At 45.8% G+C, this 71100-nt stretch overlaps 11 non-coding genes across 11 annotated transcripts; 1 reads left to right on the forward strand and 10 right to left on the reverse strand.

Moving 5' to 3' along the window:
* Positions 1 to 29890: 29890 nt before the first annotated feature.
* trnal-cag (transfer RNA leucine (anticodon CAG)) lies at positions 29891 to 29973 on the reverse strand. The gene has a single exon. It is a non-coding gene; the product is annotated as a tRNA-Leu (tRNA).
* A 3540-nt stretch (positions 29974 to 33513) lies between these two features.
* Positions 33514 to 33596, reverse strand: trnal-cag (transfer RNA leucine (anticodon CAG)). The gene has a single exon. It is a non-coding gene; the product is annotated as a tRNA-Leu (tRNA).
* A 580-nt stretch (positions 33597 to 34176) lies between these two features.
* trnam-cau (transfer RNA methionine (anticodon CAU)) lies at positions 34177 to 34248 on the reverse strand. The gene has a single exon. It is a non-coding gene; the product is annotated as a tRNA-Met (tRNA).
* A 1091-nt stretch (positions 34249 to 35339) lies between these two features.
* trnal-cag (transfer RNA leucine (anticodon CAG)) lies at positions 35340 to 35422 on the reverse strand. Its single transcript has one exon. It is a non-coding gene; the product is annotated as a tRNA-Leu (tRNA).
* Positions 35423 to 36002: 580 nt separating this feature from the next.
* Positions 36003 to 36074, reverse strand: trnam-cau (transfer RNA methionine (anticodon CAU)). Its single transcript has one exon. It is a non-coding gene; the product is annotated as a tRNA-Met (tRNA).
* A 1091-nt stretch (positions 36075 to 37165) lies between these two features.
* On the reverse strand, positions 37166 to 37248 carry trnal-cag (transfer RNA leucine (anticodon CAG)). The gene has a single exon. It is a non-coding gene; the product is annotated as a tRNA-Leu (tRNA).
* A 580-nt stretch (positions 37249 to 37828) lies between these two features.
* trnam-cau (transfer RNA methionine (anticodon CAU)) lies at positions 37829 to 37900 on the reverse strand. Its single transcript has one exon. It is a non-coding gene; the product is annotated as a tRNA-Met (tRNA).
* Positions 37901 to 38986: 1086 nt separating this feature from the next.
* trnal-cag (transfer RNA leucine (anticodon CAG)) lies at positions 38987 to 39069 on the reverse strand. Its single transcript has one exon. It is a non-coding gene; the product is annotated as a tRNA-Leu (tRNA).
* A 1742-nt stretch (positions 39070 to 40811) lies between these two features.
* On the reverse strand, positions 40812 to 40894 carry trnal-cag (transfer RNA leucine (anticodon CAG)). Its single transcript has one exon. It is a non-coding gene; the product is annotated as a tRNA-Leu (tRNA).
* A 588-nt stretch (positions 40895 to 41482) lies between these two features.
* trnam-cau (transfer RNA methionine (anticodon CAU)) lies at positions 41483 to 41554 on the reverse strand. The gene has a single exon. It is a non-coding gene; the product is annotated as a tRNA-Met (tRNA).
* Positions 41555 to 47989: 6435 nt separating this feature from the next.
* On the forward strand, positions 47990 to 48062 carry trnae-cuc (transfer RNA glutamic acid (anticodon CUC)). Its single transcript has one exon. It is a non-coding gene; the product is annotated as a tRNA-Glu (tRNA).
* Positions 48063 to 71100: the final 23038 nt, after the last annotated feature.

The following is a 71100-nucleotide window of genomic DNA, read 5'->3' on the forward strand; positions in this document are numbered from 1 at the left end:
TTTCGCTGACTATGAACTGAGCTGTAACTTGCAAACTATTGCAAAATCCTCACTCACTCTGTTCCGGATGGAAGATACTGCAGCAATTCCAGACTGTGATCCATTTTACATTCATGTCAAAATTCTGACTCAGAATCAGACTGAGTGTCACAGATCAAATCAATGTGTACAACCTGAGTTAAACTTCCAGAGCAATCCAGTATCAGGTTGAAGGTTACATTATCTTTCACAATTGTGTTCTGATATTAAATGCTGGTCCAAAACTATCACACATTGTTTGCTTCAAGCCTCCCACAGCAATGGTTTCTTTCTGTGCTGGAAAATTACGTGGAATGAAGGCAAACGTATAAACTGTCCCAGAGATTGAAAGGTCACATCCTGAACCGCATCTTCACACTGAGTCACAGAGCCTGACAGGTACAGGATAATTCTCAAACACATGTTCAGACTAAGATCCATCATGCCACTGAGTCCTGGAGCATGACAGATTCAGGATTATTCTCAAACGGTTGTTCAGAGTAAGATGCTGAAATACACTGTACTCATTCATAAATAGCAATCACAAAAAGCAATCAGACTCAACAATTGTACCTCTGAGAGATTTAGAAATGGTTAAAAGGCTCTCAGAGAGGAAACAATAGTGACATACAATCACACGTATACACACAGTGTACAGGCCCACACACATTATACACAGAGTTGCACACACACAGATACACAAACATACACACACAGGTATACACGTGTACACACACAGTACACAGAGTCACACGCATTATACACACACAGTTGTACACACCCGCAAACACAGGTATACAGACACAGGCACATAAACATTCACACATATTCTCAGATACACACATATATATAGAAACACGCATGTACACACAGACAGAGATATACACAGAGACAGGTACATTACATCAGAGAAATAAAATTAATCCAGCTATCGTGAAGTAACAGAGATATAGTTCTAATACAGGATGGTGAGTGGCTGGAGGAGAGCCTCCAGGTCGCGGTGTCGCTATGTGTCGGCCGCCCTTGTAGTATATATAAATGATTTGGAGGAAAATGTAACTGGTCTGATTAGTAAGTTTGCAGACGACACAAAGTTTGGTGGAATTGCGGATAGCGATGAGGACTGTCAGAGGATACAGCAGGATTTAGATTGTTTGGAGACTTGGGCGGAGAGATGGGAGGTGGAGTTTAATCTGGACAAATGTGAGATAATGCATTTTGTAAGGTCTAATGCAGGTAGGGAATATACAGTGAATGGTAGAACCCTCAAGAGTATTGAAAGTCAAAGAGATCTAGGAGTACAGGTCCACAGGTCATTGAAAGGGGCAACACAGGTGGAGAAGGTAGTCAAGAAGGCATACGGCATGCTTGCCTTCATTGGCCGGGGCATTGAGTATAAAAATTGGCAAGTCATGTTGCAGCTGTATAGAACCTTAGTTAGGCCACACTTGGAGTATAGTGTTCAATTCTGGTCGCCACACTACCAGAAGGATGTGGAGGCTTTAGAGAGGGTGCAGAAGAGATTTACCAGAATGTTGCCTGGTATGGAGGGCATTAGCTACGAGGAGCGGTTGAATAAACTCGGTTTGTTCTCACTGGAACGAAGGAGGTTGAGGGGAGACCTGATAGAGGTATACAAAATTATGAGGGGCTCAGACAGAGTGGATAGTCAGAGGCTTTTCCCCAGGGTAGAGGGGCCAATTACTAGGGCGCAGAGGTTTAAGGTGAGAGGGGCAAGGTTTAGAGTAGAAGGACGAGGCAAGTCTTTTACGCAGAGGGTAGTGGGTGCCTGAAACTCGCTACCGGAGGAGGTGGTGGAAGCAGGGACGATAGTGACATTTAAGGGGCATCTTGACAAATACATGAATAGGATGGGAATAGAGGGATACGAACCCAGGAAGTGTAGAAGATTGTAGTTTAGTCGGGCAGCATGGTCGGCACGGGCTTGGAGGGCCGAAGGGCCTGTTCCTGTGCTGTACATTTCTTTGTTTTTTGTTCTTTGTTCAGACATGGGGAGAACGTGCAAACTCCGCACACAGTCACCCAATGCTGGAATTGAACCCGGATCCCTGGCTCTGTGATGCAGCAGTGCTAACCACTGTGCCTTGGTCCCACCCAAAAGCCGACTTCGCTGGGCAGCACGCTGGCGCAGTGGTTAGCACTGTGGTATCATGTGCCGCGGTCCCAGGTTCGATCGTGGCTCTATGTGACTGTCCGTGTGAAGTTTGCACATTCTCCCCGTGACTGCGTGTGTTTCGCCCCCACAACCCAAAATAAATGTGTAAGCTAGGTGGTTTGTCGACGCTAATTTGCCCCTTAATTGGAAAAAATGAATTGAGTACTCTAAATTTATTTTTAAAAGGCGACTCTGGCTGATTTCGAACAAATAACGTCAGAACGTCTCAGCAGAACACGAAATACAAGTCCTACACTGTATCACTTGCTCCATCGAGCCACCAATCATATATTTTTTATTATTGTTTATTATGTAAATAATTTAGTTGCTAATTCATCTGGCCCCAGGAGTATCCATAACACAGTTTGTAAATTGAACTTTGATTGTGTCGTTTTTTTGACCCGATTAACCCACCTTTTTACCAATGTTTCTATTTACTATTTACTATTGTTGCCTAAACCTTCCACGGAAAACAAATTGAAACGGGATAGATGAAGTTAGATGATGAGAATATTTTGTGAATTTTATTTGAGGACTGTCCCCTCATTTTCTGACCTGACCTGCGATATCTAATTAAATAATTCACCACTGTGATGGCCAGGAGCTGAATCTGTGTCAATTGTTCAGACAGATGTAACTCTACGACCATCTCTTACCGAGCTCGGTCACACAGATTCATAGAATTTACAGAGCAGAAGGAGGCCATTCGGCCCATCGAGTCTGCACCGGCTCTTGGAAAGAGCAACCTACCCAAGGTCCACACCTCCACCCTATCCCCATAACCCAGCAACCCCACCCAACTCTATGGGCAATTTTGGACACTAAGGGCAATTTAGCATGGTCAATCCACCTAACCTGCACATCTTTGGACTGTGGGAGGAAACCGGAGCACTCCGAGGAAACCCACGCACCCACGGGGAGAATGTGCAGACGCCGCACAGACAGTGACCCAAGCCGGAATCGAAACTGGGACCCTGGAGCTGTGAAGCAATTGTGCTAACCACTGTGCTACCGCGCTGCCCCCTCTGTATTTATAGAACGAATACACAAGCAATGAACCGGGATAATGGATTAAATCAGAGATTAGATTGTTTTGCAACAATATGGCTGGAATGGGAGTCTTACATTTTCCGATAGATCGGGATGAGCAGGTTCGCTCAGTCAGAAAGCAGATGTCTGGGGCTTTAATAGTGACTAATTGGTGTTTTACAATAATGTTAACCGCTAAAAGCCATGTTGGGCGGCACTGTACCACATTGATTTGCATTGTCCCTGCACAGTGCTAGGGACCTGGGCTCGATTCCTGGCTTGGGCCCCTGACTGTGCCGGGTCTGCACGTTCTCCCCGTGTCTGCGTGGGGTTCCTCTGGCTGCTTCGGTTTCCTCCCAAAAGATGTACTTGTTAGGCGAATTGGACATTCTGAATTCCTCTCAGTTATCCCGAACAGGCGCCGGAGTGTGACGACTAGGGGATTTTCACAGCATCATCACGTAATCGGGATTACGACACTGATAAAGATGATTATTATGTTGATGTTTTTTCGCTGCAATTCAAACGGGTAATGAATACATCGTTGCCTTTTCGCACAACTCGCTTTCAGCCACTTTTCCTTTTTTTAAATTTAGAGTACCCAATTTTAAAAAATATATATATTAAGGGGCAATTCAGCGTGTCCAATCCACCTACCCTGCAGCACTTTAGGTTGTGGGGACTAAACCCACGCAAAGACGGGGAGACTGTGCAAATTCCACGCAGACGGGATCCCAGAGCCGGCACCGAACCTGGCATCTCAAACGCCGTGAGGCAATAGAGCTAGCCCACTGCTACTGGGCTGCCGTCTTCTTTAGTACGAAGTCTTACAACACCAGGTTAAAGTACAACAGGTTTGTTTCGATGTCACTAGCTTTCGGAGCGCTGCTCCTTCCTCAGGCTCCTTTCTCTTCTTTAGTGTCACAAGCATGCTTACATTAATACTGTTATAATGTTAGTGCGAATAACCACTAGTCGCCAAACTCCGGCGCCTGTTCGGGTTCACTAAAGGACGATTCTGAATGTCCAATTCACCTAAAAGCACATCTTTCTGGGCTTGTGGGAGGGAACCTGAGCACCCGGAGGAAACCCACGCAAACACGGAGAGAACGTGCAGACTCCGCACAGACAGTGACCCAGCGGCGAATCAAATCCGGGACCCTGGCGCTGTGAAGCAACAGGGCTAACCACTGTGCTCCTGCCGCGCATTGTTGTTTCTTACAAGTCCTTGGTCGCCAGTCTTTGTGAAATTAGCTGATCTACATGGTGTCAGGAGTGGGATGTACGGCACAAGGACTTCCCCACATGACTCACTTGTGTCTGACCACCACATTGGGTATAGTTGGGTGCAGTTCGTGCAGGAGTGGCGTATTTACTGTGGTGTCTCTGACAAGTCAATAAAGATACAAGTTGTCACATTACTAAACATAGCGGGTTCTGATGGCAGCCAGAAGTTTGGGTGGTTTATTTTTCAAATGGAGGCGGAGGAAGTGGACCCCAGAAGTAATTGAAATAAAGCAAGAAAATATTTGCCTTCCGGTGAAGAATATAAAACTCAACAGACACGTGTTTCACTTGACAAACCAAAGAACAGATGAAAAAATACAATCATGTTTGGCAATCTCGAAAATTTTAGGGAGAAATGTGCATGTGAAACTTTTACCAATGAGTTGGGGATTGAATATTCTGCTGGGGCCACAGCCACCTGCTCCACAGGCCGCTGCCACGAGAGCAGGATTTAAAACTATTAAAAAAATAACAGCTGCATGTGAAATAACAATCAAAAAGCAACAACGATGATAAGCGGTGACATAAGCTTTCACCCCCGTGAACAAATAAACAGGTAATTCAGCTCATTCCTGAGGAGAAAGGAATTCCCTCCACAGGATTTTATTAAATCGATTGAGACAAAGCATTTTGTTGTAGTTGGCAGCATCAATACTTTATCCGGGTGAAACATATATTGTGGATTAGTTCGGAGCCAAACAAAGTACGACGAGTAAAGAGAATTGAATGCACAAAATAACAAGGAAATACATTCTGAGAAAAGCCCTGCAATGTTTGGAAGGAAAGGCGGAACTTTGAGCTGACGAGGAAAAACTTCAGCAAAGTGGACTGGATTTCGGTACAAAGCAACCGCGGCAAGACTTGAATTTGCAACCTTCTGACATCATCGAAGTCAGACGCCTTATCCATTCGGCCGCGCGGCCAACGGCTGCAACGCTTTTTCAGTTTTCATGATCCGCTGTCACCCAGATCGCAGAAAATACAAGGGAGAGCTCCAGCTGCCAAACTTGGTCATTTTCCATGTCGATAATATTCTTCACTCCGTGAGCCGTGAAGGGTTTTGAGGCATCATCCATAAATGTGGATGCTCACTGACATGTGTTACTATCCTCTGCCCGAGAACAAGTCAAAATTAAAACTGGATTAACTGTTATAAAGACCAATGAGTAAACGCTGGGAACTCCGAGCATCATCAGTTCATCAACCAGAAACACTCACAGAATGATTTAATACAATATGTTTCTCATGTAAACCTCAAGATACGAAAATTCACCTGAACAGCTCATGGTGAACTTGGAGATTTATTTCCAAATTTAAATCAGTGATTGAGAGGAACGATCAGATCTGTCAAATACTTATTAACTGTGTATTTAAAGTGATGCTGTTTCCGCTGTGCTGACCCTCTTCTCCTTCTCTATGTCACTGAATCACAGAATTATACATGCAGAAGAGGCTCTTTGGCACATCGAATCTACACCGACGCATGAAAAACACGTGACCTGGCGACCGAATCCAATTTCCCAGCACTTGGCCAATAGCCTTGAAGGTTATGACGTGCCAAGTGCTTATCCGGATACATTTACAACCTGCCTCTGTCACACTCCCAAGCAATGCATTCCAGTGCATGACAAAGGGAGGGCGCTGCTGTCCAAATAAGCATGGAGAATTACTGCAGTGTGTCCTGTAGATCAGACAGACTGTAGTAATATGTATGCACTTCTCTGTTTTGTTTTTATGGAGGGTAATTGGATTTTTTTCTCTTTGCTGTTCTGATGATCAAGGTGTATGAGGGAACAAGGGAAGGTAATTCGCAGCATGGCCTGAAATGGGCTGAGAAAAAAGGGTGCACGGTAACACAAGTGTCTTTCACTGTGGCTTCACAGCGCCAGGGTCCCAGGTTCGATTCCCCGCTGGGTCACTGTCTGTGCGGAGTCTGCACGTCCCCCCGTCCCCCCCTGTCTGCGTTGGTTTCGTCCAGGTGCTCCGGTTTACACCCACAAAGACATGCAGGTGAGATAGATTGTCCATGATAAATTGCCCTTCGTGTCCAAAAAGGTTAGGACGGGTTATTGGGTTCCGGGGATTGGGTGGGTGCAGACTCGATCAGCCGAGTGGCCTCCTGCGGCACTCTATGTTCCATGTAATTCTGAATATGGCCTGAAATGGGCTGAGAGCAAGGCGAAATCCTCGGCGGGTGTGCTTTTGAAGCACTTACTGCTCGTGTCAATTTGCGAATAAAAACGACTCTGGAGATTGCTTGTCGATTGAGGGCAGACTAATAAACATTTACCACAAGGAAAATCCAGGTGATCTGTTGCATAGCAGAAGATAGTTTCGATCCATTGACTTTTGGATCATGTGATCAGTCCGCTCCGCTGCGCTCTTCTGCTGAGGAGCAAGTTACTATTGTCGTTACTGCTATACGGTAGCCAGGCAGCAAAGACTGTTCTCATTGACAAGACATACCTGTTGCCGAAGCAGTGGCACCCATGTGAAACTCTAGTGAAAGCACGACTGGATTATACTTCGTGTGAGTGTAAATGATTCACTCTGTATCAGTCATTCTCTGGTTCAATATATCTGTGTAATATTCAGACTGTTTTTGCATTTCCCGCTGCTGTGTGAAGGTTGGATCACTTGCTAATTGTGTCGTTGAAACCGTGCATGTCCAAGCGATTTGTTCTGACTGCCAGATTCCGGACTGTAAATTAGTTTGGGATTAATTTTGTATTTATCAATCTCTCGTTTTGAATTTCCGATCTTTTAAATTCAATTATGCGATGTGGGCCCCGCTGGCTTGGCCAGAAATTACTGCCCATCACAAACTGCCGTGAAATGAGCGGCTTGGTAAGTCATCCGGAGGCAGGTAAGGGAAAACCACATTGCTGTGGGTCGGGAGGCACATGTACAGCCAGACCAGGTAAGATTTCTCTGCCTAAAGTTAACCAGTTGGGCTTTCGGACAATCGGTTCATGGTCATCAGACTTTTAATTCCAGATGTTTTTATTGATTTCAAATTTCACCATTTGCCGTGGCGGGATGTGTGTGTGTGTTTGTGTGTCAGTCCCTCATTATCAGTCTGTATGTGAGTGTGGATTAAACCCTTATATGCCCTCACAGACACTGTGATCTTCTTCTTGCGAATTTCAGAGAAATACTTAAACTACCTGAGACTCTGGTGGGCAGTTGGAGGGGCTGGTTTGAAGAAACTGCAGCAAGATGTGAGTCAGAAAGTGAAGAGTGGACTTGTCTGTGAGAAGACCACAGAAAAGCTGTGCCTGGAGTGTGTCCTGCAGACAATTAATGAGTAAAATACCTTATTGCTCAAATCAGAGGCTGAAGGATGAATAGAATGGGAAGCGATCAGGCAGTGGGACCTCGGTACTGCACCGCATTCCTCCCACAGTCCAACTATCTGCAGGTTTGGTGGATGGGCCATGTTTAATTGACTCTTATTTTCCAAACATTAGTTCGAGCTTTGGGGGTAGGGCATGGATAGGGCCGAGCTGTAGTGCTCCGTCAGGAAGGGAATCAAGGGTTAGGGGGTAAGGCAGCAAAGTGGAGTTGAGATGTTATCATCAGATCACTCAATCTCATTGATAGCACGGTAGTTAGCACTGTCGCGTCACAGATCCAGAGTCCCAGGTACGATTCCGTGCTTGGGCCATTGTCTGCACATTCTCCTCGTGTCTGCGTGGGTTGCCTCCCACAGTGCAAAGACCTGCAGGTTGGGTGGGGTTGCTGGGTTCCGGGTATACAGCGGCGGTGTTAGCTTTGGTGGGGTTCTCTTTCCAGGGGCCGGTGCAGACTCAATAGGCCGGATGTGCTCCTTATGCACGTGTCCTCCCATTGCACCAACCTGTCTGCGTGCTTTCAGAGTTCTACTGGAATTTCTGTCGATCTTTGCACAACGGCAATACGGCCCAAACTTTTACAGACAATAAAGTACTTTTAAAATGTAATCACTGTCAAAATTACTGAATTTTTGAACTGCCTGTTGGACAACTTCAGACATTCCCATGCGGGGAACTGTCTGTCAGAAACAGTCTGGAACGTTGACTGAACAGTTGCCCGCTGATGTATATGTCCAGTTGGCAATCTGCTTTAGGTGTGAGCAGCCTGACTCTGGTCAGCAGCTTTCAAAGGTTTTATTTTTGTCCTGAATGGGTGTTCCGAGAAGGTGATGAGTTTTCTTCTGTGACGTCATTCTGATGGGATAGTGAAAAGTGACTGGAGCCACATTTACAGAAGGGGTTCGACTGGAAAGTCTGTCGCTCTTTTCACCACAGGACGGCCCAAACATTTACAGACAATAAAGTACGTTTACAATGCACAGTAAAAAGTTTGACAACACCAGGTTAAAGTCCAATAGGTTTCTTTCAAATCATCAGCTTTCAAAATCTTTGAAAGCTGATGACCTGACAGATTGCAAACTGGGCACACACATCAGTTCAGTCAGGTTTCCAGACTGTTTCTGATGGACAGCTGCAAACAAGGATGTGAATCTTCACCATTCAATGCTCACACCAACACGTTTATCACAGCTGTAATGAACAGCTCATGACAGTGGAGGTTTATCACAGGCGCTATGTTAAACTGCATGTTGCTTCAGACAGGTTTCCGACTGGACACATGGAATGAGCGGCTGTGTGAACGTCAGTAGTTCAGGGGGAAATTTCTCACTTCCCAGACTGGAGTTCCGGTTCCATTCCCAGACATTTCTCTTTCTCTTTCTGAATCCATCCCTCTCCTCTTGCTCAGTTACACTTTCATTTCTCCGCCAATGGCGGCCACGATTCAAGTTGTCTCAGCATATAGATCTTCAATTCATTTTCGAAACATCTCCAAATACCTCTCCGCCGTCCAACTGAAAAGGGAAGGAATGCAATATGATTGAATAAACTATTGAACTCGATGTTGTGTCCCGAATTTTCTGGCGTACTGAGTTACAGACGACGTAACCTTCCTCGAGGTTACGTTGATCTCTATTGGAACACTGTAACAGATCAAGGACAGAAAGGTCAGAGTAGGAGCAATGGAGATTTGAAATGACAAGTGGGAGGAAGTTCGGAGTCAGGCTGACGGACTAAACTAAGATGTCTCCAAGCGGGCAGCCAGTCTGCGATTTGGTGTGCTGAAGTAGATGAGACCAAAATGTAGGGGCAAATACAGTGGATTAAACTGAAAAAGAACTAGTGTGTTACTGTTTCACTCGGGAAGAGTGTTTGGGGCCTTGGATATTGAGAAGGGAGGAGGTACAAAGACGGTGACGGCCGAGTGGGTAAGGTGTTCCACTCAAGGTCGCACCGGGTTTCCCTGTGCAGCTTCGAACCCCCCTCGCAGTGGCTCTGTTCCAGAATATGAACTCAGTTCCAGAAACAAACCACTGACCACGGTTCTCCTTTTGCCTCTCATTGATAGTTTTCACCCAATTTGGCTGTTTGGGGAATGAAAGAAAAAATTTCTCCTGTATTAGAATTATCATTTTTTAAATAAACTAAATTAAATATCTAAAAGAATTATTGATAACTGATATTTAATCAATATTAATAAGGTGAGCCGCAACGTTTGGAAGGAAAACCCCATCCCATCAGGTGAGGGAATGTTGGGAATGGACCGGTGTGAAACATTCCCAGACCATGTCCAACATGTTTCTTCTCAGCATGAAAACTCCCCGCGGAAAGACTGAAACAGACTCTCATTTGATCACATCATGATTAATATCACACACACCTTAACCATGAGGCCACTGGTGAAGTCATGATGACTTCGAATTTCTCCTAAAATGACAACTGAACCCACTGACTGGCAGAATTACATAAACACGATATTGCCGACGCACAACCACAGGCCGACTTGTCGAGTTGTGCAAACTGACATCACTGCTTCTGATCAGCTCCAGTACAAAGAGATAAATGTCACATTGTTCATTCACATTTCTGATTTATAATTGTGTGGGGAACATACGGGCGTTAGCCTTTGGGAGGCAATGATAATTTGCATGGAGTGAAATTCAACCACCGAGTAGATCGTTGGTCTCGGGGTGTGACTCTCGAGTCGAAGATTTCATTTCTCTAAAGAGCGAGATGTCCCGGATTCAAATCCCGGGCAAGCTTCGCAAAGCACCATTTAACAAATCTGTGCGATCGAGATGGAGACATTGACTTAAATTGGGAGGCGTTTGGAGCTCCAGAGAAATTCTTTCAGAGATTATCTCACTACAGCGCACGTGAACAAAGAACAAAGAATTGTACAGCACAGGAACAGGCCCTTCGGCCCTCCAGGCCCGTGCCGACCATGCTGCCCGACCAAACTACAATCTTCTACAATTCCTGGGTCCGTATCCCTCTATTCCCATCCTATTCATGTATTTGTCAAGATGCCCCTTAAATGTCACTATCGTCCCTGCTTCCACCACCTCCTCCGGTAGCGAGTTCCAGGCACCCACTACACTCTGCGTAAAAAACTTGCCTCGTACATCTACTCTAAACCTTGCCCCTCTCACCTTAAACCTATGCCCCCTAGTAATTGACCCCTCTACCCTGGGGAAAAGCCTCTGACTATCCACTCTGTCTATGCCCCTCATAATTTTGTAGACCTCTATCAGGTCTCCCCTCAACCTCCTTCGTTCCAGTGAGAACGATCCGAGTTTATTCAACCGCTCCTCATAGCTAATGCCCTCCATACCAGGCAACATTCTGGCAAATCTCTTCTGCACCCTCTCTAAAGGCTCCACATCCTTCTGGTAGTGCGGCGACCAGAATTGAACACTATACCCCAAGTGTGGCCTAACTAAGGTTCTATACAGCTGCAACATGACTTGCCAATACTTATACTTAATGCCCCGGCCAATGAAGGCAAGCATGCCGTATGCCTTCTTGACTACCTTCTCCACCTGTGTTGCCCCTTTCAATGACCTGTGGGCCTGTACTCCTAGATCTCTTTGACTTTCAATACTCTTGAGGGTTCTACCATTCACTGTATATTCCCTACCTGCATTAGACCTTCCAAAATGCATTACCTCACATTTGTCCGGATTAAACTTCACCTGCCATCTCTCCGCCCAAGTCTCCAAACAATCTAAATCCTGCTGTATCCTCCGACAGTCCTCATCGCTATCCGCAATTCCACCAACCTTTGTGTCGTCTGCAAACTTACTAATCAGACCAGTTACATTTTCCTCCAAATCATTTATATATACTACAAAGAGCAAAGGTCCCAGCACTGATCCCTGTGGAACACCACTGGTCACAGCCCTCCAATTAGAAAAGCATCCTTCCATTGCTACTCTCAGCCTGCTATGACCTAGCCAGTTCTGTATCCACCTTGCCAGCTCACCCCTGATCCCGTGTGACTTCACCTTTTGTACTAGTCTACCATGAGGGACCTTGTCAAAGGCCTTACTGAAGTCCATATAGACAACATCCACTGCCCTACCTGCATCAATCATCTTAGTGACCTCCTCGAAAAACTCTATCAAGTTAGTGAGACACGACCTCCCCTTCACAAAACCATGCTGCCTCTCACTAATACGTCCATTTGCTTCCAAATAGGAGTAGATCCTGTCTCGAAGAAGTCTCTCCAGTAATTTCCCTACCACTGCAGTAAGGCTCACCGGCCTGTAGTTCCCTGGATTATCCTTGCTTCCCTTCTTAAACAGAGGAACAACATTGGCTATTCTCCAGTCCTCCGAGACATCCCCTGAAGACAGTGAGGATCCAAAGATTTCTGTCAAGGCCTCAGCAATTTCCTCTCCAGCCTCCTTCAGCATTCTGGGGTAGATCCCATCAGGCCCTGGGGACTTATCTACCTTAATACTTTTTAAGACACCCAACACCTCGTCTTCTTGGATCTCAATGTGACCCAGGCTATCTACACACCCTTCTCCAGACTCAACATCTACCAATTTCTTCTCTTTGGTGAATACTGATGCAAAATATTCATTTAGTACCTCGCCCATTTCCTCTGGCTCCACACATAGATTCCCTTCCCTATCCTTCAGTGGGCCAACCCTTTCCCTGGCTATCCTCTAGCTTTTTATGTACGTGTAAAAAGCCGTGGGATTTTCCTTAACCCTATTTGCCAATGACTTTTCGTGACCCCTTCTTGCCCTCCTGACTCCTTGCTTAAGTTCCTTCCTACTTTCCTTATATTCCACGCAGGCTTCATCTGTTCCCAGCCTTTTAGCCCAGACAAATGCCTCCGTTTTCTTTTTGACGAGGCCTACAATATCTCTCGTTATCCAAGGTTCCCGAAAATTGCCATATTTATCCTTCTTCCTCACAGGAACATGCCGGTCCTGAATTCCTTTCAACTGACACTTGAAAGCCTCCCACATGTCAGATGTTGATTTGCCCTCAAACATCCGCCCCCACCCTATGTTCTTCAGTTCCCGCCTAATATTGTTTTAATTAGCCTTCCCCCAATTTAGCACATTCATCCTAGGACCACTCTTATCCTTGTCCACCAGTACTTTAAAACTTACTGAATTGTGGTCACTGTTACCGAAATGTTCCCCTACTGAAACATCTACCACCTGGCCGGGCTCATTCCCCAATACCAGGTCCAGTAGCGCCCCTTCCCTAGTTGGACTGTCTCCATATTGTTTTAAGTAGCCTTCCTGGATGCTCCTTACAAACACCGCCCCGTCTAACCCACTGGCACTATGTGTGTCCCAGTCAATATTGGGGAAGTTGAAGTCTCCCATCACCAGAACCCTGTTGTTTTTACTCTTTTCCAAAATCTGTCTACCTATCTGCTCCTCTATCTCCTGCTGGCTGTTGGGAGGCCTGTAGTAAACCCCCAACATTGTGACTGCACCCTTCTTATTCCTGATCTCTACCCAGATAGCCTCACTGCCCTCTGAGGTGTCCTCCCGCAGTACAGCTGTGATATTCTCCCGAACCAGTAGCGCAACTCCGCCTTCCCTTTTACATCCCCCTCTATCCCGCCTGAAACATCTAAATCCTGGAACGTTTAGCTGTCAATCCTGCCCTTCCCTCAACCCGGTCTCTGTAATGGCAACAACATCATAGTTCCAAGTACTAATCCAAGCTCTAAGTTCACCTGCCTTACCTGTAATACTTCTTGCATTAAAACATATGCACTTCAGGTCACCAGACCCGCTGTGTTCAGCAACTTCCCCATGTCTGCTCTGCCTCAGAGCCCCACTGTCCCTATTCCCTAGTTCTCCCTCAATGCTCTCACCTTCTGACCTATTGCTCCCGTGCCCACCCACCTGCCATACCAGTTTAAATCCTCCCGTGTGACACTAGCAAACCTCGCGGCCAGGATATTTATGCCTCTCCTGTTTAGATGCAACGCGTCCTTCTTATATAGGTCACACCTGCCCCGGAAGAGCTCCCAGTGGTCCAGATAACGGAAACCCTCCCTCCTACACCAGCTGTTTAGCTACGTGTTTAGCTGCTCTATCTTCCTATTTCTAGAGTCACTGGCATGTAATCCCGAGATTACAACCCTAGAGGTCCTGTCTTTTAACTTTCTGCCTTGCTCCCTGAACTCCTGCTGCAGGACCTCATGCCCCTTCCTGCCTATGTCGTTAGTACCAATATGTACAACGACCTCTGCCTGTTTGCCCTCCCCCTTCAAGATGCCCTCTACCCGTTCGGAGACATCCTGTACGTTGGCACCAGGGAGGCAACATACCATCCTGGAGTCTCTTTCACGTCCACAGAAGCGCCTATCTGTGCCCCTGACTATAGAGTCCCCTATTACTATTGCTCTTCTGCGCTTTGACCCTCCCTTCTGAACATCAGAGCCAGCCGTGGTGCCACTGCTCTGGCTGCTGCTGTTTTCCACTGATAGGCTATCCCCCCGACAGTATCCAAAGGGGTATACCTGTTCGAGAGGGGGACAACCATAAGGGATTCCTGCACTGACTGCCTGCCCTTTCTGGTGGTCACCCATTTCTCTGCCTGCACCTTGGGTGTGACCACATTTACATAACTGCGATCTATGACGCTTTCCGCCACCTGCATGCTCCTAAGTGCATCCAATTGCTGCTCCAACCGAACCATGCGGTCTGTGAGGAGCTCCAGTTGGGTGCACCTTCTGCAGATGAAGCCATCCGGGACGCTGGAAGCCTCCCGGACCTGCCACATCTCACAGTCAGAGCACTGCACCCCTCTAACTGACATTACGTCATATAATAAAAATAAAAATAAAAAAAAAAACATTTTTTAATATATATATTTTTTAATTTCAAAGTTACTGTTAACTATCTGTTTCCTAGCACTAGATTTCTAATAGAAAGGCGAAAGCTAAATATAGTACTCTCCGATCTCTGGCTTAGATACCCCTCTAAATTATAATTGAGTAATTATGTTTAATTAGTTACCAATGCTTAATTTTTTTAAATTTTGTGTAGATTCCCAACCAGCCACTCAGGCCACAGCTTTTCTGTGATGTCACTTCAGTTCCTCCCCCCCCCCCCCCCCCCCCCCCCCCGACACACACAATTTGAAAAAGGTATACAAGTAAAAATGAGTAAAAATCGCTTACTTACCTTCTTACCTTCTGAGTGTCTTAGATGTTCTCAGGTTCTCTCCCTGACAGAGACTGCTCTCCACCTCCGAACCTTGACCTGCACAATGCTAATAATATAATATAATAATAATATAATATGGCACTTACCTCACACCAATGGGTCTTATTATTAGGTTAGAGGAGGAGGGCGGGTGGGAGACACTACTCGGGTTTCCTCTCCACCAGAATTTATTGGTTGGGGGGGGGGGGGGGGGTGGAGGGGGGCTTCCCTGAAGTCCGCGGGTCGAAAAAAATAAAACAGAAAAGAAGTGTTTTTAAAGGTAAACTTACCTCCCAGAAATCACTTGCGCACCGCTCCCGCTGAAATCGACTGGCCTGCTCCTGTGAAGGTAAGTGTTTTTAAAGGATAAACTTACCTCCCAGAAATCACTTGCGCACTGCTCCCGCTGAAATCGACTGGCCTGTTCCTGTGAAGGTAAGTGTTTTTAAAGGATAAACGTACCTCCCAGAAATCACTTGCGCACCGCTCCCGCTGAAATCGACTGGCCTGGTCCTGTGAAGGTAAGTGTTTTTAAAGGATAAACCTACCTCCCAGAAATCACTTGTGCACCGCTCCCGCTGAAATCGACTGGCCTGGTCCTGTGAAGGTAAGTGTTTTTAAAGGATAAACTTACCTCCCAGAAATCACTTGCGCACCGCTCCCGCTGCGGTGAACGAAACAAACACGAGATTGAAAGATTGTTTGACCGTGCCGTGTGTCTCTGAATTTATCGTACACCAAATAAAGCAACCTTAAATTCACAGAGAGCACCAGGGTGAGATTCACAGAATGATACAACACAGCCACACACAGCAACAGAGACTGCAGATAGAGAATTGATCCAATATTCACATGTCACACCAGAGACTGACAGTTAAAGATTTATTTACACCCAAACGCCGAAATGCACCCTCTCCTCCACACACAGACAATGCACAATGCCACTGAAAGGTTTGTGTTGATTCTGACATGCAGACATTTTAACGGACACTGGCAGACAACTGACACACACATACAATGCCCCAATCTCAGCTATTGTTATTGAGTGGATCAAATCATTATGTTGTTTCACAGTTTCGTTTAAAACGTCTGCATATCAGAATCATCACAAAGCTTTCAGTGACCTCCGGGGTCGGATGTGAGGCAAAGTTTGAAGGAATCAGTAACAGGTTGATCAATGTCCCCAGAGAGGTGAAACTGCCGCCCCGAACTTCCTTCAAGAAAGGTGATTCCAGTCACTCCCCACTTTTCCATCAGAATAACGTCACAGAAGAAATCACATCACCTTCACAGAACAACCATTCAGCACGAAAGTAAAGTATCTGAACTACGCTGACCTGAATCAGTGTGCTCAAACGTGTGTTGTTGTTGAAAGAAAAAACGAGGAAGTGAATAGTTTTCTGGCTACCGCAGGGCAGTAATGTTGTAGCTCCTGGTTTAAGGAGCAGAGTGCCGCAGCGGAACCGTGCTGGGGCATTAGCCCGAGGTCGAGGAATCGAGGGTATTCTCTGCTATTTACTTTCTCCCACACACCAAAAGTAAACATAACGCACCTTCCTGTTTTTGCAGCAAATACCTATCAGGATCTTTCTTGCAGTCTCATCCCGACATTTGTCCCAGGATTGAAGGAGACAGCATGACACATTACAACATTGTAAAGCTCACACATAGGGAACCACAGAGAAAATGCTGTAAAATCTCAACAGGCGTGACAGCATCTGTAGGGAGAGAAAAGAGCTAAAGTTTCGAGTCCAGAAGGCCTTTCTCAAAGCTGGACTGGAAACGTTATCCAGCAGTACCCCACAGAGGGGCAATATAGATATATAACGATATCCATAATAACTCACAGGGGCCAATAAGGAAATAAAGCTTTATCGAGCAATGAATCGCAATAGAAACCGAGTTCCCAACTTCCCCTCTCGGCCGGATGTGAAGCATCCAACCAGCCAGACTATTTACAACAAGATAAGACGAATGTTCCCCGGAGCCCTGGGATCAATATTAATTCCTCAACCAGAGTCACTGAAGCAGATTATCGAGTCATTAACTGGGCTTTTGCCTGTGGGGACTTGCTGTGCGTTTATAAGCAGGAATCACCTGTCCTTGAGCCCAACGCTTTTACATTGAATATTAGATATTGGATCTTCCTCCGGTTGAAAATCTTGCTGCAGAAATTTAACCTCGTGGAGGAAAAGTTACGATCAGGAGTGGGAATCGAACCCACGCCTGCAGAGGAGATTACAAAGCTTAGCGCAGCACTTTGGACCGCTCAGCCACCCTAACGCGTTGGCGTGGAAAAAAAGCTCCCTGCACAAATCGACTTAAATTGTATCTTGATCGTCATTTCATTTCAAACAAGATGTGCTTTGTCTATTTTCAAACCCCAGCCAGAGTCCTGTACCTGAGTGCTATCCCTCTCCAAGCCTCTGGGGGTTAAGGAGCTTCTCGTTGCTGCATTTATCCGTTTGCTCCAATCAAGGAGGACCGAATTCCCGATCTACCTGTTCCTCACACGAAGATATTGAGAGTCCAAGATCTGAGCGATCTGAAAACCTCATCACTATTCTTAGAATTCCCCTTATACCAGAAAAGGGTCAAGATATTCTAACAGGTGAACAGGGATTCTCACTCTCTGAATCCTGTGCAGACTTAGCTGGGTGTTATTCGGGTCAACCTAGTGTTTCAAGTCATCCGCCGGTATAACACATGTCTTCATAGAAGATTCTGTTTACTTTCCATTCAGTAGCTTCACTCACGGGTCCGGCTTTTCTAAGTGGAGTAAAGTAACCTTTCTAATAACCACTCTTTCACGTTCTCAATTTAAGTTCGTTTTAATTTCAAATTAAAAGATAAAATCACTGTTTTACAGAAAAGTAATAAGACCTTTTCTTTGGACCGTCCTGGTCAGTTGTTAGGCCTTCAGGACTGCCTTGACAATCTTTCTTCTTTAACATTTGGTTTTCTCCTGATGGAGTCGCTGTTCTGCTCGGTTTCCGTGTTCAGTCCTTTCCATGACCGAGGGCAGCTATGAGAGCTGACTCGCTGGATGCTGAATTATTACCATTCATAGAGCCCTTTGCGCAGCCTAACTTTCTACATGACCTTTATTGAAATGTAACTGCTGCTTTCCGACTGTAGCTAATGTAAGCTCCCAGTCTTATTTTGCTTGACAGGTAATACATTTGTTTGGCAGCTAATAAATTTATTTGTTGCTTGGTCAGCAATTTTTCTGATATCTGCCTCTAGTGATGTTTTTCTCAGTGTCAATACTGGATATGAACTCGTGTTCAACGAAGCAGTTCGCCTCTGCACTTTTACGGTTCAGCTGGTGTCGAAGCCCTCTGTAATTCTAACCTTATCTGTCTTGGACCTATACCCTATGGGCTGATTACTTTCTAAAAGGTTTTTAACGTCAAAAATGTGTAAATTATGTTATAAACGTGCCACCTCGTGTGTTTTGCTGGAAAGCAGTTGTCTCATATTTAACTGGCGTCAGCAGGGTTTCACGCCTAACCTTTATCCCTCAATTTAAACCGAAGATCCTGGCTGTTCCTTTTTGAATTGTTCTATAAAATAATGCACTTCTAAAGAAGTGTGAAGTACTGTTCCCTTTTATATAACTTAAACATTTAAATTGATTGAATGTCTTTTTAACTTGAAAAACAGGATGAGTTGGCTCTAGCTCTGTTCTTTAATGCCTGTGAAGCTATCTGTATTTCAAACAAGCTGCGGCTGTTAACCCTTTGTGGGACCTTTCGCTTTCTTTTAAAATCTCAGGCTTTTCCAGGCTTACTTTCATGGTTCAAATGACATATTGTTCAACTTTTGCATTACACCCCTCTTGGCATTTGAAACATGGCCCCATTCTTTTAATTCTTATCCCCCTACTCATTTTATACCATCGTATCCCATATCTGTGCTTTCAATATTCAATTTTCCTGTTTTCAAATCGTGTCCCAACCCCATCGTGTGATTTTATCCATCGCTTATACCACAGGTGACAGACAGGTCATTCTTTAATTATAATCACCGTGGACTATAGTGGCAGCTGTTCATAAAGGTAACCCAATAGTTTTTTTCGTGTGTTCCACTATCTCCAAAGCATTTTATCTCCTTGGGATAGCAGCACCGTACAAGCTGCCTCGTGTCCCTTAGGATCAGTAAGCCACTCAATACATCAGTAACCAAAAAGTTTGTTTACCTGTCACTGGCAGTCGAGTATCCCATTCCTGTTGCATCCAAATTGCCTTATGTTCCTCATTGGTATCGTAAACGACTTTATCATGTATTAACCACTTACTCCCGTGCATCATCAATTTAAAAGGTGTCTTTGACCCCACTTCCAACCCTGATTTTCTCTCATGGGTAACTAAAATGTCCCTGAACCAAGTACGTCCGGAACCATTTGATATACATGCTATTGTAACTGACTGCCATGTCTCTTCAAGATCCCTTTCCTCCGTTATCATCTCTTGAAACACATGACGCGTATATTTGCCCTTATAACAGTCGCCACATAACCAACCAAAAATGGTTGACAACCCTGTTTTTATTGCAAGGAGCAATACATTTAATACATCCAACTGGTGGGGGTCCAACTCAATTGAGCCCACTTTCTTCACATCGAATCATCACTTTATCGTCTTCCATATAAACATTATTCCTCCCTGTTGTCAAGTACAAAGTTACAAAAGTAAGCCTTATCTTAACACTTTGCTATGCAACTAATCACACAAACAGTTTGTGTGTTACATCTTCACATATTTTTTAGCAATCACAATCTGTAAGACAAAATTTAATATCAACACATCGTTTCCTGGTCTTAACAGAGTGATTTTTAAGCCAGAACTTGTGCCCAATAATGAGAGTATATAAATCACACATGGTATTAACAACATCAATATTCCCCGTGATATGATATGTGCTGGTACTTTGGTAAATTACCCACGAGATTACCCTTACTACACTTTAAGTGAACCCTTGTTTAACCCCTTTGTATTAAAACAGTCCCATTTTACAGAAAACTCACACCCTTTGTGGATGTTGAGTAAACAAAATTTGTTCAAACTGTTGAGCAGCTTTAGCTCCGTCATCATCAGACAGACTGAGATTCCCTGCTGGTTTTCGCTATTGTATGACAAGTTGTGCTCCTGTCTCAAGTTCTAATTAACTCTGTCAGATTCTGTGCTGTTGCGTTTAGTTCTAAGCATGTCAATTGTATCTGTAGATGTCACTTGTTCTTCAGAATAATTCATGCTTTTGACAGCATCCAATGCTATCCTAGTTCCAATTGTTCTATTGCCCAGCTATCTGCCGCCCATTGTAGTTTAGTGCTGTAAGGCTCCCTCTAACTAAAATCAACTACCAAAGTCCTGCATTTGTTCCTTGTCAGTTGGCATCTGTTATCTCAAGCCATGTCAAATTCTTTTTCATACATACATAACAATTCTTAATAAGATGCACGACATTTAAAAAAAAATAATTATCATAATGCCTCAAGGAAACTTCGTTTAAAACATTGGTTGTAAATTTCGCACTGCAACATCAAGCTCAAACAAACAAAAATGTCTTAATACTATTGTCTCGTAAACTGTGGGGGTTCCTCGTCAGTCGCTGCTGTCTGTCGCGACCCTTAAAAAATCCATCATGTAGTACACGTCCCGTGGAGAACTCAGATCATCCATCAGCTGGTGTCCAGGCCACATGTCCAGTCAGAGAAGTGTGACCGAAGGTTTCACTGCTCAGTAATCATTTGATACTTCGGTTTATTCCCAACTCGAAAAATTTCCTCCTGGCTTTGTCAGTTACGTTCCTCAAATATGTAACCAATTATATCATTTTTCTCTCTTTCCGTTGAGCAATTTTATTTCAACATTTGCAACATAGGTTTTGACATAATTTAAAATTTCCCAATTTCCACAGCACTGCTGCGGCAATTACCCCTCCCGCAATTGATACAAACAAGTACCAATTGTTTTGAACCAAGGTTAACGTAGTCCAAAACCATTTAAATGGACTTGCTATAATTTTAATTGCTGTTTTAAATGTTTCTTTAATTTTTAAGACCACGTCTATCAAATCGTTTCCCAAATTACTCCTACTTGTGGTTTTGTTTTGCAACGCATTTCTTATCTTAACTTGCCCTTTCTCGGGGTCCCAGTTAGTATCAGTAGTTTTCCCCGAATACTGTCTAAAAATCTTTAACCGATCTGATAATTTTAGTACGTATTCCAGGCTGCTTGCAAGTGCTCCCAACATTCTACTGAATATGTTGTTACTGACACTGTTGCTTGATTCTAACAGGCTGCTGTTGAGCCTATCTCCTGGATGAGTTGGAAATTAATGATTTCTTCCGTTATATTTAAACATTTGCTTATTCTTATTTTTATTATGTGTTTTATGTGACTGACGCTGGTATCTATTTTTCCATATCCCATTACTTCACCTGATTCCCCTAATGCAATTAGAATACTAATATTCCGAAACTAATCACGGCAATCCCCATTAACATTGTTGCCCCCCATTTTAGCCAATCTAGCTTACTCCTAGTCCTAGCTTCTTCCATTCCTTCTTTAAACCCGATCCTTGTATCCCTCTTGATTGTAGTCCTTTTTCTCCTTCCAAACAAATGTGTCTGTATCATTCTATCTATCTGAAAAATCAAACGAACAGGCTAAGGTTGGAGAGGGCCCTATTTGTTCATTTGTATGTTCTATTCTTGTTTGGATACTCCAGAAGTGCCCTCTCCAGGACCTCCGGATGTCCTTTTTGTTTCTTTTTGGGTTTTTTGCTGGCTTGGTTTTTGCTCAATTATGTACATCATACAATTAAGGCCGGTTGAGCCTTCTCCTTCTATCATTGCACCCCTGAGTGACATTCGAACTCCTCCTCTTTTGCTCGCTCAGTGGTCCAATCTGGTTGAAACTTACCCTGATACATTTCGGATATTGCTACTGACTTAACTCCAATTTCTTTATTTCTGATTATGACAGGATTTTTATGAAAGGTAAGTTCTGAACATGACATTTTATCGTCATCATCTGTCCTATCAATGCTGCTAACAGGTTTTAATTCACTGTCATCCCACTCTACTTCATCACATAATACTAGTGAGTGCAGTAATTCACTGACACTCATAACTAAACATTCCTTTCCTCTAAAGCCTGTCCATTGTCTGGGGGTTTCAATTTATCCACAGAAACCCCTTCCCTGTATCGGGAAAGTTTTGGTTCATATTTTTTCCAAATCCATATCCCGGGTCAATCATTAATTTCGTACAACATTCCTTTTCTCCTTGTCCAACCGGTTTGGGGGTATGGTCTACCCCCTGGCACGGCACCATTGCGGTGATACAGTCTCTGAACACTGTTAGGCTAATTTTATGTCCCCGGGTCATCCCAACATCTTTTAAACTATATACTCCCTCACTAATTGGGATAATAAGTTTGTCACTTCTCCACAATCCTGCACATCATTTCAGAATTACATCATCGTTAGCTAGGTTTTCTCTGCAGTAATGACATTTTGTCACTTTCATACCATCCCATATACAATCCTTGCTGATTACGTTTCTTCTTTGCTGCCGAAAGGTTGCCTATGGATTATCATAATCCCTTGGTTATTATTTAGCTGGGTCAGATGTTTCATTTCTGATATAATTCTTTTTGCTCCAGACGCCATGCTTCTCTAATTCAACTATATGTTCACCCAAATTCTGAACGATCTTTTCTTTACCTTTTACCTAGTTTTAGTTGGTAGCTTCGCCCTAACTGCCTCTGTGCTATCGATTGGTATTTAATATCCTAATTTTTCCTGCATCGAATTTTATTGAATATTTCCCTGCCATCAGATTCTCATTTCCTGATAAATAAAGTAATTCTCCTAATCTAACTTCTGGTCTAATATCTTTATTCCCTAAAGCTCCTTCTACCATGTATTTAACATTCTAAACATCATTTTTCCTGCTCCTGACTATCTTTTGAGTCTTCGGGCACTAGGAACCTGCTGGAGCTGTGCCGTGTCAATTTCAACGGGTTAGTTTCAAAGTACTTTCCTGCACAGAGCTCTGACTGCTCCCGAGTAAAACCTCTTTTAGTGTTTATGCTGTGACCAATTTACTTCTGAACATACTGATTTACTACCTCATAATATTGGTCACATTTCTACCTGCCGTTTATAACTTCTAATTGATGTGAAACTCGGTTTTGCAAAATACAACATTTTAAAAACTTGAAACACCAAAGGGAAATTCACAAATCCTTATTAAACACACACACACTCATATATCCACCGAGACCTTGGATGTCTATTCCATCGGGTTTTAGGCACTCTAACAAAAATGAGACCCCTCCGTTCTGATAAGCCTCCCTTATCAAGGAGTTTTTTTTGCCTCTTTTAATCTCTTCCACTCTCGCCCCGTACGCTCGCCCCGTTGCTTCACATCTCTTGACCGTGTTTCAGAGCAAGAGGATTACCCTAATTGCCATTTTCTGGATTCTAAATTTCTGTTCCTGGTTGTCCCTTTCAGGTGCACTCCGACATTCAGGATATGCACCCTATCTGGGACCTATCCAGGGGTACTGAGGCACTGTCTTCATGTTTTAGTTAAAGGTCGATTGATCTTGGTTTCTAAAGTTTTCTCGGCGTCCCTATTTCTCTAGGCTTTCCCTCACAATCTGCTTGACTCCAAGGAAGATTTATTTTTGTCCTCCTTCTACCAGTAATGGATGCAAGAATCCCAGTACCTTTACTAAGATGTCTTGCAGACTTTTACTCAGGGTCAGTATCTTCTAGTCTTCTGACGCTCGCACCCAACTAAGTTTTAGGTCCCCCCGATCCACAGATTATCCTTCCAAAAGTCAATCACACATGACTTTCCGCATTAAACTCGGCAGGTAAAGTTCGCCTCACACATATACTAGAAACTTCTAATATTCTAACAATTATTTGGGAACTAGAATCGTCTAATATTCCATTCCCTGTGTAGGTTAGAAACTTCTAATATTCAAACCTCCACCTGCTTAACTAGAAACTTCTAATATTCTAGCCTCGCTTTACCCAGAAACTTCTAACATTCTAGCCGTCCACGTTGCGCGACATGAAGTTAACACCTCACCACTATTCTTAGAATTCCCCCTGTACCAGAAAAGGGTCAAGATATTCTCAATGATGAACAGGGATTCTCACTCCCTGACTCCTATGCAGACTTAGGTGGGCGCTATTCGGGTCAAACCAGTGTTTCATGTTATCCCACGGCATAACCCATGTCTTCAGAGAAGATTCTGTTTACTTTCCACTCAGGTGCTTCACTCACGGGTCCGGCTTTTCTAAGTAGAGTGAAGTAAACTTTCGAAAAACACTCTTTCAGGTTATCAATTTAAGTTCGTTTTAATTTAAAATTAAAAGATGTAATCACTGTTTTTACAGAAAAGTAATAAGATATTTCCTTTGCATCTTCCTGGTCAGTTGTTCGACCTTCAAGTCTGCCTCGACAATTATCTCCTGTAACTTTTGTTTTTTTCCTGATGGATTCGCTGTTCTGCTCGGCTTCCGTGTTCAGTCCTACCCATGACCGAGGGCAGCTATGAGAGCTGGCTGCTGAATTATTAGATATTATAAAGCCCTTTGCGCAGACTTAGTTTCTACATGGCATTAATTGAAATGTAGCTGTTGCTTGCTGACTGTAGCTAATGCAATCTCCCTGTCGTTGAACTAGCTTATTCTGCTTGACATGTAATACTTTTGTTTGGCAGGTAATACATGTATTTGTTGCTTCGCCAGCAACTTTTCTGATATCTGTCTTTACTGATGTGTTTTCTCAGTCTCAATACTAAATATGAACTCGTGTTCAACGAAGCAGTTCGCCTCAGCACTTCTACTGGTCAGCTGGTGTCAACGGCAGGTCGCCCCCTATATTTCTAACCTTATCTGGCTTGGACCTATACCCTATGACCTGATTATTTGCTAAAAGATTTTTAACGTCAAAAATGTGTAAATTATGGTAGAAACGTGTTTCTTAGCTGGAAAGCAGTTGTCTCATATTTAAGTGGCGTCAGCAAGGTTTCCCGCTTAACCTTCTCCCCCAATTTAAATCTAAGATCCTGGTTGTTCCTTTTTTAATTGTTCAGTAAAATAATGCTCTTCTCAGGAAGTGTGAAATACTGTTCCCGTTTATATAACTTAAGATTTTAAATTGATTGAATGTCTTTTTAACTTTAAAACCAGGTTGATTTGTCCATATCTGTTTTCTTTAACGCCTGCGAAGCTATCTGAATTTTAACCTGCGGCTGTTAACCCTTTGTGGGACCTTTCCATTTCATTTCAAATCTCAGTCTTTTCCAGGTTCACATTCATGGTTCAAGTGATATATTTTTTAATTATAACCTGTTCCTCACACGAAGGTATTGAGAGACGGAGATCTGAGCGGCGTGAAGTATCCAATTGGAGAGATGCATCCTGGCGACTGGAATCTCTCTCCACAGCTGCTTCCGGTGCTGCTTTCACAGCCGAAGAACCCCTCCAGTGTCCAAACAGGTGAAAGTTCATCCAGTAGAGGCGGCAGAAGGGAGTTCTGGGAGAAGTCAACTTAGTCACCTCGACTATACTGTGGGTAGCTGAAGAACAGGTGTCAAGGAGCAGATCATACTGAAAGGAAAATGTTGATACTAATAAAGAAAAAGGCAGATGTGCTGCTGGGAGATAGCGCCTTGTTTGCTTTTGGTGTGAGTGAGAATACAAATAGCAGACGATGGTTTTGTTCCAGCGACTGCTGTGCTATGGGCCCACCACGCTCCCGCTGCGCCAGTCCGCTCGTGGTTGAGCTATTCGCGGTCGGACATAAGGCAAAGTTTGAAGTATTCGGTAACAGCTTGATCAACGTTCCCAGGGAGGTGAAACTTCCGCCCCGAACTTCTTTCTGTAAAAATTATGCCAGTCACTCCCCACTTTCCCATCAGAACAACGTCACAGAAGAAATCACATCACCTTCACAGAACAACCATGCAGCACGAAAGCAAAATATACATTCTTCCTCACGCCAAAAGTAAACATAACGCACGATCCTGTTTGCTTTGCAGCAAATTTCTATTGTAGTCAGAATCTCTATTGTAGTCTCATCCCGACATTAGTCCCAGGAATGAAGGAGACAGCATGACAAATTACAACATTGTAAATGTCACAAATAGGGAACCACAGAGAAAATGGTTTAAAATCTCAGCAAGTCTCCCAGCATCTGTAGGGAGAGAAAAGAGCTAATGTTTCGAGTCCAGGAGAACCTTTGTCAAAGCTGGACTGCAAACGCCATCCAGTAGTACCACACAGAGGGGCAATAGAGAGATATAACGATATCCAGTAATACCTCACAGGGGGGCAAAACGTTAATAAAGCATTAACTAGAAATAAATCACAATAGATACCGTGTTCCCAACTTCCCGTCTCGGACGGATGTGAACAACCCAACCAGCCAGACCGATGTACAACAAAAGAAGATTAATTTTAGCTGGAGTTATGTGATCCATTTGAATTCCTCAACCAGAGTCATTAAGCAGATTATCGAGTCGTTACATGGGCTTCTGCCTGGAGGGTATTGCTGAGCGTATTTAAGCAGGAATCGCATGTCCTGAGACCAACACTTTTCCATTGAATGGGAGGGATTGGATCTTCCTGAGGTTGAAATATTGCGGGGGAAATTTAACCTCGTGGAGGAAAAGTCAATATCAGGAATGGGATTCAAACCCACGCCTCCAGCAGAGACTGCGACCTCAACGCAGACCGCTCGGCCATCCTAATGTGTTGTCTTCGAAGCTAAGATCCGTGCACAAATCGACTTAAAGTCTATCTTCATCGTTATTTCATTTCAAACAAGATATGCTTTTCCTACTTTTGAACACCTGCCAGAGTCCTGTGTCTGAGTGCCATCCTTGTCCAAACCGCTGGAAGTTTAAGGAGCTTCCCATTGCTGTATTGATCAGTTTGCTGTCATCAACAAGGCCCGAATTCCCGCTCTACCTGTTCCTCACACGAAGGTATTGAAAGTCTAAGATCTTAGCGAATGAAGTATCTAATTGGAGAGTTGCGCTCTGGCGACTGCAATTCTCTCCACAGCTTCTTCCGGTGCTGCTATCACATCACCATCACAGAACAACCATTCAGCACGAAAGTAAAGTATCTGAACTATGCTGACCAGAATCAGTGTGCTCAAACGTGTGTTCTTGTTGAAAGAAAAAAATGAGGAAGTGAATAGTTGTGTGGCTACCGCAGGGCAGTAATGTTGTAGCTCCTGGTTTAAGGAGCAGAGTGCCGCAGCGGAAGCGTGCTGGGCCATTAGCCCGAGGTCGAGGATATTCTCTGCTTTTAACATTCTCCCTCACACCAAAAGTTAACAAAACACACGTTCCTATTTGCTTTGCAGAAAATAGCTATCAGAAACTTTCTTGCAGCCTCATCCCGACATTAGTCCCAAGAATGAAAGAGACAGCATGACACATTACAACATTGTAAAGCTCACACATAGGGAACCACAGAGAAAATGCTTTAAAGTCTCAGCAGATCTGACAGCATCTGGAGGGAGAGAAATGAGCTAACGTTTCGTGTCCAGGTGAGCTTAGTCAAAGCTGCTCGGGAAACGTTATCCAGCAGTACCCCACAGAGGGGCAATATAGATATATAACGATGTCCAGTAATAACTCACAGGGGGCCAATAAGGAAATAAAGCTTTATCGAGCAATGAATCACAATAGAAACCGAGTCCCCAACTTCCCCTCTTGGACGGATGTGAACAATCCAACCTGCCAGACTATTTACAAGAGAAGACGAATTTTACCCTTCTCTTGGGATCAATATTAATTCCTCAACCAGAGTCACTGAAGCAGATTATCGAGTCATGAACTGGGCTTCTGCCGGTGGGGTCTTGCTGTGCATATTTAAGCTGGAATCTCATGTCCTGAGACCAACGCTTTTCCATTGAAAGGGAGGTATTGGACCTTCCTGAGGTTGAAAATCTTGCTGGAGAAATTTAACCTCGTGGAGTAAAAGGCAATATCAGGAGTGGGATTCGAACCCACGCCTCCAGAAGAGACCGCTCGTGTATCCTGATGCGTTGAAACCGAAACTAAGATCCGTGCACAAATCGACTTAAAGTCTGTCTTCATCTTTATTTCATTTCAAACAAGATATGCTTTCCCTACTTTTGAACCCCAGCCAGAGTCCTGTATCTGAGTGCCATCCTTGTCCAAACCGCTGGTGGTTAAGGAGCTTCTCATTGCTGCATTGATCAGTTTGCTCTAATCAACAAGGTCCGATATCCGCTCTACCTGTTCCTCAGTCGAAGGTATTGAAAGTCTAAGATCTGAGGACGTGAAGAATCCAATTGGAGAGTTGCATTCTGGCAACTGCAATATCTCTCCACAGCTGCTTCCGGTGCTGCTTTCACAGACAAGTAGCCGAAGAACCCCTCCAGTGTTCAATCAGGTGAACGTTCATCCAGTCGAGGCGGCAGAAGAGTGTTCTGGGAGAAATCAACTTAGTCACCTCGACTGTACTGTGGTTAGCTGAAGACCAGGTGTGAAAGAGCGGGTCAGACTGAAAGCAAAACTTTGATACGAATAAAGAAAAAGGCCGATGTGCTGCTGACAAACAGCAACTTGTTTCCGTTTGCTGTGAGTGAGAATACGAATAGCAGAGAATGGTTTCGATCCATCGACCTCTGGGTTATGGGCACAGAACACTCCCGCTATGCTGCGCGGATCGTGGCTCATTCTTTCCGTGGTCGGAATTGAGGCAAAGTTTGAAGAAATCTCTAACAGTGTGATCAATGTTCCCAGAGAGATGAAACTGCTGCCCCGAACTTCATTTTATAAAGGTGATTCCAGTCACTCCCCACTTTCCCATCAGAACAACATCACAGAAGAAATCACATCACCTTCACAGAACAACCATTCCGCACGAAAGTAAAGTATCTGAACTATGCTGACCAGAATCAGTGAGCTCAAACGTGTGTTCTTGTTGAAAGAAAAAAATAAGGAAGTGAATAGTTGTGTGGTTACTGCAGGGCAGTAATGTTGTAGCTCCTGGTTTAAAGAGCAGAGTGGCGCAGCGGAAGCGTGCTGGGTCATTAGCCCGAGGTCGAGGAATCGAGGGTATTCTCTGCTATTTACATTCTCCCTCACACCAAAAGTAAACATAACACACGTTCCTGTTTGCTTTGCAGCAAATAGCTATCAGAAACTTTCTTGCAGTCTCATCCCGACATTAGTCCCAAGAATGAAAGAGACAGCATGACACATTACAACATTTTAAAGCTCACACATAGGGAACCACAGAGAAAATGCTTTGAAGTCTCAGCAGATCTGACAGCATCTGGTGGGAGAGAAATGAGCTGACGTTTCGTGTCCAGGTGACCCTTAGTCAAAGCTGCTCGGGAAACGTTATCCAGTCGTACCCCACAGAGGGGAAATATAGCTATATAACGATATCCAGTAATAACTCACAGGGGGCCAATAAGGAAATAAAGCTTTATCGAGCAATGAATCACAATAGAAGCCGAGTCCCCAACTTCCCCTCTTGGACGGATGTGAACAATCCAACCTGCCAGACTATTTACAAGAGAAGACGAATTTTACCCTTCTCTTGGGATCAATATGAATTCCTCAACCAGACTCACCGAAGCAGATTTTCGAGTCATGAGCTGGGCTTTTGCCGGTGGGGTCTTGCTGTGCGTATTTAAGCGGGAATCTCATGTACTGAGACCAACGCTTTTCCATTGAAAGGGAGGTATTGGATCTTCCTGAGGTTGAAAATCTTGCTGGAGAAATTTAACCTCGTGGAGTAAAAGACACTATCAGGAGTGGGATTCGAACCCACGCCTCCAGAAGAGACTGCGACCTGAACGCAGCGCCTTAGACCGCTCGGCCATCCTGATGCGTTGACGCAAAAACTAATATCCGTGCACAAATCGACTTAAAGTCTTTCTTCATCTTTATTACATTTCAAACAAGACATGCTTTCCCTACTTTTGAACCCCAGCCAGAGTCCTGTATCTGAGTACCATCCTTGTCCAAACCGCTGGTGGTTAAGGAGCTTCTCATTGCTGCATTGATCGGTTTCCTCTAATCAGCAAGGTCCGATATACCGCTCTACCTGTTCCTCAGACGAAGGTTTTGAAAGTCTAAGATCTGAGGGCGTGAAGTATCTAATTGGAGAGTTGCATTCTGGCGACTGCAGTCAGCTGCTTCCGGTGCTGCTCTCACAGACAAGCAGCCGAAGAACCCCTCCAGTTCCAATCAGGTGAACGTTCATCCAGTAGAGGCGGCAGAAGAGTGTTCTGGGAGAAGTCAACTTAATCACCTCGACTGTACTGTGGCTAGCTGAAGAACAGGTGTCAAAGAGTGGATAAGACTGAAAGCAAAACTTTGGTACCAATAAAGAAAAAGGCAGATGTGCTGCTGACAAATAGCAACTTTTTTCCGTTTGGTGTGATTGAGAGTACGAATATCAGAGGATGGTTTCGATCCATCGACCTCTGGGTTATGGGTCCAGCACGCTCCCGCTGCGCCACTCTGCTCGGTGCTCATTTTTGTGTGGTCGGACTTGAGGCAAAGTTTGAGGAAGTCTGTAACAGCGTGATCAATGTTCCCAGAGAGATGAAACTGCTGCCCCGAACTTCATTTTATAAAGGTGATTCCAGTCACTCCCCACTTTCCCATCAGAACAACGTCACAGAAGAAATCACATCACCTTCCACAGAACAACCATTCCGCACGAAAGTTAATTATCTGAACTGTGCTGACCAGTATCAGTGTGCTCAAACGTCTGTTCTTGTTGAAAGAAAAAAATGAGGAAGTGAATAATTGTGTGGTTACCGCAGGGCAGTAATGTTGTAGCTCCTGGTTGAAGGAGCAGAGTGCGCAGCGGAAGCGTGCAGGGCTATTAGCCCTAGGTCGAGGAATCGAGGGTATTCTCTGCTATTTGCATTCTCCCTCACAACAAAAGTAAACATAACACGCGTTCCTGTTTGCTTTGCAGAAAATAGCTATCAGAAACTTTCTTGCAGTCTCATCCCGACATTAGTCCCAAGAATGAAAGAGACAGCATGACACATTACAACATTGTAAAGCTCACACATAGGGAACCACAGAGAAAATGCTTCAAAGTCTCAACAGATCTGACAGCATCTGGAGGGAGAGAAATGAGCTAAGGTTTCGAGTCCAGGTGACCCTTAGTCAAAGCTGCACGGGAAACGTTATCCAGTCGTACCCCACAGAGGGGCAATATAGATATATAACGGTATCCAGTAATAACTCACAGGGGGCCAATAAGGAAATAAAGCTTTATCGAGCAATGAATCACAATAGAAACCGAGTCCCCAACTTCCCCTCTTGGACGGATGTGAACAATCCAACCTGCCAGACTATTTACAAGAGAAGACGAATTTTACCCTTCTCTTGGGATCAATATGAATTCCTCAACCAGACTCACCGAAGCAGATTGTCGAGTCATGAGCTGGGCTTTTGCCGGTGGGGTCTTGCTGTGCGTATTTAAGCGGGAATCTCATGTACTGAGACCAACGATTTTCCATTGAAAGGGAGGTATTGGATCTTCCTGAGGTTGAAAATCTTGCTGGAGAAATTTAACCTCGTGGAGTAAAAGGCAATATCAGGAGTGGGATTCGAACCCACGCCTCCAGAAGAGACTGCGACCTGAACGCAGCGCCTTAGATCCTCGGCCATCCTGATGCGTTGACGCAAAAGCTAAGATCCGTGCACAAATCGACTTAAAGTCTGTCTTCATCTTTATTACATTTCAAACAAGACATGCTTTCCCTACTTTTGAACCCCAGCCAGAGTCCTGTATCTGAGTGCCATCCTTGTCCAAACCGCTGGTGGTTAAGGAGCTTCTCATTGCTGCATTGATCAGTTTCCTCTAATCAGCAAGGTCCGATATACCGCTCTATCTGTTCCTCAGACGAAGGTTTTGAAAGTCTAAGATCTGAGGACGTGAAGTATCTAATTGGAGAGTTGCATTCTGGCGACTGCAATCTCTCTCCACAGCTGCTTCCGGTGCTGCTCTCACAGACAAGCAGCCGAAGAACCCCTCCAGTGTCCAATCAGGTAAACGTTCATCCAGTAGAGGCGGCAGAAGAGTGTTCTGGGAGAAGTCAACTTAGTCACCTCGACTGTACTGTGGCTCGCTGAAGAACAGGTGTCAAAGAGTGGAAAAGACTGAAAGCAAAACTTTGGTACCAATAAAGAAAAAGGCAGATGTGCTGCTGACAAATAGCAACTTTTTTCCGTTTGGTGTGATTGAGAGTACTAATAGCAGAGGACCTCTGGGTTATGGGCCCAGCACGCTTCCGCTGCGCCACTCTGCTCAGTGCTCTTTTTTTTTTAATGGTCGGACTTGAGGCAAAGTTTGAGGAAGTCTGTAACAGCGTGATCAATGTTCCCAGAGAGATGAAACTGCTGCCCCGAACTTCATTTTATAAAGGTGATTCCAGTCACTCCCCACTTTCCCATCAGAACAACGTCACAGAAGAAATCACATCACCTTCCACAGAACAACCATTCCGCACGAAAGTTAATTATCTGAACTGTGCTGACCAGTATCAGTGTGCTCAAACGTCTGTTCTTGTTGAAAGAAAAAAATGAGGAAGTGAATAATTGTGTGGTTACCGCAGGGCAGTAATGTTGTAGCTCCTGGTTTAAGGAGCAGAGTGCGCAGCGGAAGCGTGCAGGGCAATTAGCCCGAGGTCGAGGAATCGAGGGTATTCTCTGCTATTTGCATTCTCCCTCACAACAAAAGTAAACATAACACACGTTCCTGTTTTCTTTGCAGCAAATAGCTATCAGAAACTTTCTTGCAGTCTCATCCCGGCATTAGTCCCAAGAATGAAAGAGACAGCATGACACATTACAACATTGTAAAGCTCACACATAGGGAATCACAGAGAAAATGCTTTAAAGTCTCAACAGATCTGACAGCATCTGGAGGGAGAGAAATGAGCTAAGGTTTCGAGTCCAGGTGACCCTTAGTCAAAGCTGCACGGGAAACGTTATCCAGTCGTACCCCACAGAGGGGCAATATAGATATATAACGATATCCAGTAATAACTCACAGGGGGCCAATAAGGAAATAAAGCTTTATCGAGTAATGAATCACAATAGAAGCCGAGTCCCCAACTTCCCCTCTTGGACGGATGTGAACAATCCAACCTGCCAGACTATTTACAAGAGAAGACGAATTTTACCCTTCTCTTGGGATCAATATGAATTCCTCAACCAGACTCACCGAAGCAGATTGTCGAGTCATGAGCTGGGCTTTTGCCGGTGGGGTCTTGCTGTGCGTATTTAAGCGGGAATCTCATGTACTGAGACCAACGCTTTTCCATTGAAAGGGAGGTATTGGATCTTCCTGAGGTTGAAAATCTTGCTGGAGAAATTTAACCTCGTGGAGTAAAAGGCAATATCAGGAGTGGGATTCGAACCCACGCCTCCAGAAGAGACTGCGACCTGAACGCAGCGTCTTAGAACGCTCGGCCATCCTGATGCGTTGACGCAAAAGCTAAGATCCGTGCACAAATCGACTTAAAGTCTGTCTTCATCTTTATTACATTTCAAACAAGACATGCTTTCCCTACTTTTGAACCCCAGCCAGAGTCCTGTATCTGAGTGCCATCCTTGTCCAAACCGCTGGTGGTTAAGGAGCTTCTCATTGCTGCATTGATCAGTTTCCTCTAATCAGCAAGGTCCGATATACCGCTCTATCTGTTCCTCAGACGAAGGTTTTGAAAGTCTAAGATCTGAGGACGTGAAGTATCTAATTGGAGAGTTGCATTCTGGCGACTGCAATCTCTCTCCACAGCTGCTTCCGGTGTTGCTCTCACAGACAAGCAGCCGAAGAACCCCTCCAGTGTCCAATCAGGTAAACGTTCATCCAGTAGAGGCGGCAGAAGAGTGTTCTGGAAGAAGTCAACTTAGTCACCTCGACTGTACTGTGGCTCGCTGAAGAACAGGTGTCAAAGATTGGAAAAGACTGAAAGCAAAACTTTGGTACCAATAAAGAAAAAGGCAGATGTGCTGCTGACAAATAGCAACTTTTTTCCGTTTGGTGTGATTGAGAGTACGAATAGCAGAGGATGGTTTCGATCCATCGACCTCTGGGTTATGGGCCCAGCACGCTTCCGCTGCGCCACTCTGCTCAGTGCTCTTTTTTTTTTAGTCGTCGGCCTTGAGGCAAAGTTTGAGGAAGTCTGTAACAGCGTGATCAATGTTCCCAGAGAGATGAAACTGCTGCCCCGAACTTCATTTTATAAAGGTGATTCCAGTCACTCCCCACTTTCCCATCAGAACAACGTCACAGAAGAAATCACATCACCTTCCACAGAACAACCATTCCGCACGAAAGTTAATTATCTGAACTGTGCTGACCAGTATCAGTGTGCTCAAACGTCTGTTCTTGTTGAAAGAAAAAAATGAGGAAGTGAATAATTGTGTGGTTACCGCAGGGCAGTAATGTTGTAGCTCCTGGTTTAAGGAGCAGAGTGCGCAGCGGAAGCGTGCAGGGCAATTAGCCCGAGGTCGAGGAATCGAGGGTATTCTCTACTATTTGCATTCTCCCTCACAACAAAAGTAAACATAACACACGTTCCTGTTTTCTTTGCAGCAAATAGCTATCAGAAACTTTCTTGCAGTCTCATCCCGGCATTAGTCCCAAGAATGAAAGAGACAGCATGACACATTACAACATTGTAAAGCTCACACATAGGGAATCACAGAGAAAATGCTTTAAAGTCTCAACAGATCTGACAGCATCTGGAGGGAGAGAAATGAGCTAAGGTTTCGAGTCCAGGTGACCCTTAGTCAAAGCTGCACGGGAAACGTTATCCAGTCGTACCCCACAGAGGGGCAATATAGATATATAACGATATCCAGTAATAACTCACAGGGGCCAATAAGGAAATAAAGCTTTATCGAGTAATGAATCACAATAGAAGCCGAGTCCCCAACTTCCCCTCTTGGACGGATGTGAACAATCCAACCTGCCAGACTATTTACAAGAGAAGACGAATTTTACCCTTCTCTTGGGATCAATATGAATTCCTCAACCAGACTCACCGAAGAAGATTGTCGAGTCATGAGCTGGGCTTTTGCCGGTGGGGTCTTGCTGTGCGTATTTAAGCGGGAATCTCATGTACTGAGACCAACGCTTTTCCATTGAAAGGGAGGTATTGGATCTTCCTGAGGTTGAAAATCTTGCTGGAGAAATTTAACCTCGTGGAGTAAAAGGCACTATCAGGAGTGGGATTCGAACCCACGCCTCCAGAAGAGACTGCGACCTGAACGCAGCGCCTTAGACCGCTCGGCCATCCTGATGCGTTGACGCAAAAACTAAGATCCGTGCACAAATCGACTTAAAGTCTTTCTTCATCTTTATTACATTTAAAACAAGACATGCTTTCCCTACTTTTGAACCCCAGCCAGAGTCCTGTATCTGAGTACCATCCTTGTCCAAACCGCTGGTGGTTAAGGAGCTTCTCATTGCTGCATTGATCGGTTTCCTCTAATCAGCAAGGTCCGATATACCGCTCTACCTGTTCCTCAGACGAAGGTTTTGAAAGTCTAAGATCTGAGGGCGTGAAGTATCTAATTGGAGAGTTGCATTCTGGCGACTGCAATCTCTCTCCACAGCTGCTTCCGGTGCGGCTCTCACAGACAAGCAGCCGAAGAACCCCTCCAGTGTCCAATCAGGTGAACGTTCATCCAGTAGAGGCGGCAGAAGAGTGTTCTGGGAGAAGTCAACTTAATCACCTCGACTGTACTGTGGCTAGCTGAAGAACAGGTGTCAAAGAGTGGATAAGACTGAAAGCAAAACTTTGGTACCAATAAAGAAAAAGGCAGACGTGCTGCTGACAAATAGCAACTTTTTTCCGTTTGGTGTGATTGAGAGTACGAATAGCAGAAGATGGTTTCGATCCATCGACCTCTGGGTTATGGGCCCAGCACGCTTCCGCTGCGCCACTCTGCTCGGTGCCCTTCTTTTTTTGTGGTCGGACTTGAGGCAAAGTTTGAGGAAGTCTGTAACAGCGTGATCAATGTTCCCAGAGAGATGAAACTGCTGCCCCGAACTTCATTTTATAAAGGTGATTCCAGTCACTCCCCACTTTCCCATCAGAACAACGTCACAGAAGAAATCACATCACCTTCCACAGAACAACCATTCCGCACGAAAGTTAATTATCTGAACTGTGCTGACCAGTATCAGTGTGCTCAAACGTCTGTTCTTGTTGAAAGAAAAAAATGAGGAAGTGAATAATTGTGTGGTTACCGCAGGGCAGTAATGTTGTAGCTCCTGGTTGAAGGAGCAGAGTGCGCAGCGGAAGCGTGCAGGGCTATTAGCCCTAGGTCGAGGAATCGAGGGTATTCTCTGCTATTTGCATTCTCCCTCACAACAAAAGTAAACATAACACGCGTTCCTGTTTGCTTTGCAGAAAATAGCTATCAGAAACTTTCTTGCAATCTCATCCCGACATTAGTCCCAAGAATGAAAGAGACAGCATGACACATTACAACATTGTAAAGCTCACACATAGGGAACCACAGAGAAAATGCTTCAAAGTCTCAACAGATCTGACAGCATCTGGAGGGAGAGAAATGAGCTAAGGTTTCGTGTCCAGGTGACCCTTAGTCAAAGCTGCTCGGGAAACGTTATCCAGTCGTACCCCACAGAGGGGCAATATAGATATATAACGGTATCCAGTAATAACTCACAGGGGGCCAATAAGGAAATAAAGCTTTATCGAGCAATGAATCACAATAGAAACCGAGTCCCCAACTTCCCCTCTTGGACGGATGTGAACAATCCAACCTGCCAGACTATTTACAAGAGAAGACGAATTTTACCCTTCTCTTGGGATCAGTATGAATTCCTCAACCAGACTCACCGAAGCAGATTGTCGAGTCATGAGCTGGGCTTTTGCCGGTGGGGTCTTGCTGTGCGTATTTAAGCGGGAATCTCATGTACTGAGACCAACGCTTTTCCATTGAAAGGGAGGTATTGGATCTTCCTGAGGTTGAAAATCTTGCTGGGGAAATTTAACCTCGTGGAGTAAAAGGCAATATGAGGAGTGGGATTCGAACCCACGCCTCCAGAAGAGACTGCGACCTGAACGCAGCGCCTTAGACCGCTCGGCCATCCTGATGCGTTGACTCAAAAACTAAGATCCGTGCACAAATCGACTTAAAGTCTGTCTTCATCTTTATTACATTTCAAACAAGACATGCTTTCCCTACTTTTGAACCCCAGCCAGAGTCCTGTATCTGAGTGCCATCCTTGTCCAAACCGCTGGTGGTTAAGGAGCTTCTCATTGCTGCATTGATCAGTTTCCTCTAATCAGCAAGGTCCGATATACCGCTCTATCTGTTACTCAGACGAAGGTTTTGAAAGTCTAAGATCTGAGGACGTGAAGTATCTAATTGGAGAGTTGCATTCTGGCGACTGCAATCTCTCTCCACAGCTGCTTCCGGTGCTGCTCTCACAGACAAGCAGCCGAAGAACCCCTCCAGTGTCCAATCAGGTAAACGTTCATCCAGTAGAGGCGGCAGAAGAGTGTTCTGGGAGAAGTCAACTTAGTCACCTCGACTGTACTGTGGCTAGCTGAAGAACAGGTGTCAAAGAGTGGATAAGACTGAAAGCAAAACTTTGGTACCAATTAAGAAAAAGGCAGATGTGCTGCTGACAAATAGCAACTTTTTTCCGTTTGGTGTGATTGAGAGTACGAATAGCAGAAGATGGTTTCGATCCATCGACCTCTGGGTTATGGGCCCAGCACGCTTCCGCTGCGCCACTCTGCTCAGTGCTCTTTTTGTTTTAGTGGTCGGACTTGAGGCAAAGTTTGAGGAAGTCTGGAACAGCGTGATCAATGTTCCCAGAGAGATGAAACTGCTGCCCCGAACTTCATTTTATAAAGGTGATTCCAGTCACTCCCCACTTTCCCATCAGAACAACGTCACAGAAGAAATCACATCACCTTCCACAGAACAACCATTCCGCACGAAAGTCAATTATCTGAACTGTGCTGACCAGTATCAGTGTGCTCAAACGTCTGTTCTTGTTGAAAGAAAAAAATGCGGAAGTGAATAATTGTGTGGTTACCGCAGGGCAGTAATGTTGTCGCTCCTGGTTTAAGGAGCAGAGTGCGCAGCGTGCAGGGCAATTAGCCCGAGGTCGAGGAATCGAGGGTATTCTCTGCTATTTGCATTCTCCCTCACAACAAAAGTAAACATAACACACGTTCCTGTTTTCTTTGCAGCAAATAGCTATCAGAAACTTTCTTGCAGTCTCATCCCGGCATTAGTCCCAAGAATGAAAGAGACAGCATGACACATTACAACATTGTAAAGCTCACACATAGGGAATCACAGAGAAAATGCTTTAAAGTCTCAACAGATCTGACAGCATCTGGAGGGAGAGAAATGAGCTGAGGTTTCGAGTCCAGGTGACCCTTAGTCAAAGCTGCACGGGAAACGTTATCCAGTCGTGCCCCACAGAGGGGCAATATAGATATATAACGATATCCAGTAATAACTCACAGGGGGCCAATAAGGAAATAAAGCTTTATCGAGTAATGAATCACAATAGAAGCCGAGTCCCCAACTTCCCCTCTTGGACGGATGTGAACAATCCAACCTGCCAGACTATTTACAAGAGAAGACGAATTTTACCCTTCTCTTGGGATCAATATGAATTCCTCAACCAGACTCACCGAAGCAGATTGTCGAGTCATGAGCTGGGCTTTTGCCGGTGGGGTCTTGCTGTGCGTATTTAAGCGGGAATCTCATGTACTGAGACCAACGCTTTTCCATTGAAAGGGAGGTATTGGATCTTCCTGAGGTTGAAAATCTTGCTGGGGAAATTTAACCTCGTGGAGTAAAAGACACTATCAGGAGTGGGATTCGAACCCACGCCTCCAGAAGAGACTGCGACCTGAACGCAGCGCCTTAGACCGCACGGCCATCCTGATGCGTTGACGCAAAAACTAAGATCCGTGCACAAATCGACTTAAAGTCTTTCTTCATCTTTATTACATTTAAAACAAGACATGCTTTCCCTACTTTTGAACCCCAGCCAGAGTCCTGTATCTGAGTACCATCCTTGTCCAAACCGCTGGTGGTTAAGGAGCTTCTCATTGCTGCATTGATCGGTTTCCTCTAATCAGCAAGGTCCGATATACCGCTCTACCTGTTCCTCAGACGAAGGTTTTGAAAGTCTAAGATCTGAGGGCGTGAAGTATCTAATTGGAGAGTTGCATTCTGGCGACTGCAATCTCTCTCCACAGCTGCTTCCGGTGCTGCTCTCACAGACAAGCAGCCGAAGAACCCCTCCAGTGTCCAATCAGGTGAACGTTCATCCAGTAGAGGCGGCAGAAGAGTGTTCTGGGAGAAGTCAACTTAATCACCTCGACTGTACTGAGGCTAGCGGAAGAACAGGTGTCAAAGAGTGGATAAGACTGAAAGCAAAACTTTGGTACCAATAAAGAAAAAGGCAGATGTGCTGCTGACAAATAGCAACTTTTTTCCGTTTGGTGTGATTGAGAGTACGAATAGCAGAAAATGGTTTCGATCCATCGACCTCTGGGTTATGGGTCCAGCACGCTCCCGCTGCGCCACTCTGCTCGGTGCCCTTTTTTTTTGTGGTCGGACTTGAGGCAAAGTTTGAGGAAGTCTGTAACAGCGTGATCAATGTTCCCAGAGAGATGAAACTGCTGCCCCGAACTTCATTTTATAAAGGTGATTCCAGTCACTCCCCACTTTCCCATCAGAACAACGTCACAGAAGAAATCACATCACCTTCCACAGAACAACCATTCCGCACGAAAGTTAATTATCTGAACTGTGCTGACCAGTATCAGTGTGCTCAAACGTCTGTTCTTGTTGAAAGAAAAAAATGAGGAAGTGAATAATTGTGTGGTTACCGCAGGGCAGTAATGTTGTAGCTCCTGGTTTAAGGAGCAGAGTGCGCAGCGGAAGCGTGCAGGGCTATTAGCCCTAGGTCGAGGAATCGAGGGTATTCCCTGCTATTTGCATTCTCCCTCACAACAAAAGTAAACATAACACGCGTTCCTGTTTGCTTTACAGAAAATAGCTATCAGAAACTTTCTTGCAGTCTCATCCCGACATTAGTCCCAAGAATGAAAGAGACAGCATGACACATTACAACATTGTAAAGCTCACACATAGGGAACCACAGAGAAAATGCTTTAAAGTCTCAGCAGATCTGACAGCATCTGGATGGAGAGAAATGAGCTGACGTTTCGTGTCCAGGTGACCCTTCGTCAAAGCTGCTCGGGAAACGTTATCCAGTCGTACCCCACAGAGGGGAAATATAGATATATAACGGTATCAAGTAATAACTCACAGGGGGCCAATAAGGAAATAAAGCTTTATCGAGCAATGAATCACAATAGAAACCGAGTCCCCAACTTCCCCTCTTGGACGGATGTGAACAATCCAACCTGCCAGACTATTTACAAGAGAAGACAAATTTTACCCTTCTCTTGGGATCAATATGAATTCCTCAACCAGACTCACCGAAGCAGATTGTCGAGTAATGAGCTGGGCTTTTGCCGGTGGGGTCTTGCTGTGCGTATTTAAGCGGGAATATCATGTACTGAGACCAACGCTTTTCCATTGAAAGGGAGGTATTGGATCTTCCTGAGGTTGAAAATCTTGCTGGAGAAATTTAACCTCGTGGAGTAAAAGGCAATATCAGGAGTGGGATTCGAACCCACGCCTCCAGAAGAGACTGCGACCTGAACGCAGCGCCTTCGACCGCTCGGCCATCCTGATGCGTTGACGCAAAAACTAAGATCCGTGCACAAATCGACTTAAAGTCTGTCTTCATCTTTATTACATTTCAAACAAGACATGCTTTCCCTACTTTTGAACCCCAGCCAGAGTCCTGTATCTGAGTGCCATCCTTGTCCAAACCGCTGGTGGTTAAGGAGCTTCTCATTGCTGCATTGATCAGTTTCCTCTAATCAGCAAGGTCCGATATACCGCTCTATCTGTTCCTCAGACGAAGGTTTTGAAAGTCTATGATCTGAGGACGTGAAGTATCTAATTGGAGAGTTGCATTCTGGCGACTGCAATCTCTCTCCACAGCTGCTTCCGGTGCTGCTCTCACAGACAAGTAGGCGAAGAACCCCTCCACTGTCCAATCATCCAGTGCTCTAAACGTTCATCCAGTAGAGGCGGCGGAAGAGTGTTCTGGGAGAAGTCAACTTAGTCACCTCGACTGTACTGTGGCTAGCTGAAGAACAGGTGTCAAAGAGTGGATAAGACTGAAAGCAAAACTTTGGTACCAATAAAGAAAAAGGCAGATGTGCTGCTGACAAATAGCAACATTTTTCCGTTTGGTGTGATTGAGAGTACGAATAGCAGAGGATGGTTTCGATCCATCGACCTCTGGGTTATGGGCCCAGCACGCTTCCGCTGCGCCACTCTGCTCGGTGTTCTTTTCTTTTTGTGGTCGGACTTGAGGCAAAGTTTGAGGAAGTCTGTAACAGCGTGATCAATGTTCCCAGAGAGATGAAACTGCTGCCCCGAACATCATTTTATAAAGGTGATTCCAGTCACTCCCCACTTTCCCATCAGAACAACGTCACAGAAGAAATCACATCACCTTCCACAGAACAACCATTCCGCACGAAAGTGAATTATCTGAACTGTGCTGACCAGAATCAGTGTGCTCAAACGTCTGTTCTTGTTGAAAGAAAAAAATGCGGAAGTGAATAATTGTGTGGTTACCGCAGGGCAGAAATGTTGTAGTTCCTGGTGAGTGCGCAGCGGAAGTGCTAGGCCATTAGACCGAGGTCGAGGAATCGAGGGTATTCTCTGCTATTTACATTCTCCCTCACGCCAAAAGTAAACATAACACACGTTCCTGTTTGCTTTGCAGCAAATACCTATCAGAAAATTTCTTGCAGTCTCATATCGACATTAGTCCCAAGAATGAAAGAGACAGCATGACACATTACAACATTGTAAAGCTCACACAGAGGGAATCACAGAGAAAATGCTTTAAAGTCTCAACAGATCTGACAGCATCTGGAGGGAGAGAAATGAGCTAAGGTTTCGAGTCCAGGTGACCCTTAGTCAAAGCTGCACAGGAAACGTTATCCAGTAGTACCCCACAGAGGGGCAATATAGATATAGAACGATATCCAGTAATAACTCACAGGGGGCCAATAGGGAAATAAAGCTTTATCGAGCAATGAATCACAATAGAAACCGAGTTCCCAACTGCCCCTCTTGGAGGGATGTGAACAATGCAACCTGCCAGATTATTTACAAGAGAAGACGAATTTTACCCTTCTCTTGGGATCACTATTAATTCCTCAACCAGAGTCACTGAAGCAGATTATCGAGTCATGAACTGGGCTTCTGCCGGTGGGGTCTTGCTGTGCATATTTAAGCTGGAATCTCATGTCCTGAGACCAACGCTTTTCCATTGAAAAGGAGGTATTGGATCTTCCTGTTATAAAGAAGAAGGCAGGTGTGCTGCTGACAAATAGCGACTTGTTTCCGTTTGGTGTGAGTGAGAATATAAATAGGCTTGGAACTTGCTGGCGAGGCCGTCGCCGGTGATGATGACGTGGCGTGGACTCGCTGAACCAGGTTCAGGAGCTCGAGCACCGAGCAGGGACGCTCTATCAGGCCCGACGATTTCAAACCACAGTGTTGCCGTGTCGCCCTGTTGGATACCCCGAGTTGACAGGAACCACTGGCAGCTATGGCATTGCCATTGTAGTCAAGGAACCGGCATGCCGGTGGAAGAATGCTTGGTCTGGCGCGCATGGTGTCGAGGCCGGATTTTGAGATGAGGTTCGCTGATGCGCCGGTGTGAAGTTTGAATCGGATGCAAGCCTTGTCTCATTTCATTTCATTTCGTTTTCATTTCATTAATTGTGTGGACAGCACACCACTCGTCGATCCACACTGAGGATCGAGAGGCGTTTCTCGATGTGGTGGAAGGCAGCGCATGTGTAGTTATGATGCCCACCCGGTATGGGGACCTGACGCACTCAGCATCAGGGTCTGTTGGGCTGTCGGGATCGGAATCTGGCATGCCTTGTTGTGTTGAGCGGACACTTCTGCGCCGCAGCTGGGATCGCTGGCTGCTGAGCGGTGGAGCAGATCTGCAAAGGGCTGCATAGTGGCCAAGCTTGCCACACTGTAGACACCGGCGTCCTTTTGCCGGCCATTTCCGCTTTAAGTGGGTGGAGCCACAATTCGGAGATGTCATGACGCCGACGGCAGGGCATTTCGTGCGCCATCGTGCATGCGCAGTGCGATCGGTCGACGTACGCCCCTGTGCAGTCATGTTTTCGGCCTCGTCGTCCACTCGGTCATGGCGCACATGCGCAGGGACCCGGGAAAAGCGCACAAAGCGACCACTCTCCTCGATGCTCAGGCCGTGCATTTGAACAATGGCCTGCAACCGTTCCACCTCATGGGAGGCCAGTTTTGCAGTTTCTGCCACCCTGATGTGGGAGTAACGATTCTTAGCATGCTCATGGATAACGCATGTCTCGATAGCAACTGAGAGGGTCAACTGTTTGACTTTCAGGAGCTGCTGCCGAAGGGAGTCGGAGTGGACACCAAAAACGATCTGATCCCGGATCATGGAATCTGCCGTCGAGTCATAGTTACATGACTGCGCTAGGATGCAGAGATGGGTCACGCAGGACTGAAAAGTTTCATTCTCACCCTGAAGCCTCGAATGGAAAAAGTACCATTCAAAGCTCTCATTCACCTCAGTGTCGCAGTGGCTGTCAAACATCAGCAGGACTGTTTCAATTTTGTTTTGTCTTCGCCGGCAGCGAATGTAAGGGAGTTGTAGATGTGGATGGCGTGGTCCCCCACGGTGGAGAGAAATAATGTGATCTTCCTGGCATCCGATGCTGCTTCGAGGTCGGAGGCCTCGATCTGCAGGAGGAACTTTTGCTTGAAGATTTTCCAATTGGCGCCAAGGTTGCCGGAGATGCGGAGCTGCGGAGGAGGCTGGTGTTTTCCATTTCACCGGATGGCTGCTTCCTGGTCAATGCTGATTCACTCGAGATAGGTCCGTCAAGATCAGTATCACTCTGGTACCATGATGTGTTAGGCAGGTAGGCTCAATGTGGACTGCACTCGATGCAGGGAAGCTAAAAACAGACGTCGAACACTGGAGAAAATCCAACACTGTATTATTCAACGATTGAACTGATACACATATTCAGCTGTGGGTCGACACTATACTGAACTGACTGGAGACCTTGTAGTAGCCTGATCAGACTTACTAGCTACCGCATGGTGTTTGCACTTGCTAGCTCATGGACTCTGACTGTCTCAGTGGCTGGGTCCAGAGAGCGCGGGAAACCTAGTGCCCTCTGGCTTTATAGTGGTCGTGTCCTGTTTGGTGATTGGCTGCACTGTGTTGTGCTTACTGGTCATCCTGTGTGTCCATCACTGACTGTCTGCATCTCATTATATACATGAGTGGATATTATGACAGACTCCAAATCCAATGGTCTTTTTCCACGGATATTCTATCCCTTCTCACAGACAGACTGGGAGACCCGTCATCGCATGAAAGCAATAACTTCCTGGAGTGATTCCAGGTTGGGTTTATATCGCATAAATTGTCAATGAATGTCTTGTTAAACGTAGTTCAGTTAGCGGAGTGGCTGTGGCTTGGTACTTGCAGTCAAATGGGGTTCCTCCGCACAGATTCGAAACCTACTCACACTGTAGGCAGCACGGTAGCACAGTGGCTATCACAGTTGTTTCACAGCTCCAGGGAGCTGTCTGTGCAGTGTCTGCGTAGGTTTCCTCCGGGTGCCTCCGGTATCTTTCGGAAGTTCGGTGCAGACTAAAGAGGCCGAATGTCCTGCAGGGATTCTCTGGATAACAAATTAGAATCGTCAGAACTCCGACATTGACGGGATGTTTAAGGCGTCTGACTGATCTTCATCATGATGCGATCAAATGTTTGTATCTTTCAGTCTTTCCGCGGTGTTTTATTTACAATGTGTAGAAACATGTGAAACATGGTGTTGAAGTGTTTCCCATCAGTCCATTCAGAACAATCCTTCAGCTGATATGATGGAAATGTAATTTGCTGACAGAAACAACATTCCCAACACTTCACATCTGGCTGCACATCTGGACCAATGCACACAGACGACCTTCTTCCGTTAGTTATTGTGCACATTAAATATCCATGAGGTGGTTTGGTGAAGTCAGGTCATATGGCGAGTTGGCCGAGGGGTGATGGCGATGCGCTGCTAATCCATTGTGCTTTCCAGCTGCGGGTCTGAATCCATTCTCGTCGATGATCCATTTCCTGCGTCTCCGCGTTGGGCCACTTATTGAGGGTGACCTGATGATTCATTCAGTGTCTCAGGAACTAGGATGGAGTTTAGATTCGGAGTTCAACAGGCCTGAGGAGTGAATCTTCTTGCACCAATCTCTATACCGATATTCCGAATCCTCTGTCTGATAATCGATTTAAATCACGACACCAGCTTTGGGCAGGAGTTGGCACCATGAAAACTTGCGGCTTCAGAAACTCCAAAACAGACGCCAGCTTCATCTGGGGCACTGCTGGCAGATTTTGTCTTTCCAGAACCGGCCGCCCAGCCGTGAAATCAACTTCATCAGATGACCTCATTACACTGTAAGACGGAGGAGCAGAAGTATGCCATTCGGCCAATCGTGTCTGCTCCACCATTCAAAGAGATTATGACTGATCTGATATAATCCTCAAACCCACTTTCCCGCCACATCCCCATAATCCTTGTTTTCTTTACTGATTAAATCTTGAACATATTAACTGACCCATCCGCGACAATCGTATTCGCTTAGAAACGATATTTCCACAGATACACTATCTCCTTAGAGAAGAAATTACTCATCATTTCTGGCTTAACTGGGCGGTCCCTTACCCTGAGATTAATCCCTCAGGTCCCAGACTCTCCCACATGGAGAAGCAAACTCTCAGCATCCCCCCTGTCAACCCCCCTGAAAAGGTATTAAATCAGTGATTTTGAATGCTGGGAATTATTCCCTGTCCCAAAGATTAGGTCAGGCCTCTGGATTCCCAATCCAGTGACATAATCTTTCATCCCTCTGAACAACAGTTGATTCGGCTCATTATTAAACATCTTGGGCCAGTGGGCCGATGAATGGCAGATGGAGTTTAATTTGGATAAATGTGAGGTGATGCATTTTGGTAGGTCAAATCAGTGATTGACCTACTCAGTTACTAGTAGGGAGTTGGGGAGAAATACAGAACCAACAGATCGAGGAGAACAGGTTCACACATCCTTGAAGGTGGTGTCGCAAGTGGAAAGGGTGGGGAAGAAGGCATTCAGCATGCTAGGTTTTAAGGTCAAAATATTGAATACAAGAGTTGTGATGTCTTGTTCAAGTTGTACAATACATGCTGGTAAGACCACAAGGGAAATACTGTGTTCAATTCTGGTCACCCTATTTCCAGAAGGATATTGTTGAACTAGAAATGGTGCAGAAGTGATTTACAAGGATGCTACCAGGACTTGATGGTGTGAGTGAAAAGTAGAGGCTGGATAGGCTGGGACTTTTTTTTCCTGGAGCGTAGGAGGCTTATGGGTGATGGCATAGAGGTCTATGAACTAATGAAGAGCATAAATAAGGTAATGAGGAGCATCTGGAACGGGCTGCAAGAGACAGGGGCAGAGGCAGTTATAATTTTGTCTTTTAAAAATCAGTTAGACAGTTACATGGGCAGGGTGGGTGTAGATGGATATGGGCCAAATGCGGGCAAGTGGGACTAGCTTAGTGATAGAAACTGGGCGGCATTGACAAGCTGGGACGAAGGGCTGTTTCCATGCTGCCAACATCCAATACTCTTTGACTCTGTCTGTCTTCCTGATGATATTAGAATTTCCTCCACAGAATTGTATTGAACCGATTGATACATAATATTTTATTCTATATTTTATCCAAGTCAAACAGATTCATCAGGGGATAAATAAAATACTAAGATGAAAGCGAATTGAATGAACAATGTTCCAAAAAATTATATTCCAAAAAGAGCCATGCAACGTTTGGATGGAAAGGTGAAACTTTGAGCGGAGGAAGGAAAACTCGGCTGACAGCAAGTTCCACCGGATTTCTATATCAAATGATCGCGGTGGGACTCGAGCCTCCAATCTTCTGAAAGCTTCATTAGGTTCACAGAAATCAGATGCCTTAGCCATTAAGCCACGCGACCACCGCATGGGACATACGGGCTGATGTTTATCGCATGTGAATAAATACTGTGATTCTCTCTGTTTCCCTAGAAACCAGTACAATGCAGAAGGAGGCCATTCGGCCCATCGACTCTGCATGACCCTCCAATCCTGCACCCCACTCATGCTTTAATTTGGATCTAGACTGGGAAGTTCTGTGCTGTTCCATGTAAAGCAAAAATGAACTTCGAGGATATTTCCAATGCAACTGTTTTTCTTACGCAAACAATTGAATTCGTGAAATTGTGCGTTTCGGGAGCTGGGATTTTCGAGTCTCTCAAGGCTTCTCTCCGAATCCAATGGTCATTTTAAGGTAGATTCAACCGCTCCTCACATAAACACCGGGGCACCGTTCATCGCCGGAATGCAAGAACTTCCTGGAGTGATTCCAGGCCGGCTTTATAATGTTTTGTATGTTTTATAATGTATAATGAATGACCTATTGAACACAGCTGCGATGATCGAGTGGTTAAGGTGTTGGACTTTCCCCAGTAGGTTCGAGCCATGCTCCCAACGACTGTGACTGAAGAATTAATCGATTTTCAGCAAACGGTTTGACACAAAGTTCGTTGCTTAGCAAATTCTAATCTCCTCAGGAAGAGGGTTAATTGTAATTTGGACATCAGCCCGGCTAGTTCAGTCGGTGGAGCATAGGACTCTCAATCCCAGGGTCGTGGGTTCCAGACCCACGTTGGGCGCTTCCATATTGTAATCTGAGAGTGTTGAGCTGAACGGACTGATTTGATAACAGGAACACAAGGATATGTTCCTGAACTGGGACTCCAGAGGCCTGAACTGATCTTTCGTGACAAGATTTACTTAATCTGGAATTGAAATTTCGTCTCAGTAATGGCGCAGAAATGTTCTGCTTCAGACGGACCATATTTCCACAACTGGGAACACATTTACACAACAGGGAATGATCTGACACAATCACAGTGAAGATCTGTCACCGGCACAGTCACGGTTCCAAGAGAGAGAACAGTTACACAGCAGAGAGCTCAGTTACACAGCAGACAGCAGAGAGCACAGTTACACAGCAGGAAAAACATTTAATTGCCTATCTTTGTGGAACAGAAAATCCCTTTTTCCTAAATAACCAGATTTTCCATTTCAGTACCTTGCTGGTTTGCTCGGCACCTTTTCTGTGTGTCATTGTGTGTGTGTCCTGATAGTCTCTTCCTGCTTTACTGTGTGTCTTTCTCTGTCTGTTACAGCCGTGCTGATATTCCGTGTTATTGTCCAGCCAAGGTGAGCTTCACAACACGTGGTTCTCGTTTAAGAGTAAAATAGTTATGTGGCTGCCGCAGAACAGCAATTGCGAACACAGTGGGTCTAAAAAGCTGAGTGGCGCAGCGCAGCGTGTTGGGCCCATAACCCAGAGGTCGATGGATCGAAACCATCCTCTGCTATTTATATTCTCAGTCACCCCAAAATTAAACATGACTCTGTCACTCTGCGGCACATCCGCCTTTTCTTTTCAGTAGATTAGTATCAAAGTGTTGCATCCAGTGTGAACGGGACATTTTCCCCAGGAATGAAGCAGACAGCATTACATCACTGTGAAGCTCAAAGTAACAAAATAGGGAAGCTCTTCAATTGACTCTCTCTGAGGAAAACAGACATCATCTGCTGTGGTGTGTGAGTATTATTGGTACCAATATCACATCTCCACTGACTGGAATGAGTTATGTTTTATTAACACAGTCATGTCATTTGGTAAAGATCAAACCGGGAGTTTTTCAGTGTTTTCAAATCCTTTAACAGCGAGAAGGGGAAAAGTTTATATAATAACTTCCAGGAATACCCCACAGAGGGGCAATAAGCATATATAACAATATCCAATAATAAACTACTATAGAAACCGAGATCACACTTTCGCCACTCGGACGGATGTGAACAATCCAACCAGACTATTTAGAACAAGCGAAGATTCCTGCCTCCAGCTACCTCATTTTCTCCAGCTCTCTTCCTCAGCTCGAAACACACGAAATCACGCAAACGCCTCCGAACAAATTATTATTGCGATGGCCGGGAATCGCACCCGGATCAACTGCTTGGAAGGCAGCGATGCTCACCAGTATCCCCCCATCACATACCGCCGAAGGTTATTGCAGCGAATATATCAGTGCAGAATACGTGAAGAAACGGACAGGGTATTAAAAGGTCGTTTGATCATGGTGTGGGATTCTGAATTTCTCCTCAAGTAAAAGCAGACGCACGCTTTTGCATCCGCGCAACTGGCTGAATACAATGGTTATTTGTACCTGACAAGCCTTTGATTTGATCAGATCAATGCGCTTTCGGAGTGAGGTGGCCGAGTGGTTAAGGGGACGGTCTGCTAATCCCTTGTGCTCTGCATGCGTGGGTTCGAAACCCATCATTGTCGATTTTCCATCCTGCTTTCTCCCAGTGGGACTCATTTTTCCAAAGTTTCTGCAATCACCGATGTGACAATCCAGTCCAAGTTGTGAGGCCGGATTGCATCGAGTTAGAACATAGAACATAGAACGGTACAGGCCCTTCGGCCCACGATGTTGCACCGAAACGAAAGCCATCTAACCTACACTATGCCATTATCATCCATATGTTTATCCAATAAACATTTAAATGCCCTCAATGTTGGCGAATTCACTACTGTTGCAGGTAGGGCATTCCACGGCCTCACTACTCTTGGCGTAAAGAACCTACCTCTGAACTCTGTCCGATATCTATTACCCCTCAGTTTAAAGCTATGTCCCCTCGTGCAAGCCATTTCCATCCGCGGGAGAAGGCTCTCACTGTCCACCCTATCTAACCCCCTGATCGTTTTGTATGCCTCTATTAAGTCTCCTCTTCTCTCCAACGAAAACAACATCAAGTCCATCAGCCTTTCCTCATAAGATTTTCCCTCCAAACCAGGCAACATCCTGGTAAATCTCCTCTGCACCCGCTCCAAAGCCTCCACATCCTTCCTATAATGCGGTGACCAGAACTGTACGCAATACTCCAAATGCGGCCGAACCAGAGTTCTGTACAGCTGCAACATGACCTCCCGACTCCGGAACTCAATCCCTCTACCAATAAAGGCCAACACTCCATAGGCCTTCTTCACAACCCTATCAACCTGGGTGGCAACTTTCAGGGATCTATGTACATGGACACCTAGATCCCTCTGCTCATCCACACTTTCAAGAACTTTACCATTAGCCAAATATTCCGCATTCCTGTTATTCCTGCCAAAGTGAATCACCTCACACTTCTCTACATTAAACTCCATTTGCCACCTTTCAGCCCAGCTCTGCAGCTTATCTATATCCCTCTGTAACCTGCTACATCCTTTCACACAATCGACAACACCACCGACTTTAGAATCGTCTGCAAATTTACTCACCCACCCTTCTGCGCCTTCCTCTAGGTCATTGATAAAAATGACAAACAGCAACGGCCCACGAACAGATCCTTGTGGTACTCCACTTGTAACTGAACTCCATTCTGAACATTTCCCATCAACCACCACCCTCTGTCTTCTTTCAGCTAGCCAATTTCTGATCCACATCTCTAAATCACCCTCAATCCCCAGCCTCCGTATTTTCTGCAATAGCCTACCGTGGGGAACCTTATCAAACGCTTTGCTGAAATCCATATACACTACATCAACTGCTCTACCCTCATCTACCTGTTCAGTCACCTTCTCAAAGAACTCAATAAGGTTTGTGAGGCATGACCTACCCTTCACAAAGCCATGCTGACTATCCCTGATCATATTATTCCTATCTAGATGATTATAAATCTTGTCTCTTATAATCCCCTCCAAGACTTTACCCACTACAGACGTGAGCCTCACCAGTCTATAGTTGCCGGGGTTGTCTCTGCTCCCCTTTTTGAACAAAGGGACCACATTTGCTGTCCTCCAGTCCTTTGGCACTATTCCTGTAGCAAATGCTGGAATGGGTATTAAGGGCGCTGGTTACATCACTGCTAGAGTTTTCCATATCACTTGACATGCGTATGGTGTGTTAGCTTTTATTGGTAGAGGGATTGAGTTTCGGAGCCATGAGGTCATGTTGCAGCTGTACAAAACACTGGTGCGGCCGCATTTGGAGTATTGCGTGCAATTCTGGTCGCCGCATTATGGGAAGGATGTGGAAGCATTGGAAAGGGTGCAGAGGAGATTTACCAGAATGTTGACTGGTATGGAGGGAAGATCTTATGAGGAAAGGCTGAGGGACTTGAGGCTGTTTTTGTTTGAGAGAAGAAGGTTAAGAGGTGACTTAATTGAGGCATACAAGATGATCAGAGGATTGGATAGGGTGGACAGTGAGAGCCTTCTTCCTCAGATGGTGATGTCTAGCACGAGGGAGCATAGCTTTAAATTGAGGGGAGATAGATATAGCACAGATGTCAGAGGTAAGTTCTTTACTCAGAGAGTAGTAAGGGCATGGAATGCCCTGCCTGCAACAGTAGTGGACTCGCCAACACTAAGGGCATTCAAATGGTCATTGGATAGACATATGGACGATAAGGGAATAGTGTAGGTGGGCTTTAGAGTGGTTTCACAGGTCGGCGCAACATTGAGGGCCGAAGGGCCTGTACTGCGCTGTAATGTTCTATGTTCTATGTTCTATGTGCGACATGATTGACAAAATGTAACTACATCTTTATGTAGTCCAGGCCAATTAAAATGTTCCTGGATTTTAGCTTGAGTTTTCCCTTTTCCCAAATGACCTCCCACTGGTACCTCATGTGCAACTCGCAACACCTCTTTTGTATACCCTACCGGCAATACTACTTGATGAACTTCTGCCCACTTTTCTTCCGCCTGCATATGTACACGTCTCCATTTTCTCATTAGGACATCATTTTTACGGGAACAACACTCTGGTATACTCTCAGATTCCTCTTCCGTTTATGCTTTCTGATATATCCGTTTCATTTCTACATCTTTCCGTTGTAACTCCGCCAATTTTCCTGAACTAAAAATATCCGCCTCATCCTCCACCTGTTCTTGTTCTTTTTCAACCATCTGATCAAAAATCGTTTCGGATAATTGCACTTCAACTTCATCTTCACTCTTTGATTTCTCATCTTGTCTTAGCCTGTGACTTTGCGACCTTGTTACTACACAATCCGGAAAAATCCCAGGATCTTCGTCCTTCAACACTTCAGTTGTCTGATTTTCCACTGGTTTATCAACCACGGTAGGCATCACTCCCATCTGCGATGCAGCTATACATTACCCAAGATAAACTGTATTCCTGGACAAGATAGTTTATCTATTACTCCGACTAGCACTTCCCTTCATTGGACTTTCCAACCTTACCTTATATAATGGAACGCTACTCCTCTCACACTGAATTCCACATATCACCACCTTTTCTGGCAACATTCTTCCCAAACTACATAATTCCTCATCTCTTACAATTAAAGATTGACTAGCTACTGTATCTCTTAAAATTGTGACTTATTTACCTGCTCCTCCTGATACACATGAGTAAACTTTACCCAGACAACTAAATTCTTTAAATACATCTGGCACCTTCTTAACAATTACTTCCTTAACAGGCTGTACAATTGTTTGCATCTCCTTCACTTCCCTTGGGCTTTCCTTTACCACTCTAACAAACCCCACCGTCTTATCCTGTTTTACCAAATCAACCTTCTCAGTGCTTTTCTTCAACCATCAACACTGTGACTTTACATGGCCTAGTTTATTACAGTGAAAACATTTGAAACTTTTCAGTTCTTTTCCAACTTCCTGGATGTCTTTATTAATCTGAGGTACTCTCTCTTTATTGTCTGCCATCAGATCACCTTTACCTTTCCCACTTGAGTATTTCTCATGTCCCCAGTTTCTATCCCTCCCCTGCTGAAACTGATGTCGGAAACCAATCTTTGATTTATGAACAAATTCATAATCATCTGCCGTTTCCGCTGCTAACCTCGCAGTTTTAACCCCCTGTTCTTCCACATGAGTTCTCACTACATCAGGAAATGAATTTTTAAACTCCTTCAAACGTATTCTTTCTCTGAGAGCTTCATACGTTTGATCTATTTTCAAAGCCCTTATACACCTATCAAAATTACTCTGTTTCAGCCTTTCAAACTCCATGTATGTTTGACCAAATTCTGTCCTTAAATTTCTAAACCTTTGTCTGGAAGCTTCCGGCACTAGCTCATATGCACTCAAGATGGGTTTCTTCATCTCCTCATACGTTCCAGATACCTCCTCCGGGAGTGATGCAAACACTTCACTCGCTCTACCTACCAGCTTTGTTTGAATCAGTAACACCCACATGTCCTGTGGCCATTTCATTTGTTTCGCTACCTTCGCAAATGAAATGAAAAAGGCTTCCACTTCCTTCTCGTCAACGGTTGGTAATGCTTGGACATATTTAAATAGATTCCCACCAAGCCTTCGACTATGACGCTCTTTCTCACTATCCTCATCGCTATCATCCAACTGTACGTTTCCCTTCACATCTGCCAATTTTTACAGATTGTCAAGTTTCATGGCCATTTTCTGAAGTTCAAACTCCCTATCTTTATCTTTTTCCCTGATCTGTATTTCCCTTTCCTTTTCTTTTTGTTCTGCTAGGGCTGTTCTTGCTTTTCTTCTTTCTTCTCGCTCCCTTTCTTTTTCCTCTCACTCTCTTTCTCTTCCTTTTTCCTCTCTCTCACTCTCGTATTCAAGCCGCTTTAATTCGTTCTCATGTTCCATTTGTTTCATTAGCAACTGATTTTTTGCCATTTCCAATGAGTCAAACTCTATCTAAGGCAACTTTAAATGCTTAACCACCGTCATAACTACCTCATCTTTTCGCATTTTGTCAGGTAATGTTAACTGCAATGTTCTTGCCAAATCTAACAGTCTGCTTTTCGTTCCTGTCCGTAAAGTAGTACGTGTGACATTCTCCACATCCAAAAACGTCTGGGCCTCTGAAAGAGCCATGGTTCACAACACTCTCCCCACTTAAACTAAAATACCACAGCGGAAAAGCAACAATCCTTCACTGTCTTTAAGTTCACAAAAGCCAATCCAATAGATAGACTTTTATCCCGGATGAGCCCCCAATTGTTATGGGCGAGGCGTTTTCAGAACCCCAAGATGTATCATGAAGTTCAACCAATCTCTCCCTTCAATGGATTTGTTGCTTTTCTTAGCATCTTAGCACATGGCTTTTTCCCTAGGTGTGGGATTACAATTATGGACACGTGGGTTTTTAAACACAAAAAACTGTTTATCCCATGAACTCAACTTAACATCTTAAATAAACATTGGATCTCTTAACACCCCTTACTTCAAAGATCACTCAGAAAATATTGCAATGGTAAATAATTCCTTAAAATGTGCCTTCAAACTTCCAAGCGACTTAACACCTTTAAACAGAATCACATCAGGCTTTCCAATTATGAATTTAAATCTCCCAAATAATCCAGAGATCGTCCTTTATGTCAGAGGCCCAGATCACTGCAAACACAGACGATTCCAAGCTCTTTTCAAACTTGCAGCTCTCTGGAAACACACAGAAACACACAAGCTGCTTTTAAACTGAAACTAAAAACCTACAAAATGGCTGACCTAAAGCCCAGCTCCAACCACTCTCTGACATCACTGTTTTCTTCAATGTACATTGCTTAAATGTCCATGTCTTGAAGGGAAAGTCACATAACAGTACACTATGCAACCATGTGATTTATCTACCTTCTGTATCTGATTCGTCATTGTTTGCGATACGACTTACCACAGTGCTATCATCCACAAACTTATAGATTGAGTTGGAGGTAAATCCTGCCACACAGGATTTCCCTCCATATTCAGCGGGTCCGTTCATGACAAGACTGAAGAACGATCACTCGTCTATCCAATCAGTGAGGTTTGCCTCACTGTGAGACAAGATTAACAGAGAGAAAACCAGATGAATTAGTTTCAGATCACACAGCTATAATAGAACTGAATCATGAAAACCCCGCCTTCTCACAATTCCCGTTCCAGCCTCCCGGGACAGGCGCCGGAATGTGGCGAGTCGGGCTTTTCACAGTAACTTCATTGAAGCCGACTTGTGACAATAAGCGATTATTATTATTATTATTGCTCCTCGCCTGAGGTATGGTGATCCTCAGGTTAAATCACCACCAGTCAGATCTTACCCTCAAAGGGCCTATGGTGATCAGGGACTTAATTTACTTTAGGACTGGATCAATGTATGACATTTCCAGGATGTGACTTCCCTCAGATTGGCCAAATGATTGACAGCCGGGAAATCAACGACCATTGAGGAGTTACTGCTACCTGAGGCTTGGTTGGAATGTTGGTTTTAAAGATTCATCATGAAATGTAGAGAGAAAAAGCCGGGAAAGTGGACATGAGGATTATCATGAAATCATTAAAATGTAAAAGGAGGCCATTCTGCCAATCGACTCTGCAACGATATTCTGAAAGAGCCCCTGTGTCCCCATCACATCCCTGTAACACTACCCACCTTTCTGAAGACTAAGGGGCAATTTAGCATGGACACTCCACCTACCCCTCACACATTTGGACTGTGCGAGGAAATCGCAGCACCCGGAGGAAACCCACACAGACACGGAGAGAAAGTGCAAACTCCACACAGTCAGTGACCAAAGGTTGGAATTGAACCCGGATCGCAGGCGCTGTGAGGTAGCCACTGTGACAACGTGCCACCGTATGAGGTCATAACACGTCATATATCAGATCAAGCATGATCTCATTGAAATACGGAGCATATTCGATGGGCTGAATGGCCTACTTCTGCTCCAACGTCTTATACCCTGATATTGTGTAAATGTGGACCGGGTCTTGTGTAAAACTCTTGTTAAACCAACACAGACACCGCGTGTCGACTGCATCTGATTATCTGGCGCAGAGAAGGTGAGTGTGGAACACGTGTCGTACCCATCAAACTCTGCTACTCACCTGACTGAGATTTGTTCTGTATCTGTAAATCACAGGTAGTGTTCGCGAGTGGAGGGAACACTTTGCACCTCAGTCTCTGGAACAGTTTGTGAGAGCAGGATTCCTTCATTATGAGTCAATATCTGGTACTGTATGTGAGGGCGGGATTCAGTTTCTATCAAACATTGGTACTGAATGTCACTGTGGAAATCTTTCTGTATCTATCAATCACAATTACTGTTTGGGAAAAGTGAGATTAATACGTAACATCAGCACGGCTGTGACAGACAGAGAAAGACACACAGAAAAGCAGGAAGAGACTATCAGGACACACACACAATGACACAGAAAAGGTGCCGAGATGGAGAAAAAGGTGATTTAGGAAAATGTGTTTTCTGCTGCACACAGAGAGGCCCTGCTTGTAAATGTATATCCTGCTGTGTAACTGTTCTCTCTGCTGTGTAACTGTGCTCTATGCTGTGTAACCGTGCTCTCTGCTGTGTAACTGTGCTCACTGCTGTGTAACTGTGCCTGCTGCTGTGTAACTGAGCTCTCCGCTGTGTAACTGAGCTCTCTGCTATGTAACTGAGCTCCCTGCTGTGTAACTGTGCTCTTTGCTGTGTAAACGTGCTCTCTGCTTTGTAACTGTGCTCTCTGCTGCGTAACTGTGCCTGCTGCTGTGTAACTGAGCTCTCCGCTGTGTAACTGAGCTCTCTGCTATGTAACTGAGCTCCCTGCTGTGTAACTGTGCTCTCTGCTGTGTAACTGTGCTCTCTGCTGTGTAACTGTGCTCTCTGCTGCGTAACTCTGCCTGCTGCTGTGTAACTAAGCTCTCTGCTGTGTAACTGTGCTCTCTGTTATGTAACTGAGCTATCTGCTGTATAACCGTGCTCGCTGTTGTGTAACTGAGCTCTCTGCTATGTAACTGAGCTCTCTGCTGTGCAACCGTGCTCTCTGCTTTGTAACTGTGCTCTCTGCTGTGTAACCGGGCTCTCTGCTGTGTAACCGTGCTCTCTGCTGTGTAACTGTGCTCTCTGCTGTGTAACTGTGCTCTCTGCTTTGTAACTGTGCTCACTGCTGTGTAACTGTGCCTGCTGCTGTGTAACTGAGCTCTCCGCTGTGTAACTGAGCTCTCTGCTGTGTAACTGAGCTCCCTGCTGTGTAACTGTGCTCTCTACCGTGTAACCGTTCCCTCAGCTTTGTAACGGTGCTCTCTGCTGCGTAACTGTGCCTGCTGCTGTGTAACTGAGCTCTCCGCTGTGTAACTGAGCTCTCTGCTATGTAACTGAGCTCCCTGCTGTGTAACTGTGCTCTCTGCTGTGTAACTGTGCTCTCTGCTGTGTAACTGTGCTCTCTTCTGCGTAACTCTGCCTGCTGCTGTGTAACTAAGCTCTCTGCTGTGTAACTGAGCTCTCTGTTATGTAACTGAGCTATCTGCTGTGTAAACGTGCTCGCTGTTGTGTAACTGAGCTCTCTGCTATGTAACTGAGCTCTCTGCTGTGCAACCATGCTCTCTGCTTTGTAACTGTGCTCTCGGCTGTGTAACCGGGCTCTCTGCTGTGTAACCGTGCTCGCTGCTGTGTAACCGTGCTCTCTGCTGTGTAACTGTGCTCTCTGCTGTTACTGTGCTCTCTGCTTTGTAACTGTGCTCTCTGCTGTGTAACTGGGCTCTCTGCTGTGTAACTGAGCTCTCTGCTGTGTAACCTTGCTCTCTGCTGTGTAACTGTGCTTTCTCCTGTGTAACCGTGCTCTCTCCTATATAACTAAGCTCTCTGCTGTGTAACTGTGCTCTCTGCTGTGTAACTGAGCTCCCTGCTGTGTAACAGTGCTCTCTGCTGTGTAACTGAGCTCTCTGCTGTGTAACTGAGCTCTCTGCTGTGTAACTGTGCTCTCTGCTGTGTAACTGTGCTCTCTGCTGTGTAACTGTGCTCTCTGCTGTGTAAATGTGCTCTATGCTGTGTAACCTTGATCTCTGCTGTGTAACTGTGCTCGCTGCTGTGTAACTGTGCTGTCTGCTATGTAACTGTGCTCTCTGCTGTGTAACCGTGCTGTCTGCAGTGTAACTGTGCTCTCTGCTGTGTAACCGTGCTGTCTGCTGTGTAACTGTGCTCTCTGCTGTTTAACTGTGCTCTCTGCTGTTTAACTGAGCTTTCTGCTGTGTAATTGTGCTCACTGCTGTGTAACTGTGCTCTCTGCTGTGTAACTGTGCTCTCTGCTGTGTAACCGTGCTCTCTGCTGTGTAACTGAGCTCTCTGCTGTGTAATTGTGCTCCCTGCTGTGTAACTGTGCTCTCTGCTGTGTAACTGAGCTCTGTGTTGTGTAACTGAGCTCTCTGCTGTGTAACTGAGCTCTCAGCTGTGTAACTGAGCTCTCTGCTTTGTAACCGTGATCTCTGCTGTGTAACTGAGCTCTCTGCTGTGTAACTAAGCTCTCTGTTGTGTAACCGTGCTCGCTGCTGTGTAACTGTGCTCTCTGATGTGTAACCTTGCTCTCTGCTGTGTAACTGTGCTCTCTGCTGTGTAACCGTGCTCTCTGCTGTGCAACAGAGCTCTCTGCTATGTAACTGTGCTCTCTGCTGTGTAACTGTGCTCTCTGCTGTGCAACTGTGCTCTCTGCTGTGTAAATGTGCTCTATGCTGTGTAACCTTGATCTCTGCTATGTAACTGAGCTCTCTGCTGTGTAACTGTGCTCTCTGCTGTGTAACTCAGCTCTCTGCTGTGTAACTGAGCTCTCTGCTGTGTAACCGTGCTCGCTGCTGTGTAACTGGGCTCTCTGCTGTGTAACCTTGCTCTCTGCTGTGTAACTGTGCTCTCTGCTGTGTAACCGTGCTCTCTGCTGTGTAAACGTGCTCTCTGCTATGTAACTGTGCTCTCTGCTGTGTAACTGAGCTCTCTGCTATGTAACTGAGCTCTCTGCTGTGCAACCTTGCTCGCTGCTGTGTAACTGTGCTCTCTGCTGTGTAACCTACCTCTCTGCTGTGTAACTGTGCTCTCTGCTGTGTAACCGTGCTCTCTGCTGAGTAACCGTGCTCTCTGCTATGCTATGTAACTGTGCTCTCTGCTGTGTAACTGAGCTCTCTGCTGTGTAATTGTGCTCTCTGCTGTGTAACTGAGCTCTCTGCTGTGTAACTGAGCTCTCTGCTGTGTAACTGTGCTCTCTCCTGTGTTACCGTGCTCTCTGCTGTGTAACCGTGCTCTCTGCTATGTAACTGTGCTCTCTGCTGTGTAACTGAGCTCTCTGCTGTGTAATTGTGCTCTCTGCTGTGTAACTCAGCTCTCTGCTGTGTAACTGTGCTCTCTGCTGTGTAACCGTGCTGTCTGCTGTGTAACTGTGCTCTCTGCTGTGTAACTGTGCTCTCTGCTGTGTAACTGAGCTTTCTGCTGTGTAATTGTGCTCACTGCTGTGTAACTGTGCTCTCTGCTGTGTAACTGTGCTCTCTGCTGTGTAACCGTGCTCTCTGCTGTGTAAACGTGCTCTCTGCTATGTAACTGTGCTCTCTGCTGTGTAACTGAGCTCTCTGCCGTGTAATTGTGCTCTCTGCTGTGTAACTGAGCTCTCTGCTGTGTAACTGAGCTCTCTGCTGCGTAACTGAGCTCTCAGCTGTGTAACTGAGCTCTCTGCTTTGTAACCGTGATCTCTGCTGTGTAACTGAGCTCTATGCTGTGTAACCGTGCTCTCTGCTGTGTAACTGAGCACTCTGCTGTGTAAATGTGCTCTATGCTGTGAAACCTTGACCTCGGCTATGTAACTGAGCTCTCTGCTGTGTAACTGTGCTGTTTGCTGTGTAACTGAGCTCTCTGCTGTGTAACTGTGCTCTCTGCTGTGTAACTCAGCTCTCTGCTGTGTAACCGTGCTCGCTGCTGTGTAACTTTGCTCTCTGCTGTGTAACTGTGCTCTCTGCTGTGTAACCGTGCTCGCTGCTGTGTAACTGTGCTCTCTGATGTGTAACCTTGCTCTCTGTGTGTAACTGTGCTCTCTGCTGTGTAACCGTGCTCTGCTGTGTAACTGAGCTCTCTGCTATGTAACTGAGCTCTCTGCTGTGTAACTGTGCTCTCTGCTGTGTAACTGAGCTCTCTGCTGTGTAACTGAGCTCTCTGCTGTTTAACTGAGCTCTCTGCTGTGTAACCGTGCTCGCTGCTGTGTAACTGTGCTCTCTGCTGTGTAACCTTGCTCTCTTCTGTGTAACTGTGCTCTCTGCTGTGTAACCGTGCTCTCTGCTGTGTAACCGTGCTCTCTGCTATGTAACTGCGCTCTGTGCTGTGTAACTGTGCTCTCTGCTGTGTAACTGTGCTCTCTGCTGAGTAAATGTGCTCTCTGCTGTGTAACCTTGATCTCTGCGTGAAACTGTGCTCTCTGCTGTGTAACTGGGCTCTCTGTTGTGTAACCGTGCTGGCTGCTGTGTAAATGTGCTCTCTGCTGTGTAACCTTGTTCTCTGCTGTGTAACTGTGCTCTCTGCTGTGTAACTGTGCACTCTGCTGTGTAACTGAGCTCTCTGCTGTGTAACTGTGCTCTCTGCTGTGTAAATGTGCTCTCTGCTGTGTAACCTTGCTCTCTGCTATGTAACTGCACACTCTGCTGTGTAACTGTGCTCTCTGCTGTGTAACTGAGCTCTCTGCTGTGTAACTGAGCTCTCTGCTGTGTAACCGTGCTCGCTGCTGTGTAACTGTGCTCTCTGCTGTGTAACCTTGCTCTCTGCTGTGTAACTGTGCTCTCTGCTGTGTAACCGTGCTCTCTGCTGTGTAACCGTGCTCTCTGCTATGTAACTGTGCTCTCTGCTGTGTAACTGAGCTCTCTGCTATGTAACTGAGCTCTCTGCTGTGTAACTGTGCTCTCTGCTGTGTAACTAGGCTCTCTGCTGTGTAACTGAGCTCTCTCCTGTGCAACTGAGCTCTCTGCTGTGTAACCGTGCTCGCCACTGTGTAACTGTGCTCTCTGCTGTGTAACCTTGCTCTCTGCTGTGTAACTGTGCTCTCTGCTGTGTAACCGTGCTCGCTGCTGTGTAACTGTGCTCTCTGCTGTGTAACCTTGCTCACTACTGTGTAACTGTGCTCACTGTTGTGTAACCGTGCTCTCTGCTGTATAACCGTGCTCTCTGCTGTGTAACCGTGCTCTCTGCTATGTAACTGTGCTCTGTGCTGTGTAACTGAGCTCTCTGCTGTGTAACTGTGCTCTGTGCTGTGTAACTGAGCTCTCTGCTGTGTAACTGTGCTCTCTGCTGTGTAACCGTGCTGTCTGCAGTGTAACTGTGCTCTCTGCTGTGCAACTGTGCTCTCTGCTGTGTAACTGTGCTCTCTGCTGTGTAACTGTGCTCTCTGCTGTGTAAATGTGCTCACTGTTCTGTTAACTTGATCTCTGCTGTGTAACTGTGCTCTCTGCTGTGTAACTGTGCTCTCTGTTGTGTAACCGTGCTGGCTGCTGTGTAAATGTGCTCTCTGCTGTGTAACCTTGTTCTCTGCTGTGTAACTGTGCTCTCTGCTGTGTAACTGTGCTCTCTGCTGTGTAAATGTGCTCTCTGCTGTGTAACCTTGCTCTCTGCTATGTAACTGCACACTCTGCTGTGTAACTGTGCTCTCTGCTGTGTAACTGAGCTTTCTGCTGTGTAACTGTGTTCTCTGCTGTGTAACTGTGCTCTCTGCTGTGTAACTGTGCTCTGTGCTGTGTAACTGAGCTCTCTGCTGTGTAACTGTGCTCTGTGCTGTGTAACTGAGGTCTCTGCTGTGTAACTGTGCTCTCTGCTGTGTAACCGTGCTCTCTGCTGTGCAACTGTGCTCTCTGCTATGTAACTGCACACTCTGCTGTGTAACTGTGCTCTCTGCTGTGTAACTGGGCTTTCTGATGTGTAACTGTGTTCTCTGCTGTGTAACTGTGCTCTCTGCTGTGTAACTGTGCTCTCTGCTGTTGAACCGTGCTCTCTGCTGTGTAACCGTGCTCTCTGCTGTGTAACCGTGCTCTCTGCTATGCTTTGTAACTGTGCTCACTGCTGTGTAACTGAGCTCTCTGCTGTGTAATTGTGCTCTCTGCTGTGAAACTGAACTCTCTGCTGTGTTACTGAGCTCTCTGCTGTGTAACTGTGCTCTCTGCTGTGTAACCTTGCTCACTGCTGTGTAACTGTGCTCTCTGTTGTGTAACCGTGCTCTCTGCTGTATAACCGTGCTCTCTGCTGTGTAACCGTGCTCTCTGCTATGTGACTGTGCTCTGTGCTGTGTAACTGAGCTCTCTGCTGTGTAACTGTGCTCTGTGCTGTGTAACTGAGCTCTCTGCTGTGTAACTGTGCTCTCTGCTGTGTAACCTGGCTCACTGCTGTGTAACTGTGCTCTCTGTTGTGTAACCGTGCTCTCTGCTGTATAACCGTGCTCTCTGCTGTGTAACCGTGCTCTCTGCTATGTAACTGTGCTCTGTGCTGTGTAACTGAGCTCTCTGCTGTGTAACTGTGCTCTGTGCTGTGTAACTGAGGCCTCTGCTGTGTAACTGTGCTCTCTACTGTGTAACCGTGCTCTCTGCTGTGCAACTGTGCTCTCTGCTGTGTAACTGTGCTCTCTGCTGTGTAACTGTGCTCTCTGCTGTGTAAATGTGCTCACTGTTGTGTAAACTTGATCTCTGCTGTGTAACTGTGCTCTCTGCTGTGTAACTGTGCTCTGTGCTGTGTAACTGAGCTCTCTGCTGTGTAACTGTGCTCTCTGCTGTGTAACCTGGCTCACTGCTGTGTAACTGTGCTCTCTGTTGTGTAACCGTGCTCTCTGCTGTATAACCGTGCTCTCTGCTGTGTAACCGTGCTCTCTGCTATGTAACTGTGCTCTGTGCTGTGTAACTGAGCTCTCTGCTGTGTAACTGTGCTCTGTGCTGTGTAACTGAGGCCTCTGCTGTGTAACTGTGCTCTCTACTGTGTAACCGTGCTCTCTGCTGTGCAACTGTGCTCTCTGCTGTGTAACTGTGCTCTCTGCTGTGTAACTGTGCTCTCTGCTGTGTAAATGTGCTCACTGTTGTGTAAACTTGATCTCTGCTGTGTAACTGTGCTCTCTGCTGTGTAACTGTGCTCTCTGTTGTGTAACCGTGCTGGCTGCTGTGTAAATGTGCTCTCTGCTGTGTAACCTTGTTCTCTGCTGTGTAACTGTGCTCTCTGCTGTGTAACTGTGCTCTCTGCTGTGTAAATGTGCTCTCTGCTGTGTAACCTTGCTCTCTGCTATGTAACTGCACACTCTGCTGTGTAACTGTGCTCTCTGCTGTGTAACTGAGCTTTCTGCTGTGTAACTGTGTTCTCTGCTCTGTAACTGTGCTCTCTGCTGTGTAACTGTGCTCTCTGCTGTTGAACTGTGCTCTCTGCTGTGTAACTGTGCTCTCTGCTGTGTAACTGTGCTCTCTGCTGTGTAACCGTGCTCTCTGCTATGCTTTGTAGCTGCGCTCTCTGCTGTGTAACTGTGCTCTCTGCTGTGTAACTGAGCTTTCTGCTGTGTAATTGTGCTCTCTGCTGTGTAACTGAACTCTCTGCTGTGTTACTGAGCTCTCTGCTGTGCAACTGTGCTCTCTGCTGTGTTACCGTGCTCTCTGCTGTGTAACCGTGCTCTCTGCTATGTAAATGTGCTCTCTGCTGTGTAATTGCGCTCTCTGCTGTGTAACTGACCTCTCTGCTGTGTAACTGAGCTCTCTGCTGTGTAACTGTGCTCTCTGCTGTGTTACCGTGCTCTCTGCTGTGTAACCGTGCTCTCTGCTATGTAACTGTGCTCTCTGCTGTGTAACTGAGCTCTTTGCTGTGTAATTGTGCTCTCTGCTGTGCAACTGAGCTCTCTGCTGTGTAACTGTGCTCTCTGCTGTGTAACCGTGCTGTCTGCTGTGTAACTGTTCTCTCTGCTGTGTAACTGTGCTCTCTGCTGTGTAACTGAGCTTTCTGCTGTGTAATTGTGCTCACTGCTGTGTAACTGTGCTCTCTGCTGTGTAACGGTGCTCTCTGCTGTGTAACCGTGCTCTCTGCTGTGTAACCGTGCTCTCTGCTATGTAACTGTGCTCTCTGCTGTGTAACTGAGCTCTCTGCTGTCGAATTGTGCTCACTGCTGTGTAACTGAGCTCTCTGCTGTGTAACTGTGCTCTCTGCTATGTAACTGTGCTCTCTGCTGTGTAACTGAGCTCTCTGCTATGTAACTGAGCTCTCTGCTGTGTAACTGTGCTCTCTGCTGTGTAACTAGGCTCTCTGCTGTGTAACTGAGCTCTCTCCTGTGCAACTGAGCTCTCTGCTGTGTAACCGTGCTCGCCACTGTGTAACTGTGCTCTCTGCTGTGTAACCTTGCTCTCTGCTGTGTAACTGTGCTCTCTGCTGTGTAACCGTGCTCGCTGCTGTGTAACTGTGCTCTCTGCTGTGTAACCTTGCTCACTACTGTGTAACTGTGCTCTCTGTTGTGTAACCGTGCTCTCTGCTGTATAACCTTGCTCTCTGCTGTGTAACCGTGCTCTCTGCTATGTAACTGTGCTCTGTGCTGTGTAACTGAGCTCTCTGCTGTGTAACTGTGCTCTGTGCTGTGTAACTGAGCTCTCTGCTGTGTAACTGTGCTCTCTGCTGTGTAACCGTGCTGTCTGCAGTGTAACTGTGCTCTCTGCTGTGCAACTGTGCTCTCTGCTGTGTAACTGTGCTCGCTGCTGTGTAACTGTGCTCTCTGCTGTGTAAATGTGCTCACTGTTGTGTAAACTTGATCTCTGCTGTGTAACTGTGCTCTCTGCTGTGTAACTGTGCTCTCTGTTGTGTAACCGTGCTGGCTGCTGTGTAAATGTGCTCTCTGCTGTGTAACCTTGTTCTCTGCTGTGTAACTGTGCTCTCTGCTGTGTAACTGTGCTCTCTGCTGTGTAAATGTGCTCTCTGCTGTGTAACCTTGCTCTCTGCTATGTAACTGCACACTCTGCTGTGTAACTGTGCTCTCTGCTGTGTAACTGAGCTTTCTGCTGTGTAACTGTGTTCTCTGCTGTGTAACTGTGCTCTCTGCTGTGTAACTGTGCTCTGTGCTGTATAACTGAGCTCTCTGCTGTGTAACTGTGCTCTGTGCTGTGTAACTGAGGTCTCTGCTGTGTAACTGTGCTCTCTGCTGTGTAACCGTGCTCTCTGCTGTGCAACTGTGCTCTCTGCTATGTAACTGCACACTCTGCTGTGTAACTGTGCTCTCTGCTGTGTAACTGAGCTTTCTGCTGTGTAACTGTGTTCTCTGCAGTGTAACTGTGCTCTCTGCTGTGTAACTGTGCTCTCTGCTGTTGAACCGTGCTCTCTGCTGTGTAACCGTGCTCTCTGCTGTGTAACCGTGCTCTCTGCTATGCTTTGTAACTGTGCTCACTGCTGTGTAACTGAGCTCTCTGCTGTGTAATTGTGCTCTCTGCTGTGAAACTGAACTCTCTGCTGTGTTACTGAGCTCTCTGCTGTGTAACTGTGCTCTCTGCTGTGTAACCTTGCTCACTGCTGTGTAACTGTGCTCTCTGTTGTGTAACCGTGCTCTCTGCTGTATAACCGTGCTCTCTGCTGTGTAACCGTGCTCTCTGCTATGTAACTGTGCTCTGTGCTGTGTAACTGAGCTCTCTGCTGTGTAACTGTGCTCTGTGCTGTGTAACTGAGCTCTCTGCTGTGTAACTGTGCTCTCTGCTGTGTAACCTGGCTCACTGCTGTGTAACTGTGCTCTCTGTTGTGTAACCGTGCTCTCTGCTGTATAACCGTGCTCTCTGCTGTGTAACCGTGCTCTCTGCTATGTAACTGTGCTCTGTGCTGTGTAACTGAGCTCTCTGCTGTGTAACTGTGCTCTGTGCTGTGTAACTGAGGTCTCTGCTGTGTAACTGTGCTCTCTGCTGTGTAACCGTGCTCTCTGCTGTGCAACTGTGCTCTCTGCTGTGTAACTGTGCTCTCTGCTGTGTAACTGTGCTCTCTGCTGTGTAAATGTGCACACTGTTGTGTAAACTTGATCTCTGCTGTGTAACTGTGCTCTCTGCTGTGTAACTGTGCTCTCTGTTGTGTAACCGTGCTGGCTGCTGTGTAAATGTGCTCTCTGCTGTGTAACCTTGTTCTCTGCTGTGTAACTGTGCTCTCTGCTGTGTAACTGTGCTCTCTGCTGTGTAAATGTGCTCTCTGCTGTGTAACCTTGCTCTCTGCTATGTAACTGCACACTCTGCTGTGTAACTGTGCTCTCTGCTGTGTAACTGAGCTTTCTGCTGTGTAACTGTGTTCTCTGCTGTGTAACTGTGCTCTCTGCTGTGTAACTGTGCTCTCTGCTGTTGAACTGTGCTCTCTGCTGTGTAACTGTGCTCTCTGCTGTGTAACTGTGCTCTCTGCTGTGTAACCGTGCTCTCTGCTATGCTTTGTAGCTGCGCTCTCTGCAGTGTAACTGTGCTCTCTGCTGTGTAACTGAGCTTTCTGCTGTGTAATTGTGCTCTCTGCTGTGTAACTGAACTCTGCTGTGTTACTGAGCTCTCTGCTGTGCAACTGTGCTCTCTGCTGTGTTACCGTGCTCTCTGCTGTGTAACCGTGCTCTCTGCTATGTAAATGTGCTCTCTGCTGTGTAATTGTGCTCTCTGCTGTGTAACTGACCTCTCTGCTGTGTAACTGAGCTCTCTGCTGTGTAACTGTGCTCTCTGCTGTGTTACCGTGCTCTCTGCTGTGTAACCGTGCTCTCTGCTATGTAACTGTGCTCTCTGCTGTGTAACTGAGCTCTTTGCTGTGTAATTGTGCTCTCTGCTGTGTAACTGAGCTCTCTGCTGTGTAACTGTGCTCTCTGCTGTGTAACCGTGCTGTCTGCTGTGTAACTGTTCTCTCTGCTGTGTAACTGTGCTCTCTGCTGTGTAACTGAGCTTTCTGCTGTGTAATTGTGCTCACTGCTGTGTAGCTGTGCACTCTGCTGTGTAACGGTGCTCTCTGCTGTGTAACCGTGCTTTCTGCTGTGTAACCGTGCTCTCTGCTATGTAACTGTGCTCTCTGCTGTGTAACTGAGCTCTCTGCTGTCGAATTGTGCTCACTGCTGTGTAACTGAGCTCTCTGCTGTGTAACTGTGCTCTCTGCTGTTTAACTGAGCTCTCTGCTGTGTAACTGAGCTCTCTGCTGTGTAACTGAGCTCTCAGCTGTGTAACTGAGCTCTCTGCAGTGTAACTGTGCTCTCTGCTGTGTAACTGTGCTCTCTGCTGTGTAACTGAGCTTTCTGCTGTGTAATTGTGCTCACTGCTGTGTAACTGTGCTCCCTGCTGTGTAACTGTGCTCTCTGCTGTGTAACTGTGCTCTCTGCTGTGTAAATGTGCTCACTGTTGTGTAACCGTGCTGGCTGCTGTGTAAATGTGCTCTCTGCTGTGTAACCTTGATCTCTGCTGTGTAACTGTGCTCCCTGCTGTGTAACTGTGCTCTCTGTTGTGTAACCGTGCTGGCTGCTGTGTAAATGTGCTCTCTGCTGTGTAACCTTGTTCTCTGCTGTGTAACTGTGTTCTCTGCTGTGTAACTGTGCTCTCTGCTGTGTAACTGAGCTCTCTGTTGTGTAACTGTGCTCTCTGCTGTGTAAATGTGCTCTCTGCTGTGTAACATTGCTCTCTGCTATGTAACTGCACACTCTGCTGTGTAACTGTGCTCTCTGCTGTGTAACTGAGCTTTCTGCTGAGTAACTGTGTTCTCTGCTGTGTAACTGTGCTCTCTGCTGTGTAACTGTGCTCTCTGCTGTTGAACTGTGCTCTCTGCTGTGTAACTGTGCTCTCTGCTGTGTAACCGTGCTCTCTGCTGTGTAACCGTGCTCTCTGCTATGCTTTGTAACTGTGCTCTCTGCTGTGTAACTGAGCACTCTGCTGTGTAATTGTGCTCTCTGCTGTGTAACTGACCTCTCTGCTGTGTAACTGAGCTCTCTGCTGTGTAACTGTGCTCTCTGCTGTGTTACCGTGCTCTCTGCTGTGTAACCGTGCTCTCTGCTATGTAACTGTGCTCTCTGCTGTGTAACTGAGCTCTTTGCTGTGTAATTGTGCTCTCTGCTGTGCAACTGAGCTCTCTGCTGTGTAACTGTGCTCTCTGCTGTGTAACCGTGCTGTCTGCTGTGTAACTGTGCTCTCTGCTGTGTAACTGTGCTCTCTGCTGTGTAACTGAGCTTTCTGCTGTGTAATTGTGCTCACTGCTGTGTAACTGTGCTCTCTGCTGTGTAACGGTGCTCTCTGCTGTGTAACCGTGCTCTCTGCTGTGTAACCGTGCTCGCTGCTATGTAACTGTGCTCTCTGCTGTGTAACTGAGCTCTCTGCTGTGTAATTGTGCTCTCTGCTGTGTAACTGAGCTCTCTGCTGTGTAACTGAGCTCTCTGCTGTGTAACTGAGCTCTCAGCTGTGGAACTGAGCTCTCTGCTTTGTAACCGTAATCTCGGCTGTGTAACTGAGCTCTCTGCTGTGTAACTGTGCTCTCTGCTGTGTAACTGTGCACTCTGCTGTGTAAATGTGCTCTATGCTGTGAAGCCGTGATCTCTGCTATGTAACTGAGCTCTCTGCTGTGTAACTGCGCTCTCTGCTGTGTAACTGAGCTCTCTGCTGTGTAACCGTGCTCGCTGCTGTGTAACTGTGCTCTCTGCTGTGAAACCTTGCTCTCTGCTGTGTAACTGTGCTCTCTGCTGTGTAACCGTGCTCGCTGCTGTGTAACCGTGCTCTCTGTTATGTAACTGAGCTCTCTGCTGTGTAACCGTGCTCGCTGCTGTGTAACTGTGCTCTCTGATGTGTAACCTTGCTCTCTGCTGTGTAACTGTGCTCTCTGCTGTGTAACCGTGCTCTCTGCTGTGTAACTGAGCTCTGTGCTATGTAACTGAGCTCTCTGCTGTGTAACTGTGCTCTCTGCTGTGTAACCGAGCTCTCTGCTGTGTAACTGATCTCTCTGCTGTGTAACTGAGCTCTCTGCTGTGTAACCGTGCTCGCTGCTGTGTAACTGTGCTCTCTGCTGTGTAACTGTGCTCTCTGCTGTGTATCTGTGCACTCTGCTGTGTAAATGTGCTCTATGCTGTGAAAACTTGATCTCTGCTATGTAACTGAACTCTCTCCTGTGTAACTGCGCTCTCTGCTGTGTAACTGAGCTCTCTGCTGTGTAACCGTGCTCGCTGCTGTGTAACTGTGCTCTCTGCTGTGTAACCTTTCTCTCTGCTGTGTAACTGTGCTCTCTGCTGTGTAACCGTGCTCGCTGCTGTGTAACCGTGCTCTCTGTTATGTAACTGAGCTCTCTGCTGTGTAACCGTGCTCGCTGCTGTGTAACTGTGCTCTCTGATGTGTAACCTTGCTCTCTGCTGTGTAACTGTGCTCTCTGCTGTGTAACCGTGCTCTCTGCTGTGTAACTGAGCTCTGTGCTATGTAACTGAGCTCTCTGCTGTGTAACTGTGCTCTCTGCTGTGTAACTGAGCTCTCTGCTGTGTAACTGATCTCTCTGCAGTGTAACTGAGCTCTCTGCTGTGTAACCGTGCTCGCTGCTGTGTAACTGTGCTCTCTGCTGTGTAACTGTGCTCTCTGCTGTGTAACTGAGCTCTCTGCTATGTAACTGAGCTGTCTGCTGTGCAACCTTGCTCGCTGCTGTGTAACTGTGCTCTCTGCTGTCTAACCGTGCTCTCTGCTGAGTAACCGTGCTCTCTGCTATGCTATGTAACTGTGCTCTCTGCTGTGTAACTGAGCTCTCTGCTGTGTAATTGTGCTCTCTGCTGTGTAACTGAGCTCTCTGCTGTGTAACTGAGCTCTCTGCTGTGTAACTGTGCTCTCTGCTGTGTTACCGTGCTCTCTGCTGTGTAACCGTGCTCTCTGCTATGTAACTGTGCTCTCTGCTGTGTAACTGAGCTCTCTGCTGTGTAATTGTGCTCTCTGCTGTGTAACTCAGCTCTCTGCTGTGTAACTGTGCTCTCTGCTGTGTAACCGTGCTGTCTGCTGTGTAACTCTGTGCTCTCTGCTGTGTAACTGTGCTCTCTGCTGTGTAACTGAGCTTTCTGCTGTGTAATTGTGCTCTCTGCTGTGTAACTGTGCTCTCTGCTGTGTAACTGTGCTCTCTGCTGTGTAACCGTGCTCTCTGCTGTGTAACCGTGCTCTCTGCTATGTAACTGTGCTCTCTGCTGTGTAACTGAGCACTCTGCCGTGTAATTGTGCTCTCTGCTGTGTAACTGAGCTCTCTGCTGTGTAACTGAGCTCTCTGCTGTGTAACTGAGCTCTCAGCTGTGTAACTGAGCTCTCTGCTTTGTAACCGTGATCTCTGCTGTGTAACTGAGCTCTCTGCTGTGTAACCGTGCTCTCTGTTGTGTAACTGAGCACTCTGCTGTGTAAATGTGCTCTATGCTGTGAAACCTTGACCTCGGCTATGTAACTGAGCTCTCTGCTGTGTAACTGTGCTGTTTGCTGTGTAACTGAGCTCTCTGCTGTGTAACTGTGCTCTCTGCTGTGTAACTCAGCTCTCTGCTGTGTAACCGTGCTCGCTGCTGTGTAACTTTGCTCTCTGCTGTGTAACTGTGCTCTCTGCTGTGTAACCGTGCTCGCTGCTGTGTAACTGTGCTCTCTGATGTGTAACCTTGCTCTCTGTGTGTAACTGTGCTCTCTGCTGTGTAACCGTGCTCTCTGCTGTGTAACTGAGCTCTCTGCTATGTAACTGAGCTCTCTGCTGTGTAACTGTGCTCTCTGCTGTGTAACTGAGCTCTCTGCTGTGTAACTGAGCTCTGCTGTTTAACTGAGCTCTCTGCTGTGTAACCGTGCTCGCTGCTGTGTAACTATGCTCTCTGCTGTGTAACCTTGCTCTCTTCTGTGTAACTGTGCTCTCTGCTGTGTAACCGTGCTCTCTGCTGTGTAACCGTGCTCTCTGCTATGTAACTGCGCTCTGTGCTGTGTAACTGTGCTCTCTGCTGTGTAACTGTGCTCT

Source organism: Scyliorhinus torazame, chromosome 24 (genome assembly GCF_047496885.1).
Source record: "Scyliorhinus torazame isolate Kashiwa2021f chromosome 24, sScyTor2.1, whole genome shotgun sequence".
In the NCBI taxonomy this organism is placed as follows: Eukaryota; Metazoa; Chordata; class Chondrichthyes; order Carcharhiniformes; family Scyliorhinidae; genus Scyliorhinus; species Scyliorhinus torazame.